Below are 71,379 nucleotides of genomic sequence, written 5' to 3'. Positions count from 1 at the left end.
TTTCTCCCTGGCTCTTAAAGGTTTTTGTTATTAATTCTTCTATGAGGTTACAGACTTTTTCTTCATTGACTCAGTTATTTGAGAGGAATCTGCCTCTCTTCATCCCTTTATTAGGGATGACGGGGCCTTGGTTATCCAGGGCCAATCCCAGGACCAGAGAGGAAGGATAGCAGGGAGAGAGGGTAAAAGCAGAAGAGGAGAGGGCATGTTAGCAGAAAATTTGGGAAGAGGTTGAGGTACTACACAGTCAGTCATGTGAACACACTATCAACAGCGGTGGAAACACAGCCGGATTCCACTCAGTCTTAGACCAGTGTGGACGACTGGGTTCTTGAATGTTCTTCAAAGGCATAGGCATAGGATGGAGTGCTCAAGAATGGCTCACCCGCACTTTGGCCTGTCTTTGTGCCTCAGCTTCCACCGCCAGAGAGTGCTGAAGCCCAGCTGGCAGCCTCACATCCTTACTAGAAAAGAAGACAGTTAATCTTAGGTGTGCACCCTGACCTTAGCAGCCAGGGCGTTCTCACAGACTTGCCCCTGTCTACAGTTGTTTCACAAATAGCAATTTTTAATATAAAGATTTATTGTCTATGTGCATGGGTATTTTGCCTATGCATATATATGCACATCACATATATGCCTATCACCCTTGGAGGCCAGAAGAAGGCAATTGGAGTGAGAGATGGTTGTGAAATGACTGACTGGTGCTAAGAGTTGAACTCAGGTTCCTCTGGAAGAGTAGACTTTTTTTTTTTTTTTCCTAAATCCTTGAGCCATCTCTGCAGCCCTGAATAGCAAATTCTGAATGAATGGATAAAGCTGTCCCTAGAGTTCTGACATGGGAGGTAGTCATGGAAGAGCACATCTGGGGTCAGTGCCCCAAGTGCAGGTGGGGCCACTATGGAGACTGCTTGGGGCCGGGCTATTCTAATTACATAGGCCATAGTTTATGTTCAAGATTTGTGGTCATCTTTCTCACTTAAAACCTCACATAAATCCAAACTATTAAATCTGGATAATGAAAAACAACTTTGAAGAGCCATATGATTAAAAACAAAGATCTGAAGAATTCATCTAAGTTTATAAAAGGATATTGATTTCGAGAGAAGGATTGAGCAAATGAGAACTATTCTCGTGTCTGCATAAAAAAAAACAAAGAAGTAAAATCTCATCACAGCACTTTCCATTACAACCCTGAAGTCGTTTTTACACTGAGGAATGTAGAGACACAGTTTTGTTATGGCCATACAATGGGAAAATATTTGACTATAAAATGGAATGAAATACTGGTGCGTGCCACACCACAGGTCAACCTTGACAATTTATGCTAAGTGAAAGGAAACCAGACCAAAGTCTTTAGGCTATGACTCCATTTCTGTGAAGTGTCCAGAATAAGAGGCAAATCCGCTGAAGGGAAACTCAGGGTGAGGTGAGGGGTTGGAGAGTTCTTGCTGATGGGTTTTGGGGGTGTGTGTGATATACATGTGAAGTTAGACACTCTGGATAAAACCACTGAGCTATACAAAAACCATGGTTAAAATGCTAAGTTTGACAGGAAAAAGACTCCTTACTACATAATTAGAAACCATGGGATAGTTTGCTTAAATGTCGTAGCGGTTGTATCTTGGCTATGAGATGACAAGTCAATTTTCTCTAATATCAATGTGGATGCAGTATTTGAAATGATTTTTAAAATATTGTTCTTACTGATTATTTTCCTACCTACATTTCAGTTCTCTCCACTTTGATGCCCCAAATACAGGTCACTGCATCTAAGGCAACCTGTGGAGAAAAGGGTGGAAATGCCAATGAGACCTGCGTCCCCCAGGGGGCAATAAGATCCCCATCTATTCTCCCCACACACACACACACCCCTACCTCTGTGCACCACAGGCCATTGTTCTGTCCTCAGGACATGCCCTTTCATAGGACACTGCTTTTCAATGTCACAGTGCCTGGCCAGAGACGCTGAACTTGCACAGTGCTGTTAAATAACCACTGTGGAGCTAAAGGACACGTAGGAACCTGAGTAACAGCTCCCAAAGATGCTTATGTCCCTAGGACCCGTGGCTGTTTCTGGGAGAACTTTTAGGATGTGATTTAGGATGCAATTAAAATCCAAGGGTCTTGAGGGACATAGTCAAAAGACTCTGGAAGACAAGGTGATGTGATGGAGGAAGCACGGGGTTGGTGCTCTGTGAAGGCTGGGACCGGAAGGCAGAGGAGGGATGCAGGTGACATAGAGGCTCAGAAGGTTGTGGGTTCTAGCTCAGCCTCCACAAGGACTCTGCCAAGCTCATGCCTGGTCTTGAGCCCAGCAAAGATGATTCTGCACTCTGGTCTTCCGGACGGCAAGAGTAGAGTAAGCTCATGCTGTTTTGAGCCACCAGGCTTGGGGGAAATTTACTACATGAGTGATAGGGAATTAGTACAGATGGTACTTTTTTTTTCAGTTTGTTTTAAAATGCACACCTTAAATAACCTATACCCCTAGGTTCAGATCCTGCCACATGGCTATCATTTTTAGGATACTTCCACTTCCTTAATACTGATGGTATCAGATTCCTCCTGCTTCTTAGTCTTCTGTGCCCTACATGACTGAAGTTGGAAATGGAACTAGAGGGAAAAACCTATGGGGTTCTGGAAATGGGTGAAGGGCAGGGCAGGGCTTAGAGCCCTCCATGGTGGCCCGGACTCCTTTCAAACTAAGCTTCTAATAATTTCTGACTGGCTAAATACTAATTTCAGTGCATTGCAAGTCTTAAGGACCAACCAGTTTGAGAGAGCAGGTGTGAGTAAGAAATATTGAGAGACACATCATACATGAGGTGGCGTTGTAATGAACAACTAAGATTTGTCCTGTAGGGAGAAGGAAAAGAGCTCCAGACAGAGGAAACAGCTTAAGAGGAAATTGGAGGGAGAGAAAGCACTGTTGCATGCTGGGTTAATGCTAAGCCAGTAGGAGTTTGAAGTTCAATAAAGGGTGTAGGGTGCGAGGCTACAGCAGTTGAGCCATTTCTTGATCATTCAGCACCATGCCAAGTTCATGGAATACATAATATGGGGAGACAGATGGATAAATGCTTAAATCATAACTCATTGCAACAAAATTGAGCTTAGACATCAGTGGCCTGGCCTTTAGCCCTCAGAGGTGAGGGATGAACAAGAAAGAGGCTGAAAGGGACAGTGGGGAGCATGCCAAGTGGCTCTGTGTCAGGGTGGGGCTCCTGCCTGCCACTCATCTTTGTGTCTTTCTAGCTTCAATGTACTCTCCAGCTCCTGTACCTAACCGCAGAACACGGATACTAGTTATTGGTAACACTTAGACAAGCCACAAATATTGGACACTGCATTTTGTTTTCTCTGGTTAGTGACTGCTCAGGTTCTATAAACCAGTTACTGCCGGTGCCATTGGTCCTTGTGGCTCCTCCAGTTCACATCATTCTTCCTAGCCGCCTTCCAACCCAAGTTTAGTGTCCCCAATGCTTCAGTGCTGAGTTGGGTCCCTAGTGGTAACTGCCACCTGACTGGCCAGCTGCCTGCAGCCCTGCTTTGCTCTCTTAGTATCTCTTGCCACTTCCTTGCTAATCGAGGCATCTACTCAGGCTGTAGATGAGATTGCAAAGCCTAAGGACTCAGTAAGGCTGCTTAGAAGGGATTTTCCTCTCTCTCTCTCTCTCTCTCTCTCTCTCTCTCTCTCTCTCTCTCTCTCTCTCTCTCTGTGTGTGTGTGTGTGTGCATGAGTGCACAGGTGCCCATGTTTGTGAATGTGAAATCCCAAAGTCTATGCTGAGTGTCTTTCTCTATTCTCCACTTTATTTCCTGAGATAGGGTCTCCCATTAAACTGGAAACCCATCAACCAACTCGGCCAGAGAGCCCCAGGGTCTTCCTGACTCTGCCTTCCCATGCTAGGTTGCATTGCAGGATCCAGACTCAGGTCCTCACACTTCCACAATGAGCACTTTACTCACTGGACCATTTCTCCAGGGGAGGTTTTTACTTTTATTCCCTCCTTTAATTCTAAATCAATTAAGTATAGACAGTTGGGCAGCTAATGATGAAAGGGTAGGCAATGTCTGGCCTCGGAAAGTCTGACTTGAGTTCCCCACTCTTTACCTTTGGGCATACTATGATTATTTTTCCAGCTAGAGTCAGCATCTGGGAACCATCCTTGTGCATTGCCATGAGTCCTCCTGCCCTTCCCACTCATGACTGCTTCCAACACTCATACTAAGCTGGTATTTCACAGTGTGCTGAAGGTCATTGAGGAGTGACCTTAGGGAAGGGGTGGAAGTAATATCTGCACCCCAGGCCAATGATGTCACTGACTGACTGAGTCCCCAAGGAATGGCATCTCAAATGGCTAAATGCCTGCCTTGCACATAGCAAGTTTAACAAATGACCATTCCTCATTAAACTCATCTCAGTACCTTTACATCTTGGGCAATGCTCTTCCTTTCCAGGAGAATTTCAGTGAGGGATCGATGTGCCAAGAGGCGCTTCATGGTGGTTTGCACCAGGAACTGGATGGCTTTGGACACATGGGCTAGACTGCTTAGAAGAAGAGAGGCATTTTCCATGCGGTAGTAGCAGACAGCGTCTATCTCCATTATAAACATATCTTTGGTTACCACCTAAGTGAAAAAAAAAATTGAATGCAGGCTGGATTCCTATGTGCAAGAGCAGAACTAAATGCACTTAAGGTGTATTTTCTAGGAGTAAGATTATAGCATAAAAGACAAAGGAGTAATGGAAGATTGATTCTGTATTCAAAATAGACATTTTTTTAATGCATGGAGATTTTATCAAGCATAGTAATGACTCAGGCATGATGGTGCTTGCCTCTGGGAGAAGAGAAAGAGGGAGGAAAAGTGAGCATGCTTTAAGGGAATCTATTTATATTTACCAGAAGAAAGAATAGGAAAGACCTTTAAACAAGGTGATAAAGAAATATGGATGTTGCTCAACATCACTAATCATTAGGAATATGCCAATCATTTTACGCCTGTTAGGAAGGTTGCCATTAAGAAAATGTAACAGGGGCTGGAGAGATGGCCCAGCCTTTAAAGCTTAGGCTCACAACCAAACTCCAGGAAAATATACCAGCAATGGGGAAAGAAAGTGCCAGGTTCTGAAAAGAATGTGGCAAAGCTGAAACCCATCACTGCAGTGGGATGTTATGGGGCAGCACTGTAGGATGCAGCTACCCAACAGCGTGGCTCCCCCAAAACTTAAAACTACACAGTTTCATGTGTTGACCATCTGCATATCTTCCAGTTCGTCATGTACATTCTTCAGAGAGATGTCTAATCTAGCCTACAGTAGCCTGTGTTCTCCTGAACAACAGAACCAATAGTGTGCATGTGTGTAGAGCTAGATGCTTTTTAAAGGATTAGCTCATGTGATTATGGAAGCTGGTAAGGCCAAATTCTTGAGTCTGGAGACCCAGGAAAGCATTTATATTGCCTCCTGGAAGAAACCTTTCTCCTCCTCATGCCAAAGTCGGTTCTTTAAAACCTTCAACTGACTGAATAAAGCACACGCACAGTATTAAGGGTAAGCGAATCTATTAAAAGTTTGCTGATTTAAATATTAATCTAATCCCCCACATACCTGCACAACATCCAGATTTGTTTAACTAAGTATCGGCCAAATAACTAAGGCCTAGCTTAACCTAGTTGCTACACAAGATTGACTACTATTAATTCCTCTGTTCATTTTATTAAGTTAGATGGTGGCTTTTGCTGTTTGTGTTGATCTGAATGAACTCCCTCTATATCCTATATATTAAACTCTTTTTTTTTTTTTTTTTAGGTTTTTCGAGACAGGGTTTCTCTGTATAGCCCTGGCTGTCCTGGCACTCACTTTGTAGACCAGGCTGGCCTCGAACTCAGAAATCCGCCTGCCTCTGCCTCCCGAGTGCTGGGATTAAAGGCGTGCGCCACCACGCCCGGCTTTATATTAAACTCTTACAAATTATTTGAAAATATGTTTTCCCATTGAATAGGCCGCCTTTCACTCTGTTGGTTGTCTACTTTGGTAATTACGCTTTTAATTCTGATATAGTCCTCATCTCTGCTTTTGAGCATAGTCGCTTTGCCTTGGGATTGACTTGGATGGTAGATCATGGAAATGTCAAGAGAAATGCACTGTGTTAGCTTACCTCATGGAAAGGTATTTCCAAGGTCTGGAGACGGAGGTCAACCTTGTGATAGGTGTCCAGGCAGGGTAAAAAAAAGAACAGGCCTACAAAAGGGCGGGAGGGAAGGACCATGTGAACAACAAGTGTCAAGGCTGCTAGAGATGAGCTTTTCAGAGCCAGGCTGCATTGCTGGCTTAGCCTGTATTACCCAGAGACCACTGGGCACCTTCCTTGTAACTAAAGTATTGTCCTGTAATTCATATTGGACTGGGGATGGTTCTGAAGGTAAAGAGGAGGATACATTGTTAAAACTAAGTGCAGCATATCAGGTATAAACATAGATTATTTCAGAAAACTAGACCACCTGGTCACTTTAGGATCATATTGACCCTTCCAGATCTCTTACATGTCTCTCTCCACTAGACTCAATCTCTATAAATTCATATGCATGAATGTTAATCTTAATGTGTCTTAGAGCCTTTTAGGTACTGTCTAAAGTTGTTTTACTCTGTGAATGTACAGGTTCATCAATTTAGAGCTGAAGACCTCCATTTGTTATTTTTGAGAACACCCCAGGATCCCAGAGTAGCAATATCGAGGCAGCAGCTTTGGGTGGGCCAGTTAGTCCTCACTTACCCCAGATGGTATACATACACCATATGCAGCATCTGTAGATTGGTTCCCTGAAAGTTTCCTAAAGCCCACTGGATGATTTGGTGGTGGTTTGTATAAGAATGCCCCCTCCATAAGCTCATAGATTTAAATGCTTAGTCACTAGGGGGTCTTGCTATTTGAAAGGATTAGAAGAATTAAGAGGTGTGGCCTTTGGGAGGATATGTGTCTACTGCTTCAGTGTCTGTCTGTCTGCCATGCTCCCCACCATGATGATAGTGGTCTATGCCTCACAACTATAAGCAAGCCCCAACTAAACGTCCTCTTTTATGAGAGTTGTCTTGGTCATGGTGTCTCTTCTCAGCAGCAACAGAACAGTGACTAAGACAGGGACCCTTCAAGAGACACAGCTTTGTGGAAACTAGTGCCAGCTCATAGTACCAAGGGTGTATGAGGGAACAGCCAGTTAGAACCTTTTCTCAGCCCCAAGAGAAGGTTCCTGACAAGCAGGGGCATAGCAAGTCTGGTTTTATTTTGTGTGGACTTGTATATTGGGTCCCTGAAACTCTGACATATGAGTTTCCTAGACTGGTCTCCACTTTTAACTTGTTCTTACAGGCATGGCTGAGAACTCAGACCCTCTCCGTACATGTATAATGGGATTTCACTCTTTCTTATGCCTTCTTGGCTGTCTTGTATCTCAAAATGCAAGCGACTAGACTTCTCAAACTAACCATACTCCTATCTATATGCCCTGGAGTCTGGCTGGACCTACTGTGGGTTTTCAGATCCTAGAAATCAAGAATGCTTTATTCCTCTTGTCCCTGGTAATTAGTTTACTGTCTGGAACACTAGGATCCAGTCTGTGCCTCCTCTCCCAACTAAATAGATATTTGTTAGTAGATGATGAATTTTGCTTTGAGCTCCATGACTTAATTTGATCAACTAGCTTGGATTTTCTCTGAGAAATCATAGGATTCTGACTACACACACTATACTCAGACCAAGGGTCTGAGGCTGACTTGCCGTGTCAACTAGGGAACCCTGGGCCTTCTCCACACATCATTTCTCTTAGCCACCTGTGACCTATAAATAATGCTTTCTGATAATTTCACAACAACCTGCCCTATAATTAACAGGTTAAATTACAAATATATTGAATCAAATAACTTAATAAAATCTAATATATAGATTATAACTATGCATGGATTAAAGAAATCATAAACTCATGGAATAGGATAAGATTTTAAAAAGCATAGAGGATAATTCTTACCAGGACCTTTGGCTCTTCCAGGAAGCAGATGTCCCAGTCGGAATATGATTACTCTTTCATACTCTTGCACAACCTAAAGGGAAATGAAATGCCTTCAAATGATTTCAAAGTGGGTGGGGGTGGGGTGGGGGTGGGGTGAGGGTGGGGGGAAAGGCTTCAAAAAACCTTTGCATGAGCGTGATTCTAAGTTACAGAAATCTTTTGTTAGCCAGCTGTGGTGGTGCATGCCTTTAATGCCAGCACTTGGGAGACAGAGGCAGAGGCAGGCAGATCATTGTGAGTTTGAGGCCAGCCTGGTCTCCATAGTGAGTTCCAGGACAGCCAGGACTATCAGAAACTCTATCTCAAAACAAAGCAAAGCAAAGCAAAACAAAACAAAAGAAAAAAGAACAAAACATCCTTTGAGAACTAAGAACAAGGCTAGGCATGGTGGTTCATACCAAATAGCACTTGGGGGAGGCAGAGGCAGAGGCAGGAGGGACACCTGTGTGGTCCATTTCACCTATCACAGATTCCAGGACAGCCAGTGTTACACAAACGTTGTCTCAAAAAGTGGATAGGAGCTGGAGAGACTGCCCAATGCACAGTATAGTAAGAAGCCAAATTTGAACACATAGAAGCCATATAAAGCTGGACAAAGTAGTACATGTCTACCACACAAGTGCTCCTGCAGTGAGCGGGGAGACCCAGGAAGCCCAGGAAGCCTGTGGGCCAGCAAGCCTGATGTACACAGCCAAACAACAAGAGAGCCATCTCAAACAGGTGGAAGGGAAGAAGACCTGAGGTTCTCCTCTGACCTCCTCTCTACACCGAGGCAAGTGGTTTCCCCCATCTGATCCACTCATCCACACATAGACACAGACAATGGATTTCTATTAACATTTAACAGTCTAAAATCTGTGCACAGTTACGTGTAGATACCAGTGAGACAGAACATTGGCTGTGTTAATGAAACTGTGATATGAAACAATTGTATGCCAACAAATTAGTTTAGAGAGACATGAACTACCCAAACTGACTCAAGAAGATGGAGAACTGAAGGCATACAAATCCTACATTAATTTAAACTTCCTGCTGCCAGGGATATAAATTGGCCCCCTCTTATGGAAAACAGTATGAGTATTTTTAAAAAATAAAAAAAAAATCCTATCACTAGTAATCCATCAGAAAATATATATAAAGTAAATGAAGTTAGTATTTTTTTTGAGACAGGGTCTCACTATGTAGTCCTGGATAGTCTAGAACTTGCTATCTAGACCAGAGTGGCCTTGAACTCACAGAGATCCTCCCGCCTCTTCCAACAAGAGCTGGGCTGGAAGTCACTGTCTTGATGAAATACACAGCTGCATGTTCATTGCAGCATTATTAACGATAGCCAAGATAAGCCAAGTGAAGACGCAGATACCACAAGAAAACTACACAACCATCTTTCTTATGAGAATACATGCAAAACACTCCTAAACAAAACCAGTAGCCTAAATCCAGTAACATATCAAAAGATTTTACATTATGACCGTGTGTGTGTGGGGGGGGGGGGGGGGTGAGAGAGAGAGAGGAAGAGAGGGGGTGGGGGGAGAGAGAGAGAGAGAGAATAAGTGAATGTGGAAGCCATAGGACAAAGGACAATCTTGGCTGTTGTTATTCAGTCACCATCCATTTTGTTTTTAATCGTTTCTCATTGGCCCAGAGCTCACCAAGCTAGGCTAGATGAAGAAGTCACCCGGCTTCATGTCCGTGCTGGCTAGTTTTATATCTATTCCATATAAGCCAGGGTCATTTGGGAAAAGGAAACTTCCACTGAGAAAATGCCCTTAGTGTATTGGCCTGTATACAAGCTTGAGGGACATTTTCTTCATTGATGATGTGGGAGGGTCCAGCTCACGGTGGGCAGTGCTACTCCTGGACTGGTGCTATAAGTCAGGAGCTATAAGAAAGCAGACTGAGCAAGCTACAGGAGCAAGCCAGTAAGCAGCACTCCTCCAAGGCCTCTGCATCAGCTCCTGCCTCCAGGTTCCTGCTCTGTTGGAGGACTGTCCTGACTGCCTTCACAGATGCACTGTGATGTGGAAGCCTAGGCCAGACTAAACTCTCTCCTCCCAGCTTGCTTTTGTTCATGATGTCTCATCATAGCATTAGAAAACCCAACTAGTGCTAGGGAGAAGTGCAGGTGTACACTATGGTGCCTGTTTTTGTTTGTTTGTTTGTTTGTTTGTTTGTTAGTGTGGGCTCTGTGCAGCAATCTCAGGTCTGCCCACTTGGGTAGTAGGCACTTCAGCAACTGACCTCTCGCAGCAGCCCCCCCCCCCCAGTTGGATTTTAAACATCCTAAAATGAACAAACATAGTACATCCTATCAGTATAGAATGAAGACCAGAGCCGGGCGTGGTGGCGCACGCCTTTAATCCCAGCACTCGGGAGGCAGAGGCAGGCGGATTTCTGAGTTCGAGGCCAGCCTGGTCTACAGAGTGAGTTCCAGGACAGCCAGGGCTATACAGAGAAACCCTGTCTCAAAAAACCAAAACAAAAAACAAAAACAAAAACAAACAAACAAAAAGAATAAAGACCAGATACCATGTGAAAAATTCAATCGACAAAAAAAAAAAAAAAGTCATATGGCGCAAGTCAATGCAGTCTAGTGGGGAATGTAGGGGAAGGGGTTTGTCAACGCCACTGGCTGCTGTGAGGACTATGAGCAACAGCAGCCCTAACTGCATCTGTGTCTGACTGTAACCTCACTCTTCCCTGGCAGCGTTAGCCAATGTAGAAAGATGAAGGGTGGGCGTGCCGGGGCCCAACCATCTCTGCCCAGTATGGCAGTCCTATGAGGCAAACTTTGTTTTAGGGTTCCCTTTTAATTAGGGCATGGCTATTTTTTTAATTGACTCTCTGAAGGTTACTTTATATTTTGTGTCCTTTTTTATTAGATATTTTCTTTATTTACATTTCAAATGTTATCCCCTTTCCTAGTTTCCCCTCCAAAAATCTCCTATCCTCTCCTCCTGCTCCCCAACCCACACACTTCCACTTCCTGGCCCTGGCATTCCACTATACCGGGGCATAGAACCTTCACAGGACCAAGGGCCTCTCCTCCCATTGATGACCAACTAGGCCAACCTCTGCTACATATGCAGCTAGAGTCATGAGTCCCACCATGTGTTTTCTTTGATTGGTGGTTTAGTCCCAGGGAGCTCTGAGGGTACTGGTTAATTCATATTGTTGTTCTTCCTATGGGGCTGCAAACCCCTTCAGCTCCTTGGGTCCTTTCTCTAGCTCCTTCATTGGGGACCCTGTGCTCAGTCCAATGGATGGCTGTGAGCATCCACTTCAGGCATGGCTATTTAAGAGCTGCACCACACACCATCTGGGGCTCTTTCCAATGCTTCCACTTCTTCTATCCCAAGTATCATTAAAGAAATCCCCTGACGATTCTTGCTCTCTAGTCTCTAAATCCCTTGGGCTTCTAGTTTCAGCATGTGCTCTCTGAGCAGATCCAGATCTTCATTCACTACTGGGATTAGTATACAAAACACCTGTGGACCAAAGATATTCGTCCTCCTGGTCTGTAGAAGCTGCCTGAGCCGGTTACCTGTAGTGTGAAAGTAGATGATCTGATCCAAGATGCTCTTGTGTCGTCGAGCATGGATACACTAAGAAGCTCCTGAAGGCCCTCTTAGTCTAACAGGGATGGTGTGTGTGTCTGTGTATGTGTGTTCCCTTATACACCAAGAGACAAACACAAACACACATACACACACACACACACACACACACACACGATTTGCATATCGTCCTAGCCATGACAGAAGACATACACCAACCTTCTGCCTGTGGGAAGTGTAAAAGTGATAGCAGAGAGTACCTAGGAGCAGGGCAGGGAATGGCAGGTTGGCAGAATGAAAAAGGCTTCATGGTTACATTGAGCCCGGTCTTGAAGGAAGAAGTGCTCTCTTGGAAGTTAGGTAAGTGTCAAACACAGACCGAGAATGGCCCAGTTTGTTCTGTAAGAGACAACAGAAAACCATCTCATGGGTTCATGTAGAAACTCACCTTTATGCAAAACCAGATGGAAAAAGGGAACGTCATGATGATGAAGATCAGGGAGGCGAGGACAAGAAGCCACTCACAGGCCCCTAATCCAGAGGGCTTGGTGCCTAGGGAAACAATGTCGTTGAGACATCACACGAACTGGGCAGCATTCGTCAGTTTAGTGCTTAGTATTAGAGTCAGAGCTGTCTAGAGACATGTCTGGAAAAATTGGAATGAGCCAGCATCCAAATGATCAGAGTTCCAAGGTCTGGAGTGTTGTGAAGGACTGTGTGGGCCAATGGGAGGTGTAATAAACTGGACAGGTAAGGAAATTTGGGGGACTGGAAGGCCAGGGAAACCAGTTGGTTCCAGTTCCAGTTCTAGTTCCACTCACTTCAAAAGTCCATGGATGACTTTTAGGCATGGCTCAGGACCTTTTGAAAACCCAGTTTCCTCACCTATCTAATGGGCTGCTGGCTGATTGCAATTTCATGATAGCTAGCTCATGAGCGTATCTGATACATCAGTTCAAGGGTGAAATGGCATATTCATATAAAGATGCCAGCTCGGGCTTGACATGTCTGAGTTTTTACTGTGGGAAGTGTCTACAAGTTCCTGGTACTGCCTGCCATGTCTGACTTTGTTCCTTTAGAGTCTCTTTATTTAATGGATTAAGGTGTTCTGCAGTCTTTGGAAGTCACCTATTTTGCATAATATTAGGCTGTATCTGTAAAAAGATGACATGGACCTTGGGGTGCTTCACATCCATGCTGCTTGGGTTCAATGCCAGACTCTTCCGAGAACATCTAGGATCTCAGGGCTGGGTTGGGACAGTTAAGGTGACCCACTGTTTGGACAGGGAACCTGCTTTTCTATCTTTTTAGCATTAACAAGACCACTGTGTAGGCTGCCTCCCCACGCCCTACTATTAATCCCATTCCTCTATTAAGTTCTGCCAATGCAAGCAAGCTATTTAATTTCTCAGAGCATCGTCTCTCATCTGTGATATGTAACTAAATAACTCAAAAACAGAACACTCAGTGTGTGCCTGCCACATAGAAAGGGCTACCCAAGTGGGGCTCCCTCACTTGCCTACTTCCCTGCTGTGATCTGATACATCTCAACTTGCATTTCTATAGCATTGAACCCAATGGCCTCTCCTAAGGACCAGAGGGGTATCCAGCAAAAAGTGAGAGCTGCAGGATGCATTTAAACTGCAGGTGTCCACAAATAATAGCTATGATCCAACGTATATTGCATTGCTGGTAATTAGGAAATGTTAACTCTCCATGTAGCCACCAGACAGCAGCAGAATATGCTGTCCCTTACGCTCCTCAAACAGCTGCTAGCCTTTAATTTGGGCATAGTGACTTTCTTCTTACATCTTTATGAAAAGGACTGGAGGTAGAGACCCTTTTCCCCATAAGCATTATGGCACCCACAGAGGTAAAGGGGACACCTTTCTTCATATCCTCTACTGTGATACAAGAGTGTTCTTTTTTAGCTTGCAAGGATTTAGCTGAGATTGTGCAAAAGTGCGTTGGAAGGTTTATTTTATTCCCACATCTACCCTATGAAGGCTAGGCTCAAATTTAAACTCAGGTCTGGCTCCTTGACTTGGCTCTGCTGCCTTTGAGGTTTTGTTGGGCTGGTTCGGGGAAGTCATTCCAAAGAAAGGTTAAAATAGTCTTAGACTTAAGACTGATGGGCGAGGACGAGGGAAGAGGAGGCACAAGGTGGTTGCTCAGAGCCATCATATAAAGTGCTGTGTCCACAGGTCCATGATCATAATTGCATGTTGACTGGACTCGGTCGTAGACAACTCTCTCTTCCAACTTCATTGGTGGCTTGGGACAAAGTATTAGCTGATGTTGCTATTTGTATTTCAGCTGATGCACTTTGATCTTCATCACTAAGTAACTGCATAGCTCATGCCTTCTCTTCCCCACCATGGTCCCACCGCAAGCCTGGCTACTCACTGCACTTGTCTGACATCTCTCGCCTACCCTCCATACCTTCTCATCGGATCTACCTTCCATACCTTCCTCTGGTCGCTCGCTCTCCAGCAGCGCCACCACTTCCGTGCCCTCCTCACCAGGGTCCCGAACCTCGTCCACGTCCACTACGGTGGCAGTGGCGGTGGCGGCTGGAGCTTGGGGCTCCCCTCGGGTGGCAGCAGGAGCTCGGGGCTCCCCTCGGGTCGCCGTCCGTCCGGTGCTCTGCCGCTCTGCTCCAGCATCCGGGCGTGCGCGGCCTCTGCTGCCCCTCCCGGCCTTTGCCTTCTTGTCATCCCTAGATGAGGACCTGCCACTTCTCCCGTGGGCCTCTCGGGAAGAGCTCCGCGCCCTGCTGTCCATTCTCAATGCCACGGTGCAACCCCGGAGCCAGCTGCTGGCAGAGTCGCAGCCCCAGCTTTCTGAGCGGCTGGGGAGGGACCCCAAGGCCCTAAGGACCTTGGTGCCTGGAGGGAGGTGCGGAGGGCGGGGCCTGAGGTGGCCATACCCACACCTAACCAAACTGCTGTTCCTTCTTGGGTCTGGATGGTCTCAGAGGACCTGAATGGGAGATTCTTGGTGCCAGTGCACCCACACCCGGTTGCTTTGAGAAAGACCACAGCAGGTTCTGCTTAGGTGGCTAACAGTGTGTGAAACAGAACACGCGGCACTAGGGGGTCTGTTTTCTGTGTTTAGAAAGGTTCACTTTCTTTTTCAGGTTCTGTTTCCATGCTTTCTTAAAAGCTGGAGTTCAGGGTTTTCAAAATTCATCTGCCACACTGCTTCCAAGTTGCAAACCCAGGGGCTGCCTCACCCTTCTCTGGGGGAACTTGACGTGTCCTTGGGGTTCTCTGTCACTGTTTCTGCTTGAAACAGAAGTGTGTCTAGATAACTTTTAAAGCAAAGTTCACAATTTTACTCCAATAGTTGGAGTCCAAGGTGATAGGTTCATTTACTCTTTGGTTTCGATATTGATTTCACACATGCCATCTTTCCTCTCAAAAACCGTATTTAGAAAACTTCAGTGATGAGAGCCTGAAATAAATCGATCTTGAGAACTACTGTTTTCTCTCATGTGTTCTAGATAGCCAAGGGAATGCAATAAAAATTTAGTAGCCGAGTAACTTGAAAATACAATTCTGACCCTGAGTTTTAATCTTCTAAAAGAAAAATATTTTATGTATGGGTGTTTTGACTGCATATATGTTTGTGTACCTTGTGCATACCTGGTGCCTATAGAGGCCACGGGACATCAGATCCCCTGGAACCAAAGTTACAGACCACTGTGTGGATGCTGGAAATCAAACCTGGGTCCCCTGGAACAGCAACTGTGCTCTTAACTGCTGATACATCTATCCAGCTCTTGACACTGAGTCTGTCATAAGTTGCATGAGGGGGCAAACATTTAAGAAGTCTGGTTCAGTTAATACTTCCCATCTAGGAGAGCACACTGAGAAAAGTTCTGGAGCTGCCTTTTGGCTCACAGAGAGACAAGAACTTTGATTTTTCTTCTCCATATCTAAAGCAACATAAGCACCTGCTTACAAGTTGGTAGGGGTTACAGATGATGAAAGGCATCTGAAAGAAAAGCATGAGGATCCACGATAAAATGTCCAGTTCAGCGTTCCAAGAGGTGGAGGAGCTGTACAGTCAGCAGGGAGCTGGCAGCCTCCTCTGTGACTACAGTGATGATGTTTTCCTTCAGATGCCTTTTTAATTGAAAAAGCTGCTCATACCTTTGTTGAGACGATCCTATACACTCACAAGCCTTTAATACCTCCTTGTTTGGATTTGTTGAGACTGATGTGTGTAAGAATAGGGCAATTCGGAGGAGGAACTCACTGTCGACTTGTGTGCAAGATGGAAGCGCCAGGGAGATTTTAAGGTGTTGTACACCTTCCCGTTTAGTGCCTGCAAATATGATATCCGTATAAAAGGAGGAGTCGACATATAACTATACGGATTATTCCATTCATGGAATATCGTTTATTGGCATTAGATCAAAGTTCAAATGTTACCATTTGGGACCTGGCAGCTACAAAGTTGTGCTAAGTCCGACTTTCCCAATTTTCAGATGTCAGATTGACCAACTAAGGGAGAGAAGCAGAGTCCAGGGAAGTGAGGCTGGTGAAAGTCGATCCAAGGCTTTGGAATGGGATGGTGTGGATTTAGAAAATATTTCAGAGGAAAGAAAGGTGATTTTCTGGATCTACCTTAAGCACCTACTTACAACAACTTGGTTCTGTTGTGAATGACAGCAGCAGCCTGGCAATCTCTTGATATTATGGAACTTGATAAAGGTTTGAGAGACTTAGTGAGCTGAGCTGTTGGCCTCGATTGCAGCTTCTCTGCAAGACCCACCTTCCAGAAGAGGGTTTGTTAAATCACTATTGGAGCCGACTTCCTCTTTTTTGATTCAGTGCAGTTGGGTAGAGTCTGAGAGTCTGTTTTATTTTTTTGAGTCAGAATTTCTCTGTGTAGCCTTGTCCTGTCCTGGAACTCACTCTGTAGACCAGGCTGGACTTGAACTCAGAGATCTGCCTGCCTTTGCCTCCCAACTGCTGGGATGAAAGTTGTGTACTACCACTGCCTGGCTGATACTCTGTGTTTTTAATTTGTTCCTGGGTGAGCAAGAAGCAGAATGCCTTCTATTTAGTGGTGAATGGTGGAGGAAATGGTAGAAAACCAAGTCTGGAGTGTGCTGTTTCTTCCGAGACTGGGCAGTAAAGGAGAATCAAGAAAGGGATACAGGCCGAGGGCAGAGGGTTTGTTTTGTTTTCTTTGTTTTCTCTCCTGCTTGGCTTGCTATCCCTTTCTATGCAAGATAAAATGAATCAGAACATACTCTTTATTTTATTAGATATTTTATTTACATTTCAAATGCTATCCTGAAAGTTCCCTATACCCTCCCCCAACCCTGCTCCCCTACCCACCCACTCCCACTTCTTGGCCCTGGCATTCCCCTGTACTGGGGCATATAAAGTTTACAAGACCTAGGGGCCTCTCTTCCCAATGATGGCCAACTAGGCCATCTTCTGATACATATGCAGCTAGAGAAATGAGCTCAGGGGGTACTGGTTAGTTCATATTGTTGTTCCACCTATAGGGTTGCAGACCCCTTCAGCTCCTTGGATACTTTCTCTAGCTCCTCCATTGGGGGCCCTGTGTTCCATCTGATAGATGACTGTGAGCATCCACTTCTGTATTTGCCAGCTATTAGCATAGCCTCACACGAGACAGCTATATCAGGGTCCCTTCAGCAAAATCTTGCTGGCATACACCAGGCTGGTCTCGAACTCGTGATCCTCCTGCCTCTGCCTCCTTCAGCAAATCCTACCGGCATGCGCCACCACTACCAGCCAGAACATACTCTTATGTTATAGAATCTATAAAGAGATAGAAACACAGAAGTAATAACTGAAGAGTAATCTGCTCATGGTCTTACAGGTGTAATGGGCCTGGGAAACAGACCCCTTATTCCAACACACATACACACAGAGACCTGAAGGAAAGTGTGGAGAAGCTAGTCCAGAGACCTGGGCTGGAGCTGAGGTTTATATATAAAAAATTACATTTTTAATGGGGGCTGAAGCAAAGTTGTCTTCCAGTGGTAATAATGGGTAATAATGGTAATAGTGGGTTAACATATTGTCTTAGTTAGGGTTTTACTGCTGTGAAAAGACACCATGACCAAGGCAAGTCTTATAAAAATCAACATTTAATTGGGGCTGGCTTACAGGTTCAGAGGTTCAGTCCATTATCATCAAGGTGGGAGCATGGCAGTATCCAGGCAGGCATGGCACAGGAGGAGCTGAGAGTTCTATGTCTTCATCCAAAAGCTGCTAGTGGAAGACTGACTTCTAGGCAACTAGGGTGAGGATCTTATACCCACACCCACAGTGACACACCCATTCCAACCAGGTCACACCTATTCCAACAAGGCCACACCTTCAGATGGTGCCACTCCCTGGTCCAAGGATATACAAACCATCACATTCCACTCCCTGGTCCCCATAGACTTCTTCAAAAACATGAGTCTATGGGGGCCATACTTAAACATTGCATAATGCAAAATGCATTTAGTGCAACTTTCAAAGTCCTCATAGTCTATAGCAGTTGCAACAATGTTAAAAGTCCAAAGTTCAAGGTCTCTTCTGAGATTCATTAAACTTAATTAACTGTAATCCCCAAAGCAAGGCAGGAAACCAGCTGGGCAAACTCCAAACTCTGCATCTCCATGGCTGATGTATGTCAAAGTGGTCTTCAGATCTCCACTCCTTTTTCATCTTTGTTGACTGCAACAAACTGCTTCCTCCTGGGCTGGTTCCATTCCCTGTTAGCAGCTTTCCTCTGCATGTATCCCATGGCTCTGGCATCTTTAACATCTTTGAGTCTCCAAGGCAATTTCAATGTTACAGCTTCTTCTTTCAGTGTCTGGGATTCCACTTGATCTTTTGGACTCTTCCTAAGGACTGGCATCACTTCTCCATCTCTGTCCTCTGTAGCACTCTATGCTCGGGTTGATCCACTCCATTACGGCTGCTGTTCTTGGTGATCATCCCATGGTACTGACATCTCCAATACACTGGGGTGTTCCACTCCAACTAGGCTTCACCAATAGCCTCTCATAGGCTCTCTTCAGGGTGCCAAGCCTCAAATCCTTTGCATGACCCCTTCAATCCTGGGCCATCAACTACAGCTGAGGCTTCACCTTCTCCAATGTGCTTCCCTGGCCTCTCACAGTGCTAAGCCTCAGCTTCTCTCCATGATCCCTTCATTCCTTCACAAGCAGTACCACCTGAGTGACTCTTACACATTACCAAGTACAGCTGCAGCATGAGGTACAACCTTGGGTATCTCTGGAACACAGCTTCTTTGTGCTCCCAGAAAACAATTTCCAGAAGATTTCACCTCAACGATGCTGGTCTCTTCTTAATCACCGCTAATTCCTTAGCTCCAGCTAACCAGCATCAATTTTCCCAGTAGTTCCTTCCATTCTTAACTCTAGAGCCAGGGGCACATGGCTGAAGCTGCGGAGTTCTGCTGCTTACAGGAACTAGAACATGATCCCCTTGTATTATTACATTATCACCAGCTTTATGTTTACTAAATCCTTCACTGCCTAAGCTTGGCTATCCTGGTTCTTGCTCTGTAGATTGACCTTGAATGTAGAGATCAGCATGCTTGTCTCATGGGATTAAAGGTGTGTACCACCATGCCTGGATCTAATTTAGCTGGGTAGGATCTTGCCCCAAGGTCCCACTCCCTTAATCTTTATCTCCTAGAACACAAGATTTTGCTCCATTTCACTTCCTGGTACTCCTTTAATACTCAAACCATATATTTTATATTTTTCCTTTCTAAGCTTGCTATGCTTGTTCAAACTTTTCTTCATAAGACTTAACCAGAGAACAAAGTCTCTGCTGGGCTTTTTTGAAACTTCTTTTGTCAATGCAATTAATCCAAGTCTCTTTACCTTAGCCTCAGGCAAACTTTTCAGACAAGGGTAAAAAGTAGCCACATTCTTCACCAAAATACCACAAAACCAGTCTTTATGCCACATTCTGAAATTCTTCTCCTTTGAAATCTCTTGGGCCAGGTCAACACAGTTCAAATTACTCCCAGCAACAAAGTCTTCCATATTCCTACTAGGATGACCCATTAAGCCCCATTTAAAGCATTCCACTGCTTTCCAAATCCAAAGTCCCAAAATCCACATTCTTTCAAATAAAAGCATGGTCAGGCCTATCACAGCAATACCCCACTCCCAGTACCAACTTCTGTCTTAGTTAGGGTTTTACTGCTGTGAAAAGACACCATGACCAAGGCAAGTCTTATAAAAATCAACATTTAATTGGGGCTGGCTTACAGGTTCAGAGGTTCAGTCCATTATCATCAAGGTGGGAGCATGGCAGTATCCAGGCAGGCATGGCACAGGAGGAGCTGAGAGTTCTATGTCTTCATCCAAAAGCTGCTAGTGGAAGACTGACTTCTAGGCAACTAGGGTGAGGATCTTATACCCACACCCACAGTGACACACCCATTCCAACCAGGTCACACCTATTCCAACAAGGCCACACCTTCAGATGGTGCCACTCCCTGGTCCAAGGATATACAAACCATCACACATATCTAAGATGGATGTCAAAGTCTTGGGGTAACTGTCAACACTTGAACCTTGTTACCAAATGGCCAAAACTGGGAATTAATGTTCAAAGCCTTGGAAAGTAGGAATAATGTTTATTGAGTCTATCACGGGCTTCTAACCAACAATTCCTTTACTATGCTCTGCAACATGTTCTCTGAGGCTATTATAGCTCTGTTGGGAACAAACAAAAGAAACGTATTCTAAGCACTACCATTTTCTTTTTAGACTCCATGTAATCCTAAGGAGAAACTAAATCCAAAGTCCCAGGCCCAAGGGGAGTTGGGGACTCCCCGATGGCTAAACAGCTTTATTATAAGGAAAGGGTTCAGACACCCCAGGGATTACTTGTAAGGGAACAGTTGTCTGAATCCAGACGTATCAAAGACAACTTGTCCATCTTGCTGGCAGGGTCACACTAATTGCATGTTCCCAGGCCTAGGAACCAGGTCCCATTCTGATTGATGGAAACTCTCTTGCTCAACCCCTTATGTCAAAATATGATTGGACAGTGCTACAGCTCCCCCTGCTCCTCTTTGTTTCATGGCTTTAGCCTTTAAATATCCTATGCAGCGTTTCTTCAGGGTCCTGGTTCAACTCCGGAGTCTGTTCTTCGGCCCTGATCAATCCATATCAGCTTGATTACAATATATCTTTGTCATCTGCAGTGACCTGGTATTTGGGTTATGTTGGGTTTAAGTGGACCCCACAACAGCTCAGAGTCCTGGGCTTGCCTAGCATGCACAAAGGCTCTGGGCTCATCCCCAACACTGTCAGAAAGTTCTAGAAATGCTTACTGCCCTTCTTCCTAAGGCAAGAATGTGTGTAGGAGCAGCTACAGTTGGGATTCACTCCCAGATTGCAAGTAGGTTGGTGCTGTGAAGAGACCAGGTGGAGGCTGTTAATTACCAGACAACAAATAGACCATAGGCCATCATAACAGACAGGGAAAACAAGTGGTGTCCTGACTGACCTACAAGGTTCTCTGGTGAAATGTGGGGCCCGAGGAATGAACTCCACAAACAACCCACTTAGGCTTTTGAGTAGTAGCAACAAAAACAAACCAGCAAAGCCAGGCCTTGTGTTCTGAGAATAGAGACTTCGGTCCTGTCCTGTCCTAAATCCTACAAAGATTTATGTAAGTACTCAATCCAGATTCCAGATCCCTTACATGACTTCCAACCGACCAGATTCCCTAGGCCCCTCCCTCCCTGCCAGAGTAAGCAGGAAAGGCTGAAAGTCCGTCCCTCTTAACTAAGCCAAGCTACCGAGAGAGGAGAAGGGTCCACACCAGCTGCCTGGAGGAAGCAGAAATCAGCAGAGCTGCCTGGAAGAGGTTTAGCCCAACGCAGTCACTTTAAAAGAACCCGTTCCAACCCGCTGAGCTGCCTGTAGGCTGGGTGTTGTATTCCAGGTTCCCAGCTTTTGTGAGGTGTCACCCATGTTGGGGTGGGCTTGGGTGATGCAGCTAGCTGTCTTTGGAGTCTTTTCTGTTCCTTTAAATAGCCCCAATAAAACTCATTGGCTCTTGGGTGGTAACTATACTATGTCTGTGATGGGATTCCTATGGAAGAGTGTGCCAACGTGTGTGGCATCTCCCTAGAAAAAGTTTTGTCACACAACGGTGGTAAACCTTCATCTCCGACTTTCCTCAAAAGACTGTGAGACCTCTTATGGGTAGTTATTCTAGAGAAAATAAAAATACTCAAACTTTGCAGTGATCACTGTTTGTCAACTCCAAAATTAACAGTTGCATTCACAGTATGCCATCACTGTTTTAAGCTTATATGGCTTAGGAGATAAGTGACATTTTGGTCCAGGTTCACCTTTGCATAAGACTAGTGGGACTGAATTTATCATCTACTTATGAGTCTTAGTTACCAAGTGACTTGTTGGAATAAGTAACTTTAGCAGTGGATGGAATTCCTGTATTGCCATATTCAAACGTGGAGTAAGGAATCTTTTTGTGATAGGAAACTTCAAGTGGTGTGGAGAAAGAATCCCTGGAGATCTGCAGAGGTATCGAGGTATCACCAGGATGGAAAGGGACCAGGGAGATGGTTCCAGTGCTGGTCCCAGTTACAGCTCTTCCTGAATAGAGGATATTACTCCTTAATGAAGCGACACCATACTGTGCATGCTCTCTCTCCTCTATCCCCCATCTCCAATAACGGTCTTAAAATTCCAACTTTGTTTCTTACTATGTTGCGGTTTGTCAACTCCACACAACCTAGAATTGTGTAGGAAGAGAATCTCAAGGATTGGCTACATCAGGTTGACCTGTGGGATACTTTACTAATTTGGTGAGTTAAGCTGGGATGACCCATCCTGAATGTGAACGTCACCACCCCCTGGGTTTGAGCCCTGGGTCAAGCAAGAAAAAAGAAAATGAGTTGGTCACTAAGCATGCATGTATTTTCTCTCTTCTCCAGTCTGCAGATGTTACAGGCTGCATAAGGTTTCTTCCTTGACTTCCCCAGTGATTGATTGTAACATGGAATTGTGAGGTAAAATAAGCCCCCTTTACCCTGGTTCTTTTTTTGTCACGGTGTTTTATCTTTTATCACAACAACAGAAATAAAACTAGAATATTATTCATCAATTGTTCTATTATAGCTTGCATCAAAGCCAGGCATGTTGACCCACACCGTAATCTGTCCATAGTAGAGGCAGGAGAGTCTCAAGTTTGACGACAGCCTGAGCAACGTAATAAAACTTGCTCCAAAAAAGGAAAAAGTTAACTTTCTCAGTAGGAATATAGTTAACCTATACAGACGTCTTGGTGCTAGGTGTGTTACATTTGTTATCGCAGATCACTGGGTATGAGAATCTGAGGTGATATCCTTTTTAAGGGAGTCATCCAGTGTGCTATTTCCTGAAAACATTTTAACTCCACTCTCTTATTGTTGGCTTGCCAATGGAAAAAGATTCATCTGGGTAGGTTTTACTCGAATGGCAGTCTAATTTACCCTGTTTTAGAGATAGCTGTTCATACCTAAAATCTTCATTCCTTTTCTCCTAGGCTTTGTGTAAGAAGGGATTTTTTGTTTTAGTTAGTTCCGAGGACTCAATGGGCCCTTAAAAATATGAAGACGTGTTCCTTCTAAAACTTGTCATTGAAATGCTGCAGTATTTAAGTCCATTTTTCATTTTAGGGTGTTCTGTTAATCTACTTATCAGCTACAACTGCTCTACTATAAACCGAAGATATAACTCCTTTCTAGTTTCAGTTTTGTAGGGATTCTTTAATATTCCTCATTCATTGATGGAACATTTTGTTCTCTTGGAATATTCACTTATGGGTTTTAGGCAAGAATGGCTTAGGGATCCCGCCCCCTTTATGCAACCCGCCAGTCTCCAGCTGGGGCTTTCCTTTCTCCACCTCCAGAGCGCTAGGCTCAACAGGTGTGCATCATCCCACCTAGTTTCTGGCCTCTTACGTTGAATCCTTTGAGTATCTTTTAGGTTGTCCATTTAAGAGTGCATATAGTTAAGGGAAAGGTATTCATATCCTGCATTTCTACTTGCTAGTTTTTGAGGACCCCTGTCAATCTAGTTTACTCTACAAATCCAGCAAACATATCCAAATGAAATTATCCTCCATAGTCTCCCACTTCTCTTCTTTCCATTGCTCCTGGGATGTTCTTCATTCCAAAAGTCCGTCCATCCATCCATTCCTCTCTTCTAGGAGTCAAAGTCGCTTCTAGGTCAGCAGTAATTCTCAAGAATCAGACTCGCTCTTAACTTTTTCCCCCAAATAAGCGTAGACCTACGTGGGCGAGGCGAGCTTCCGGCCAGGCGGGGCGGGGTGGAGGGCACCAGTCCTGGCTCCGCAGGATCCGCAAGTGCCTCCGCCGCGGTCCCCGCCTCCCGCAGGTGCCCGGGGGCGGGGCGGGCCCGGGCGGCGCCGCAGGGCGCAGGTGGAGGGTGGTCCAGCGGCACCTGCGTCTTCCCGGGGCTTCGGGAGGGGGTAGGCGCGGCGGGTTGCAGCGCCGTCTGAGAGGGGGAGCGGGTCCTCCGCCTCACCCGCACCCACACGCCGGGTCTCCGCTAACCGTCACACCGGCCGCGCCCCCTCGCGTGGAACGTGGAGCACCGGACCGGACGGCCCGCAGTGCGCAGGCGCTCGAGACCCTCGCCAGCCCAGCTTCTCCGCGGCCCTCCGGGAGCGCCCCGGACCTGCGGCGCGCAACGGCAGCGCGGGTGCGAGGGAGCGAGGCGGGCGAGCCGCAGCCAGGTAGTGGCGGGCCGCAGAGGGATACGCTACGGCGGTCCTCAGCACGACTCAGGTCACGGGAAGAGCACGGGGCAGACGGGAGGACCCGCTGAGGGAGGGAGGGAAGGAGGGACCCCCACCCTTCCCAAGTCAATGGAGGCGACCAGGCGGCCTGCGATCCGCTCACGCTTCTCCCGGTCACTCCTGCACCGCGACCCTTGGTTCCCAAAGACCGGCTGGGAGATTCCATCTGATACTGAGCAGCAGCGGGGAATGGCACCCTCTAAGGAACTTGAGATCACCCTTTAAGCATCCTTATTTGCCGGGCCCAGTTGGGACTTAATACCAGCCAGCCGCGAGGATTGGGAGGGCTCATCCCTACAAGCTGAGCTTTGGAGTTTGTAGTGAGTGTGGCCAGAGGGCTTGTGCTGCACGAGCCTTGGAACACTTAGGGTATTGCTTCAAGCCTTATCGCCTGTAAAACTCACATCTGAGTTTTTATATAACATGGCTGGTCGTTAAAGGTTTTTGCGTGGCGGCGCACGCCTTTAATCCCAGCACTCAGGCAGGCGGATTTCTGAGTTCGAGGCCAGCCTAGTCTACAGAGTGAGTTCCAGGAACAGCCAGGGCTGTTTTGTTTGTTTGCTTGGTTGCTTTTGGGTTTTGTTCTGTCATGGTTTAACCACTTTCAAGAGCATTTTCCCCCCTTAAATCCTGTAGCACGATGTCTGAACAAGAGCGTATACAGGACTGTCTGAGGAAAGAGATAAGGTCCCTTCTTATTTCCACTAAAGATGGTTTGACTCCACAACAGTTGGAAAAGGAGTACCTTTTGATGGTTGGCAACCATCTCCCGCTCCGAATCCTTGGATATCGGTCCACTATGGAACTGGTGTTGGATATGCCCGATGTGGTTAGTGTCTGCCCCGGCGGGGATGGTACCGTAATACTGAAAGGTAGGTTTAAGACTTTGGAAGGTCTACACGAGCCTTTATAGTAAAAATGTACCACTCAGTACAATATCCCGTATCTCAGGGCGGAGGATTTTAACTGGGGTGATGGTCATGGGTGCCTTTGAGGTTGTTGGGGAAGTGAGAGCAAAGGAAAGCCAAAACAGCTTCCCAAATCCCCATTCTTAAGTTCCTCATTTTAAATTTCATTAGGCACAAATTAGTGACACTTCCAGACACTGATTAGCAGTAGTAGAACATCTTCCAGCTGATAGAGGAGTTGGGAAGCTTATTGATCAGAATGTCAGAAATGATGGACCCAACAGCTTTGTCTTACTCTACCTACATACACAGCTCTCTGGAGAGTTAAAAATTGCCCGTGTAATTGTAGATACAAAGGTTAAATGGAGTATGTGTTTTACTTGAAAGTGATTTCTCCACTGCCCCCATATCTTCTTAGCCATTCCAGACGAATCCACCAAAGGAATAGCAAGTTTGGTTGCAAAGCAGAGAAGGAGCCATAAGGTCCGAAACCCCATGCCAAAGGGGAGACCCAGCACCTGCTCTGGCCGGGTGCCTTACCGAGGAAGGGTGCCCCCAATTCTTCCAGCTGTAGTGAAGAGTGAGTTGAAAGACCTTTTGGCATTGTCTCCTGTTCTCCTTTCTGACTTTGAAAAGGCATTTGCCAGGCGTTTTGGACGATCATTTCAGTATATGCAGTATGGATTCCTCTCTATGTTTGAAGTGCTGAATGCAGCTTCGGATGTCATTTCTGTAGAGCAGACCAGAGCAGGTTCTCTGTTGACACTAAAAAAGAGTGTATCAGAGGACAAGCAGAGAGGATGGCCAGCAGGTAAGCTCGTCAGCATTCATAATTGTGTCGTGCCCACAAACTCTTGAAAATGTGGTTACCTAAACAAGACCCTGCACGTCAGCCTGGTGGGGACATCTCAGAAGGCTCCATCTACGCCAAGGTGAACAGCCTCGGGCAGTTAATGGCTTCAGAGAGAAAAATCAGTCTTCTCCAGGGATGAGCCCTGTGACGAGTCTTCTAGTCCCAGGTGGTCACGTTTCCCATCCACGGCTCGTTTCCCATAGCTTCCGATATCTCAGAAGTAATTGGTATATTTAGTAAACTGGACCTTTAAAACACTAGACCGTGTTGATTTTCAGGGTACTATGGAACATGCATTTTAGGACTGTGTCTCTTGGAGTATTTCTCCCTTGCGTCTCCTTACATCTACTATGTCCTTACATCTACTATGAGAAGTGTATCTCTATGCAAACTGCTTGGTTGGGCACTCTTTGGTCTTTAAAATGAAATGCAGTTTTTAAGGTCTTTGCCTATAAATTGCTACTTCTCAGTTATATTCAGGTGATCTTATATAGAGTTTTAGAGAGCAACAGTCTTTTCAGTAACATGGTTTCTTAATATTTTTTTAATGAATGGCTAATCACATAGTATATAAGTTTTATTGAATATATACATTTCCCCTTCTAAACTGAGGGCAGTTAGTATACAGTAGTCTTTTTCAATAAAACCTCTGAGAAATTGCTATTCACTGTTTTTTCTTCTTTCTTAACAAAAGGTAAAGTTTTTACTCAGCCATTTAGAATGAAACAACAGGGGTCATATTCTACAGGATTCCCAGTAATGAAGGCACACTTTTCACAACCCATTTCAAATATGGAGCCCCCCAAACAAGTACTGGGCATGGAGAAGACACCCATGTTTAATTCAGTGGAGGCTTCAAGGCTGAACCACACTGAAAAATTAAATCAGGTAAGGTACCCAAGTTTAGAAATAGAGAAATACCAAAAATATGCTTTATTTTTATTTTATTTTATTATTAAATATTTTCTTTATTTACATTTCAAATGTTATCCCCTTTCCTTGTTTCCCCTCCAAAACCCCCCATCCCTTCCCCCTCCCCCTCCCCTGCTCAACCCACCCACTCCCGCTTCCTGTCCATGGCATTCCTCTATACTGGGGTGTAGAACCTTCACAGAACCAAGGGCCTCTTCTCCCATTGATGACCAACTAGGCCAACCTCAGCTACATATGCAGCTAGAGCTATGTGTCTCTCCATGTGTTTTCTTTGGTTGGTGGTTTAGTCCCAGGGAGCTCTGGGGGGTACTGGTTAGTTCATATTATTGTTCCTCCTATGGGGCTGCAAACCCCCTTCAGCTCCTTGGGTCCTTTCTCTAGCTCCTTCATTGGGGACCCTGTGCTCCGTCCAATGGATGGCTGTGAGCATTCACTTCTGTATTTGTCAGGCTCTGGCAAGAGCCTCTCTGGAGATAGCTATATGGTGTCTGGTTTGGGGGGTTGTTTATGGATGGATCCCCAGGTGGGGCAGTCTCTGGATGGTCATTCCTTCAGTCTCTGCTTCACACTTTGTAACTCCTTCCATGGGTATTTTGACCCCTTTTCTAAGAAGGATCAAAGTATCCACACTTTGGTTTTCCTTCTTGAGTTTCATGTGTTTTGTGAATTGTATCTTGGGTATTCCAAGTTTCTGAACTAATATCCACTTATTGGTGAGTACATATCATGTGTATTCTTTTGTGATTGGGTTACCTCACTCAGGATGATATCCTCCAGATCCATCCATTTGTCTAAGAATTTCATAAATTGTTTTTAATAGCTGTGTAGTATTCCATTGTGTAAATATACCACATTTTCTGCATCCATTCCTCTGTTGAGGGACATCTGGGTTCTTTCCAACTTCTGGCTATTATAAATAAGGCTGCTATGAACATAGTGGAGTTTACTCAGGGGATAGGGAGTGGAGTTAAGAGGATAGTAGAAGCAGAGAAAGGCAGAGAAAGAGAGTAGAGGAGTAGAGGCCAGCCATGAGCCTGTGTGTGTTAGGGGAGGGAATTGGGGAAAAAGGGGAGGGGTGAGGGGACGGAGCAGGAACAAGAAGGCAAGAGAGGAACAGGAGTGAGGGAACAGGAGGCTAGGTATCTTTTTATGTACATAGCTGCTGTTTGAATATTGTCTTTGAAATACCAGAGTAATCTGGTTCTTACAAAATTGGGTTTTGTCATTTTATTGAAATGGAATAATTCAGTACATTCTGAGTATAAATCTTTTAACAGGAACATACAATGCAGACATCTTTTCCAGGTTTATGGTTTGATGCTAAATTTTTTAGATTTATTTATTATTTTTTTGTGTGCCTGAGTGTTTTACTCTATGTATAGATGTGTACCATGTGCATGCCTGGTGGCTTTGGAGGCTAGAAGAGGGCATTGGATCCCCTGCAACTGGAGTTTACGAACGGTTGTAGGCCAGCAGGTGGATGCTGGGAAATGGGCAAGAGCAGATACTCTGCATCTTTTCTCCGCCCCCCCCCTCTTTGTCTTGCTTTTGTACAGTTGAAGTCCTTGATCCTGGCAATCTACTTCTCTCAGTTTCTCATATGGTTCCTGGTTACCTAATAGGTCTTTGCTCAGTGCAAAATAATAAAACTTTCTTCTCTATTTTTTTCTAGAATTTTTGAGATTTAGGTTATATAGTTAAACCTGTTACCAGTTCCTATGACTTTTTGTATAATGTGCCAGGCATGAACTGAAGTTTTCTGAGTAAGGGCAGCAGCTACTGCGGCGCTGTCCACGGGACAGGCATCCCTTCCGAGTTGAGTGGACCGCCTCATCCCTATTGGGATTTTCATCACTGTCACTTTGTAGTAGCTTGGAATTATAAAGTTAAGTCCTGCAGTCTTATTTTGGCTATTCTACATTTTTGCATTTCCATATTTATTTTACTGTATGTAAATCTGCTGATTACTTTTTATCAAAACTAAGTCTCATGATTTCGATTAGAATTGCATTGGATATTATAGATGAGCCTGAGAAAAAAATCATTCTCTTCTAATATTAAGTCCCAGAACTCAAGGAAATAGCATGTCTCTTCATTATTTTCACCTTTCAATTCTCTCAGCAGTGCACAGTAGTTTCCAGTGTGTGTGGCTCGCACGTACATTTTATTAAACTTATTCCTTATTCCTTTCATATTTGTATTGTATTAGAGATGATATTTTTAAAATTAATCATTGTTAATATACGACCTGTGTCTTAGAACCCTGAGTCAAGGTTCTTAGTAAACTTGGTCCTTAGGGGTGATGGGTTTTCTTAAAGTTCATGAGGACGGTCTTGCTTCTTCTAATATACCTATGCCTTTTCTCCCCTTGCACCCGGGCTAGGCTCTCTGAACTGTCTTGTTCTTCCACTAGGGTGTGTTTGTGTTCAATCTTTCAACAGTTCTCTGATGTAAGCATTGACTTTTTGTTATTGTTTTGACATAGGGTTTCTCTGTGCAGCCTTGGCTGTCCTGGCTGGCTTCTGACCCAGAGATCTGCCTGCCTCTGCCTCCCAAGTGCTGGGATTAAAGGTGTGCAGTGCCACGCCAGCTTGCGGTGCCTGTCTTACACACGTGGATTTTCCATACTGAATTGGAGAGATTCATTCTTAACCCTGCTTTCTGAGAACTTTTCCACGGCTGAATGCTGTTTGGCATGTTTTCCCCTCCATTTGTTGAGACGATTACAAAACTTTAAAAGTCACATTTTTAAAAAATGTGACCACACCTTACTAGATGACTCCTACTTGGTTACATGTAGTATCCTTACATGTTACTGAGTTCCTCTTCTGACTTGTTAAAGACTCTTGTCTTTATTATGCTCGTGGTATATGGTTCTGTAGTTTTCTTATAATGCCTTTGATTCTGGAGTAGCATATAGGCCTCAAGAAATGAGAAAGCTTTACTATTTTTTTATTATAAAAGTTTGTATAGCGTTGTATTTTTGAAAAAATATTTCACAAATTTATTAGCGCAACAGATTGGATCTGGAATTGTCTTGGTGGAAATGTTTTTATAGTGGACATTTAATTTCTTGAACAGATGTAAAGGTATTCTGTTTTCCTTTAAAAAGGTAAATCAGGCTTTGTCCTTTTCCTCTAGCTCAGCATATATTGGTAAAAAGTTCAGAGTGTCTATTAGTCAGTTTTGAGGTCTGTATGGTGATATTCTGTCGTATACACAGGCACGCACGCACACACCCACAAACGAGAGAATATACACACAAACGCATCCCACCCGTCTTGTTAAGAAGATCCAGCTTTGGGACTTCGTTGATTTTTCTTCTTCCTGTTATTTCCTGTTTACTTTGGATTGGTTTCTTTGTCTCTTTTTTCATTTTTAATTTTTAGTTTGTATGTATGTTTTGCCTGCATGTGTATATGTGCACCACATACATGCTTGATGCGGGGAAGGAATCCAAAGAGGAAAAGGGGGTGCAGATCCCCCGGGACTGTGTGAGCCTCCATGTGGGTGCTGGGAGCTGAGCCCAGCACTCTGCAAGAGCAGCCTGTGCTCTCCATCAGTGTCTCCGCAGCCCTGGCTCCGTCTTAAGCTTGATAACTGAGTCTGCTCCTTCCCTAATTAAAACATTTATGGCCATGGCTTTTTTCTAATACTGCTTTAACAACATTTCATAAATGTTTATGTATTTTTGTCCCCCCTGCCCCGTGAAATGTTTTCTGATTCTGTTATGGTTTCTGTTATGTTTCATGTTTAGTGCTGTTTAATTTTTAAACAATCTCAGGGTTTTTTTTTTCCAGAAATTATTCCTGTTGTACTTTAATTCTATTACGATCAGAAAACTTAGGTTTCATTTCTTACAAAATTAATGAGACTTAGCTAAATAGCTCTATGCTTATTGTGGTAGATGCTTTATAACTCCAAAGAAGGCATCACTATATTTGAGTAGAGTGTTCTGTGCGGTCTAAGTCAATCTAACTCACATCATCCAGAGTCTAAGGTTTTCCCGGTTTTCTGACTTTTCCATGAATTACTGAGGGGGGAGGGGTATTGAAATCTTCGAATGTCACTGTGGACTTGTCTTCTTTACCTTTCAGTTTGATCACTTTTTTTCTTTTGGTCATCGTGAGCCTCTTCTGGCTGCACACACGTGTAGCGCTCCCATAGGACTCAAGCCAGTCCACCCACCCACCCATCACGTAGCTGACTTGTTTACCTAGGTTACACGAGTTTCAGGAAGTCTGGAAGTGTTTGTCCGAATTTTTCTTCCCTTCCCTTCTAGAATTACAAAGGGGTCTTGCTGAGTTTTTGTTTTATTTCACAGGTATTTTATTTCCATTGTTTTGTTAGTCTTTTAAACCCAACCTCCCACCCACCCCCAGCCCCACTCCCACCCCCATTGTGTTTCATTTTGAGTATTTTCTCTGGCTGTCTTCAGAGTCCCTGATCTTTTATATTATAGCTGTTTAGCAGTCAGCCTTGTAAACTTTCATTGCCAAGTTTAAGAAAGTTACTTGGATAGTTACAGTAGCTGCTGTGGATTGAATTGCTATATATCCCCCCCCCCCCCAATGCTTCGGTTAAAGCTCTCTTTTAGAGATAAGGCCTTCGGGAGATAGAGCTTGATGAAATCTTGAAAGTGCTGGTCCAGCCGGGAGTGGTGGTGCACGCCTTTAATCCCAGCACTCGGGAGGCAGAGGCAGAGGCAGGCAGATTTCTGAGTTCAAGCCAAGCCTGGTCTACAGAGTGAGTTCCAGGACAGCCAGGGCTACACAGAGAAACCCTGTCTCGAAAAAACAAAACAAAAAACAAAAAACAAAAAAAAAGAAAGTGCTGGTCCATCCTCCCTCCCTTTCTTCACAGTCACGCCTTCACCACACGAGCCTTCACCACACGAATTGCAGGGAATGATTTGTGGCAAGCAGAGCCACTTGCTAGCCCTGTTTTTATTTCTCTTGGCATTTCTTCTGCTAGACAATCCAGAGACTAGCCTGTGTATCTGTGTTTGTAGCTAAGCTGATCAACATGTTTATTAAATCTGTTTTTAAATTCAGAAAAGATTAGCATGAACTGTTGTTACCCAGAGTGTTACATGGTCTCTTGATTGTCTACCCTTCAAATCTAATTATCTGTCATCAGAAGATAGTTCTGATACTGTGAGTCTCACCACAGGTCTCTGCTATGTATGTAACCAAGGGAAACTCCTTTGCTTGGAGGTTAGGATATTTTATAATACAACTTCCATCTACCAATGCAGGTGTTTCTACTGATGCCACTTGGCAAACTGTGTGTGTGTGTATGTAGACCTGGGGTTGATGATGGATATCTACCTCATTGACTCTCCACTTCCCAAATTCAGGTTCTCAAATATCTGCCCACCCTCCTCCTCTCCTATGCTTTTAGGAGAGGACTTTGCTTCCAAATTCCCAGAGCACAGAACTGATAGTGACTCTGCCACTGGCCCTCCCCCACCCCACCCCCGCCCCCATGTCTTTCATCCTTTGATTATATTACATAAAGAAGGTTTCCCATACTGCTCTTTTAAAAGACCATTCATTTCACTTGCGCTCTGACTCACACCCCTTCCTCCCTTTCAGGCATTAGGCAGTCACTAAGTATTTAGTAATACTAAGTAACTTTAGAAAATGAATGGCAAGCATCCTTTCTGGACAAAGGTATCCAACTAACTGGAGGCTGTAGAACCTATTATAGATAATGCTGTGTATCTTGGAATATTCCTGTGTCTAGCTTCATACAAACTTGCATATTTGATACAATATAAAATGTCTCATGCTACTTAAATTATTTAATTACTCACCTATGTGTATACATATACTATGTGTATATACATATTCTTTGTTGTCCATGTGTGAGTATATTCCTGTGAATGCAGATGAACACAGAGGTCAAAGGCTGGGAACTGAACTAAGGTCCTCTGCAAGAGCAGTAAATACTCTTAACCACTGAGCAGAATTTGACACATTTGGCGGAAATATATTTCGTTTTATAGCTTGCTTACATTTCTCTTTGACTTTTAAGAGCTCTGACTTTTTGTTTTATTCACAGTTGGAGAGCACATTCAAATCAGTGATTGCACAGATTGGACCTGGAGGGACTGTTGATCCCGACCTAAAGCGCAAGATACAATTTGTAAGTATTTTCCCTTTCTTGGAAGCAAAAATAATTGATTTTCACATGTGGTTTAATTTAATTGCCTTCAGTGATTATTAGTTTTGTGTTTATATCTCATTGTTTCTAAGATGTTGGTATATGAACACTAATTTTTGTATAAAAAAGTAATAAATGTATACTAAAAATTTTGGTGTGAAATTGTTTAGAAAATGGTTCTTCCATTCTCTTCCCTCTTTTTCTTTCCTTGCCCAACAAATCATTGTTGACAAACAGTTAAAAATCTTTCCAGTTCAATTGTCTGTCCTGCTAATGTAATGCACATGGTTAGTGTAGCCCAAAATATTACTGTTCCATGTTTCAGTTAGGAGGATCTGTGAGGGATTAAAGTTGGAGTTGCTTTGGACCTTGGCTATTAAAAAAAGTCGTGCAGTGAAGTCTCGTGAACATTTATGTCATGGGGTCCATCAGAGGCACTGAACATTTGATTTGTTGAAGATACTTCATTACCTTTGACGGAATTGAACAAATGGACGCTTCTGCAGACAGCTTTACTCCCGGCCACAATTTAAATGATAACAATTTTACATAGCTGCTTTTTTTATACCCTTCGCACTGTTTTACACGTTTGTACCACTGACCTGTTTTATTGGTTTGTATTAGTAGCATATGGAAACCCTTCGGGTGTTGTGTAATGGACCAGTGTAGTCTGCCTTGAGGATTTTGGTCCTGATCTGAGTTAGGAAATGTCAGCATAGCTCCTCTGCCCTGAATTCTCCCTCCTCAGGTGCTCTGACTTGGGTGGGAGACAGGGGAAAACCCACACACTCAGGCAGCAAAAATCGATACGCTGGGGACAGCCTTCTCTTGCTGTTTCTGAAACTTGAACAAGTGTCTGACAGTTGTTTGCTCAAGGATCTTGTTCACAATACAGCACCAAAAATAGAGGAAATACATTCATTGATAAACAAAAAAATTGATAAAAATAAAAGTATCCATTTGTTAAACTAAGGATTATCATGTGGCTCTTAATCTTTCAGTTATATCTTTGTTTCATTTCTGTTGATTAGGTCGTATCTAAGTTTCCACAAGGTTTGTTTATTTCTAAACTGCTTGGAGAATTTGAGGTAGGTGTTTTCTTACTCTTTGCATTGCTTATTTTTCTTATGCTACACAAATTTTGCCATTACTACTGGATCTGATAGGTCTGTGCTATTAACACTTAAACCACCTTGTTTTATGGTTTAGTGGCTTTTTCTTTATTATGATAAGGCTAGTTAAGAATATGGCTAGTAACAAATATCTGGCTATGAATAGGGAGAATGTTTTTACTACTTAGCGTTATAACATCATTGAAATAATGATTAACATATTTTAAGTGTGATAGTACCAAGAAGAGATGTGGAAAAAATAGAACCCCTCATATACATTTTCTATTTTATATCCAGCAATGATATTAAGAGTGAAGGTACTATAAAGACACTTAAGATAATCAAAAAATAGAGAAGTATAAATAGACCTGCATGGTAAAAAATAAATAAACAAATAATATGTTTAAACTAACAGAAATGATGCCGGATTAGAACTTGAGTCTTCAAGAAGGGCTGAAGAACAGAGGATGAAGTAAATGTGCAGCTGTATCTGAAAGACTACTCGCTTTTACCAGTTAAAACGTGCTACTATTTAAAGCTAAAATTAGGGCCACTTGCTGGGTTTATAACATGAAGCTGATGTAATGCATACAAAAACTATAGCATAATAGATTATACAAACTGCATCTTGTTATGCTTTCTGTGATATGTAGAGTAACACTAAGACATTAAGGGTGTGTATTATACCCAGAACAATCATTAGAGATGCAGTGATAGCCATAAAGTCAACAGACAAAACCATTTGTATAAATACATGCAATAAACTCAGGAAGGTGGGCATAGAGAACAGAAGAACAAGATATGGAATGCAAGATACAGGTGGGAAGATATGGATGGGAAGATATAGATGAGGGTCACCTGAACTTATAAAAGGTGGGAAGGGGAACAGGATATATATGGGTTCAACCTATGGAGCATGGTAGCTCTAAATCTAGATATATTGCTTTCATTAACGTAAATGGACTAACTGCTATAATTAAGAGAGCCTGTGAGCCTGGTGGAGGTAGCAAGTACCGTACCTTTAATCCCAGCTCTCAGGAGCCAGAGGCAAAAAAGATCTCTGTGAGTTTGAGGCTAGCCTGGTCTATAGAGTAAGTTTCAGGACAGCCAGGGCCATGAAAGACAGCCTGTGATATAGGATGAGAAGACCCAACTGTATGCTGCTTGTATAAATACAATTCTCATGTGTTATCAAAAAGTTGTTAAAAAAAAAAAAAACTTGACATTAGAAAAATTGCAAACAGTGAAGGTAAGGAAGGAGTAAGAGTTTTTCCCAAATTATTTTTATGTACTTAACATAATAACCCCAAATAAATAAACACGAGGGCAGATCTGTTCACTGAAAAAAGATGGAAAAGATACATGTTCCTGCAAGTGCTGGGCATGAAGGAGCCACAGTGACTCAGGAGGAAGGCTGATGTCAGGGACAGGAGACATTCCACAGTGGCATAGGTCAGCTCCCTAAGAAGACAGACAGTTAACATTGCCAGAAGGGAACAGAGGGTTAGTGTCTGCTCTGATGAAGTATCACTCACAAAGGGGTAAAGGGAAGGGTGAATGTATCCAGAGATTTTGTTGTTGTTATATTGGCGATGATACTAGTGTTAATCTGAAATTATTGTTATATAATGTGGCATGACACTGGGGAGTAATTGTGAGATAATTATACATACAAGAATACTTACTCTAATTGTGTGAGTTGAACCTGGAACATGTCACAGATAAGTAAGGCAAGGCTGAGCACTAGGTTCACATTTAAAGGACTTACAAATGCACTGATGAGTTTCAGGCTTTAATTGTAAGGGCTGGAAGCCCGTCAGTGCACACAGTTTCAAAAGTTACTTAGACAACTTGGAAGACTGTAGAGATCCGTTCATCTTTGAAGAATGGCAACTAAAGGTTGGTATGAGGGCTGGAGATGAGCTGAGGGGCAGAACACTTAGACAGCATGTGCAAGTCCCAGTTCAGGCCCAGCCCACACAACTAGTCACCCATTGACCTGATGTGCCTAAATGACCCAATGTGCCTAAATGAGCCCTGTGGTCCAGGAGCCAACAGCGACAAACAACACTGTTAACACTTTAAAAGAAACAGCTACTGTGTGCCCATAGTAGAGCACACAGACTCATTGTGGCCTTGTCAGAGTAGACAGGCTTGATTCCCTTGCCAACTGGCAAGAAGTCTTGTCTGCAGGACCAGTTTATCATCAGGAAAATGTGGGAGGTTGACAAAAATAAACAATGATGCAGTAGGGATGCAGATTCTAAACTCTTCAGTCTGTATAAAAATGAGTGAGTAGGGCTCTGGGAAGGAAGGAAGGGAGGGAGGGCGGGCGGGCGGGCTGTGGGAATAGAACCATGGCAGCCTCCTGACTGCACATTGTTGGGGACCGGTAGAGCAGAAAGCACACCAGTTAATCATAGATAAACCTGAGCTGTGTTTCATATAGTAATGATGTGGGATTACTTTTATAGTAACTGAAAAAGCAAGATGTATAGCTTATATACTCCTATATAGAAGCCCACTTAAGTTTTGACAATTTCTGCAAAGTTACCAAAAATTGTTAATAATAGTTATTTCTAGGGAGGTGATCGCTAGGCGGCTCATACTAGGTGACGTTTGGGGTGAGCAGAAACTTGATTTTTTTTTTTAATGAATGAAGTTTTACTGTGTGAGAGGTTTCACTGTAGTTTGTTTTTTACAATTGCTTTTTTCTTTCACGATTTCATATATATATAACTTTGAGAACCCCAATCACCCTATTTATCATCCTCTTCCTTCCTGAGACTTGTTTTTGCTGAATATTTATTTGGATCTTCAGAATATACTATTGAAAGTGACTGGTTGGGAGTCTGGAGAGATGGCTCAGAGGACCAGATCTCAGTTTCCAGCACCCATGTCTGGTGGCTCCCGGTGGCCTGGACCTCCAGCTCTAGAGGATCCAACACCTCTAACTTCTCAGGGGACCCACACTTGTGCACATACCTGCATGTAGACACAATTTTAAAAAACCTAAAAAACAAAAAAGTAACTCCTTTGTATTTTAATCCTGCTTATCCTAGCTTTATGTTCAGTTAAACTGTTTTCACAGTTAATACAACACAATTATCTGAGAAACTATTAGAGACTAATAAACATACAAAGAGAAGAGGCTTTAATATGCACCATCTGAGGGAGTAGAACTACTAATTCTAATTTCCTCCCACCCTGCCCTGCCCTCTGCCAACTGTTTCCTTTGGTGTGCTGATAGGTGACTGTAAATACGACCTTCTGAATGATGGTCTGCCTGGCCCTGGACCCCCACTTGTACAAGTGTTCTGTGGGAGAAGTCATAAAGAATTGAGTGTGGTATCAGAGCATCATGTGACCCGATCTGTATGACAGCTGTAGAACTCTGTGAGGGGCCAGTCCTTTATAGCGCTGAAGGCATTTAGTTCAGAAGCAAGTCTTCACGTCCTCAAAGCCTAGGCAGGCGAGAAGAACTGTTGGCATGTGTTTGCGCGTGTACACGTGTATGTGGCACCTAGAGGTTGGCTTTCAGTGTTGTTCCTTGGCAGCTGTCCACCTTGTTTCTTGAGAAAGGGTTTCTCTGGGACTGCCGGTTCAGTGGTTAGGCTAGATTGGTTGCTGGTGAAACAGGCTTTTTACACTTGAGTTCAGAGCCTGAAATATGTAGGTTGTCAAAATCCAAATTAAAGCCTTGCCTCACATACATCCAGAGTTTTCATGCCTTTCCTTTTTCTTATCTTTTCTTTCTTTCTTTTTTAATGACAGCTAACTTTTAAAGAGCAACTTTCACCAAAACAATTAGGGTTCTTAAACGTGACAGAACTTGTTGGCGCTCTTAGTGACATTCTCCGAGTTGAGTTCAGTGAAGAAAGGCAAGACTTGCTCGTGTTTGATGCTGACCTGAAGCCTCTGCCGTCTGGTAAGTTAATGGCATAATACAGTCTTCATTTTCTATTGAAGAAAGCATTAAAGAGTCACCAGTAGAATCACATGACCAAACACCTCCCATATTAGCCACAAAATATTTGAATAATGACCTTTTTAGTGATAATTGTAGTAAAGTTAACCTATATTATCAGTTTAAATTTTAAATTTTCACAATTTAACTTATTTATTTATTTGTTTATTTATTGAGACAGGTTTTTATTATGTAGCCCAGGCTGGCCTAGAATTCACTGTATAAACCAGCAGATCTTAAACTCACGGAACTCCCTTGTCTCTGCCTTCTGAGTACGGAGATTATAGTTGTGAGCTACTTTTGACTTTTTTTTTTTATTTTATGTTCATGGGTGTTTTGTCTGCATGTGTGTCTGTGTGCACCATGCATGAGCAGTGCCTGCAGAGGCCAGAAGAGGGCCATAGCTCCAGGGACTGGAGTCACAGACAGTTGTGAGCTGACACGTGGGTGCTGGGAGTCAAGCCCCAGTCTTCTGGAAGGGCAGCCAATGCTCTAGCCACTGAGCATCTCTCCAGCCTGTTACTTTCTTTATTGTCCAGTTATTAGCAGTTCTGAGGAATAATTCTGAATTGGTTGTTTGATAGGTAATGCTTATCAGGCTATGCGGCAAAAGCTTCTTACAGATATGTGGAAGTCAGAATATATGAATACATAGGAGGAATGTACATTTATGTTTTTATAATAAACAAACTCCAAGTGTTATCCTCCCCCCCCCCCTTTGGTTTTTCAAGACAGGGTTTCTCTCTCTAGCTCTGGCTGTCCTGGAACTTGCTCTATAGACCAAGCTGGCCTCGAACTTGTAGACTGACCTTCCTCTGCCTCCCAACTGCTGGAATTAAAGGTGTGCGCCACCACTGCCTGTTTCTGTATTTACTTTAGGAAACCACACTGGATCTAGGGCATTATGCTTTTAGCCCAGTTTGGTTTTCTCTTAGAGTCGTTTTCTTTTTGAGATAACTTTTTATGATCATGCAGACAGATTCCCATGCGCCCTTTGCTCAGTCCCCTCATTGGTAACATTTGCAAAGGCGTGAACAATATGGTGCTTTTAGTTTATAAAATGTGTATAAGGGGAGGTTCGCGTGTGTGTGTGTGTGTGTGTGTGTGTGTGTGTGTGTGCGCGCGCTTGCGGTGTCCTCAGGCGCGGCCCATCTTCTTTACTTACTTGTTTTTGAAACAGGATTATTAGTTGCCCAGGGAGACCCAGGAACCCTGCTGTCCTGCTGGTCCTGTATCTCCAGCACTGGGTTTACAAGCACACAAACCCCAGGCCTGGCTTTGGTTTTTGTTTTTTGTTTTTTTTATAAATGTGGATTCTGAAGGGTCAAGCCAAGATCCTTCTGTTTTCGAGGCAGGACTCGGTTCACCAGTGAGCTGTTTCCCTTCCCAGTCCGTTCTATACGTTTTCAAGAGTGGTTATGACGGACACCTACCTTCCCGCATTCCATCATTGATTTATGGCCAAGATATGAGCGCCACTATTGCACCTTTAAGGGTGCCACGTGCTGGTCATTGTTGTGGCTCGGGTGTCACAGCTTGGTAGGACTGTTGATTGTTTCTGTGCCTTGACAGCTTAAAACCCCAGTACTAGTCCTGAGAATCCTCCTTCACGTTGTTGGTTAGGGTAGGCAAAGAGATGACCCAAAGCAATACAGTTTGGCTGCCTCACAGAGCTCCACGACAAGTCCCTGATGCTCAAGATCCCACATACTTTGAATACAGGACTTGAAAGATCTGAGCAAGATCCTATCTGAAGTCATAGAACTTCTTTTAACCACAAAAGCTCTTTAAACCATTCAAACAGCACAGCGGTAGTTAATACTTGTAGCTTTAATGAGTACATTTCATAATCTCTTACAAATTATACACTTAATTATAACATAATTTTTTATGCAAAGCATTATTATATAAATATGTCTTTGCTTCTTATGTTTAATATATTGTTTTCCATATTAGTATTTTTTCATGTTTACCTTTGTGCAATTCTTATATATTTATTTCATTTAACCAGTGTTCTGTTGGTAGACATTTAGATTGTTTCCATTTTTACCATAATAAGCAATGTGATTAGTATTTTTAACTTTTTTATTTATTTTGCTGTTTAAGGGATGAAACTTCAGCCTTCATTCATTCTAGGCAAATAGGATTAATATTTTTGTGCCTACATCTTAATGTGCTTGTGAGCTTGTTTCTTTAGGAGCCACTGTGGTTAGTTGTAGATCTGAGGAGTCCATAATGTGCCAGGCTCAGATACTCATAGATGGATAAATTTCAATAAAATATGAAGTTGATTGAGGAATTCTCTAAGAGTTAAGGCATCATATTACTGAATATTAAAGAGTATGTGTGTTAAGTAACTGTCTGTTGGTTAGTTAGAAGAAGAAATTGGAGGTCAGGTGTTGAGACAGTCGCTCACCAGAGTTTGAGAAATTATTTCGGCTCCTGTTTCCCCAGTGTGAGAATTTTACAGTTTGTTCCTCCTTTAGTGCGTAGTCCCTCGTGTGTCTCCATCTGCAAGGTTTCCAGGGGCAAGTTCCCCTTGCCAGTGTCCCTCCCTGGTGCCTGGCCCACTCAGGGGCGGTGGTCCCACACTGTAACCACTCTCTGACTGTTTCAGGTGGACCACTTTCATCAGTCAGAAATTCGTGTTTAGTTCAACCAGACCAGAACACAGAAGCTAACACTTGGGCTTCCAGTCTCTCCAGAAATTCACTATCCACTGTAGCAGTTAAGAAGACCACGTGGGATTGCCCTTTGAAGAACCACAAGGAGCCAGAACAGAAGATGTACAAGAAGCCTAATGTGGTGGTCAAGCCTCTGCAGCTGGTGAGTGGATTGCGTTACATTGTGTAGGAGGCTCGGTAACAGAGTGAATGCCTCTTTAAACCAGGTGCTCGCTAGAAAAAAAAATAAATCTAGGGACACCTGTCCTTGGAAAAGACCAGTTATTTTTTGTGGCATTTTTCTGTTTTTTTTTTTTTTCATTTCCCACACTCCTGGTGTTCAAGTTTTTTGGGTGGCTGAAATGTAAGTTCCCTGACAGCACTGTAAATTTCTCTATTAGTGAGCCTTAAGGTTGAGGCTGGAAATCCTGGGGCTTTAGAGGGTGCAGAGCCTGCTCTGGCCCAGCCTTGGCCCTGGCCCTATTCACTCTGTTGTTTATTTAACTCTTCTCCTTCATTACAGCCTCCCATGGTTCTTTTGTGTTGGCATCTCTGCTTCTGACTTTTTTGTTGCTAAGGATAAGTTGTTCCTCACTCTAACAGGCTCTTCACTGGGATGAGCAGTTTGAGAGCCTGCTGTGTGTTCTTCAGGACGATAGGAAGAAGACCTAGAGGAAAGAGCAGGTGTTAGGGTGAAAGTGCTTGCACAACCTTTTGATGGAAAAGTCCCTAAGATCCATCTATTCAAGTTACCCTTGACTGAGGGTAGGGTTAGCTAGGAGGACCTGCCATACTCCACCTGAATGTCTCCCCTTTTTGTTGGGGACACTTGCCTAACACTCTTAACTTTTTGGACAATATTTACAAAATGGAGTACTTGAAGGATGTTTTTAAGTGGTGGCTGTAAATGGTAGTAGCATTCTAAAGCATTCTCAATCATGATTCTGGCTTGAGCCTAGTGACTGCAATAAGGCTGATTCGTGAAATACTTTGAGGGATTTGAAATGTCCCTTTAATGTCTTTCTATGGTTTCTTTCTCTTCCTGCCTTCCCTGTAGCAGGTAGAAACAAACAAACCACAGCTCGGCCTGTCAGTGATAAACCACGATATCCCACCAGATGCTGTGCGTGCCAAGAAATTGTGCAGACTTCCTCCATTAGATACCAGCACCCTTGTGGGGGTCTTCGTGGAGTATATAATCTCCCCTAGTCAGTTCTACATCCGGATCTACAGCAGAGATTCATCAGAGCTACTTGAAGACATGATGATTGAAATGCGGTAGGCGCCTCCTGCCCTCACTGTTCCGGCTTAGCTTTAATCAGGAGTTGTCAGATGTGTTGGTCTCGGACTCCTAAACTAACAAAAAGCTCTTGCTTACTGATGCTTATCAGACAGAAACTTAAACTGCAAAAATTAAAATGCCTGTTTTAAAAATCCATGTGAGGTATGATAAATAACATTTTCATGAAAAATAGCTATGTTTTTCTAATCCAAGCATGTGCAATAGTCCTTCATATCTATATACCAAGTATATTCCAAATCCCTTTGCAGATACTCAAACTATGACTTGTACCAAAACTCTCTATGTACCTGTATGTATATGTGACTTCCTGCCTTTGTGTAATCAAGGGCAAGAGCACCTAGTGATGTACCTACCTCCTGCCTACCTGAAATAGGCACACATTCAGCCTATGTGCAGTCAGACACAGACCCTTCCTATGTGCAGCCAGGGACAAGCAAGCTTATTTAGAGAAGCGAAAACACTTTAAAATACAAGAGCAGGCAATTACAAGAATAACCCCTGGCAGTCTGGAAGTTGTCTGTCCTTGGGCAAGTAGAATTTACAGGTTAGAGGCATGTTGTTTGTTTTGTAGTTTTTTTTTTTGTTTTTCGAGACAGGGTTTCTCTGTATAGCCCTGGCTGTCCTGGAGCTCACTTTGTAGACCAGGCTGGCCTTGAACTCAGAAATCCGCCTGCCTCTGCCTCCCGAGTGCTGGGATTAAAGGCATGCGCCACCACACCCGGCTGTTTTGTAGTTTTTTTAAGCATAGGAATTTTAAACTTTAAAGCATAATCTTTACCATCACATTAGTAGTTTTAATGCAAATGGTGTTACACTGAAAATCAACTACTGCCGGGTGGTGGCGCACGCCTTTAATCCCAGCACTTGCAAGGCGGAGACAGGTGGATTTCTGAGTTCGAGGTCAGCCTGGTCTACAAAATGAGTTCCAGGACAACCAGAGCTACACAGAGAAACCCTGCCTCGAAAAACCAAAAAAAAAAAAAAAAAAAAAAAAAAAAGAAAGAAAGAAAGGAAGGAAGAAAATCAACTACTTTTTTTTTAATTGTTGTTGTTTTGTTTTTTTGAGACAGGGTCTCACCATGTAGACCAGGCTGGCCTCAAGCTCACAGATACCCTCTTACCTCTACCTCCCAAAGTACTGGCATTTAAGGTGTGTGCTGCCCTGCTTGGCTTGGTTGTTATTTTTAAAAGATGATTCTGTCATGTGTCTGTGTGGGAGTGTGTGCGTGTGACTACACATGCCCATGGAAGTCAGAAGATACCAGATCCGCCGGAGCTGTAGCTACAGTGGTTGGGGGCTGCCTGATGTGGGTGCTGGGAACAGAGCTTGGGTCCTCTGCAAAAGAAGTAGTACATGCCCTTTAACCACTGAGCAATCATTCCAGTGCCTGCAAGTGACATTTGGGTCCCCACCAAAGGCTAGTTTAGGTCATAATTCAAATACAAAGTGCTTTTCCTTGGGATTCTTGGGAAATACTGTGTATGTACTTCAGTTTTTTTTTTTGTCAATAGATAATAATTGACTTGTACTGCCTTATCAAGGTTGTTTTTTTTTTTTTTTTTTTTGGTTGTTTTTTTTTTGTTGTTGTTGTTGGTGGTGGGTTTTTTTTGTTTTTGTTTTTTTGTTGTTTTTTGTTTTTTGTTTTTTTTTTGAGACAGGGTTTCTCTGTATAGCCCTAGCTATCTTGGAACTCAAGGTGTGGGTCACCAATCTTGGCTTTGGCTTCAAGGCTGTGTTTGTATACATATGTGTATTTATGTATGTACATACACACGTGTGTGCATATGGAGACCAGAGGCCAACCTTGGGTTCCATTTCTTAGGAACTGTTCATGTATGCATATGAAATTGGAAAATGTAAGAAGAGTCCTTTGACCCAGGCTCTCACGAGGCTGTGGTTTGTTAACGAGGTTAGGCTGGCTGGCTGGTGAGCCCCACAGACTCGGGTCTCCACAGCCTTAGTAGAGCCACTTGCTGCTGTGCTGTACTTGCTGCTGTGGGTTCTGAAGATCAGACTTGGGCCTTCCTGCTTGTACAAGCAAGCACCTTACCAACCCAGCCGCCTCCCCAGCCTGGTGCTGCCGATATACTGTAGCTGTTCACAAACTGCTGAGGTCCCGGGACAAGAACACATATGTAAGATATGGTCTTTGCCTGGGTGAACACACTAAAGCAGGGGAGATAGCCAGGGTGATAAACAAGCTGTGGAGGGGGCAATAGAAACAGTTGTCTGTGAAAGCTGCTTCATAGTTGACATTTGAGCAAGGTTTTGCCTGTTGAGATGAATAGATTTATACTGGCACTGATGTCAAACGTTAGCGAAGGACTGGGCAGTTGCCTTGGGAGCAACTAGGGACATACTGGGGTTAGCACTAGTGACGTTGGCAGGAGTTGCGTTTGGAAGAAGAAAAAGCTGAATCGTGAGCACTGCGGGAGGGCGTCCTTTCAGACAGAAGCCACTGAAACCTGTTTCTTAAAGGTTTGGGGAGGACCTTCTTAAACCTTAGATAGAAAGTGTCCCCAAAGGCTCGTGTGTTAAAGGCTTGGTTCTCAGCGCACTCTTGAGTGTTCAGCTGAGTGACTGGATCGTAAGGCACCTGGCTCATGATCAGTGGATCAGTCCGTTGATGGCACCATAATTTAGAGGCATTATTGGGAAGTGGTTTAAAATAGGAAATGAGATTTAGCTAGAGGAAGTATGTCCCTGGGAACGTGTCCTTGGAAGCCATAGCATGTCCCTGTCCCGTCTGCTCTCTGCCTACTGACTGCCAGGAGATAATAACAGCTCTGGTTCACCACACGTTCCCTCCCATGTTCTGTTCACCACAGTGGAGACATAATCATGGGCTGAGGTCCCTGAAACTGTCCTCAGTTGTTCATGCTGGGTATTTGGTCACAGTGGTGAAAAACTGATATTAGACAGGAGATCTAGAAGGAGAACTTGATTCATGGTGTGGAAAATGAATGAGGCGAAGAAAAGAAAGAAAGAAATGAAAGCAGGGGAGATGTCAGAGAGAGTGACAGGAATGGAGGACTTCTGAAGCCACCGACCTTATAAGCAAGGGAGTCAGGATTTGAACCTAGGTTTCTGGTTTAAACACTCCAAAGAACCCAGATTTTTAAGGCAACACAGAGCTATTAAAAGCATATTGATAAGGAGGGACTAGGAGGGAATTGTGGAGATGGAGTATCCAAGAGCACAAGATGGAGAGACTTACATTTGGGGGTTAGTGAGCCACTGATGCCCTTTGAAAAGAATGTTTTTAATTGAACTAGAATTGCATCACTCCTCTGCCCGCCCCATCCTCCCTGGAGCCCCTCCCACCAACCCGCTTCTCCCCCTTCAAGTTGATGACCTCTTTTTCTTTGATTATTGTTCCATGCACATGTATGTATGTGTATCACAAATATATATAAACACAACTTGGTTCTGTGTATGCTGTTTTAGGGCTGACCACTCTGCATTGGATAACCAGTACTGGGGCTTATTCCTGGGAGAGGCCGGTTCTCCTTCTAGAAGTTATTGGTGGCCTGTAGTTCTTTGTGTAGGCATGAGACCCCACTGAAATCCCCTTCCACATTGCTGTGTCCCTTGGCACTGCCATTATCCTGGTCTTGTTTGTGCTGTGTGTCTCACAGCAGAGTTCCTGGTATTCTGCCTCTTACCGTCTTTCTGTCCCCTCTTCCCAGATCTTCTGTGAGCCACAAATGCAGGGAAGTATCCATTTTAGGAACTTCTGTGGAATGAAGTTAGATTATATTCAGAGAGTGTAAGATAACAAGTGTGTACTTTTCATATTTGGAAGGAATTTGATGATGAAAAGAATTTGGATAACAAAATTGACGTTAATAGGCATTAACAAATCAGAAAATTACAGTTTTTCTTTACTTTTGGCCAAGACTTTCTTGCTCTTGATACAGCAGTAAAATTATTTTTTTTTTCTCTTACCCCATGGTTTTCTGTATTGCGGAATCTACAGACGCTGCTACTCCAACCAGCTGGTCTCTGACCGGTACATTATGCCAGAATATTTTATCCAACCAGGACATCTCTGTTGTGTAAAGATCTCTGAGGACAAGTGGTGGTACCGGGTTATTATCCATCGGATCCTTGGGAAAAAGGAAGTTGAAGTGTTCTACCCAGATTTCGGAAATATCGGAACTGTGCAGAAGTCCTCGCTGAGGTTCCTCAAGTGAGTTGAATTTAACAGGGATGCCAGACAAGGGAGATTCTGCGTCATGGAACTTTGGGGCTGGGATCTTTGGTCTCTTGCCATCTCCCATTTATTCCTCTTTACATCCCTTATCGTCAGGCAAATGATCATTTCCTATCTTTTTAGAATATTTACTTTTATAAACTATGTGTGTACATATGTAATCGGGTGCACACAGGGGCCAAAGCTGCAGGATTCCCTGGGAGCTGCCTGCTGGGGGAGCTGGGAAAAGAACTGCAACAGCAGCAGACTGGTAATCACCGAGTCTCCCCCTCCCCCACCCCCCCTCTTCACTAGCTCACAAGGATGGGCTGTTGCCTCTCTTGTCTTCTTTCACTTGATTATTATTTTGAGTGGGCCAGGAGAATAAAATTCATACTGAGAGGGACAGTTACAAGCTGGGGGCTTGAATGGTTCCTTCTGGGGCTTTTGTCTACATGGTTCTCTTGAAAAATGTACTATGGTTTGTAATTTATTTTAAATTATTTTTAAAGTACCAAGCATTAATTTAAAGTGTCACAAATTAATTGAAATGGCCCGAATAGCAAAACAAGAAATAGATCAGAGAATCAATAAAAAGCAGTATGCATCCATGATTAAACAGTCGTATATTTGGCTTCCTGCAGATGCTGCTACACAAAGCTTCCAGCTCAGGCTATCCCTTGCTCTTTGGCGTGGGTGAGGCCCGCAGAGGTAGGTTTGCTTGTTTCTCATTAGTCAGCAAAGATGCAGGCCCGTCCTTAGTATCAATAATGGTTCTGAGTTCTCAGGACACACAGGTGACACGTGAAACGATTGTGTGTTGTATGAGAGGCAGACAAGTAGACAGCAGGGGCATCGTGTCCTAATGAGAGCTATGTCTTTGTCCGTTTTGGTTACTCCGGGCACTGAATTTGCAGAGATCTTATTTAAAATTAAAGCAGGTGGGAATGTGTCTCCCCACTTCTAGAAACATGATGCTGAAATGCTTTTAATGCCGATTAAAAGAATTGAGGTGGAGCAATGGCCTTTAGTTGCTCTCACTTGCTCTGGTGTATGAAAGAAGCAAAAGGAAGTGGGCCTAGTTTTGTTCAGACTAATCAAGAAGGCCTCCTCACAAAAGCGCAAAAAGAAGATGTGGCAGGCAGGAGAGTGGCACAGACATTGAGACAGTGTAAGCTGCTCTTGTTGACATGGACTATAGGATAGGCAACTAATCCGTAACCAGAAGCAGTCACTTACTACCACACACTGAGCACACTGCCCTTGGTGTGCTTTCAAAGGACTCACAGCCCCGTTTATTATACCAATACCACCACAAATGTGAGCAGAGTGTTGTGCTATGGCGACACACAGTGTTGCTAAGCAATAAGAATTTTTGAGGCCCATTATAGTCGTATGGGAGTGCTGTAGTGTAAGGTTGTTACTGTCTAAAATAGGGCAATGCTGTTGACCACTTGGAGTAGTTATATACACTCACTTCTGGGTTCTTTAATGGCCCTACATGCCTGCTTTTGTGCCAGTGTCATGGTTATATTGCTACAGCTCTGTGGTTCGGTTGAAGTCTGGTACAGTAATACAGCACTGTTCTCTGTACTCAGGGCTGCCTGGGCTAATGCCCTGTGTGCTTCTGTGTGGATTTTAGGATATTTTTCTTTCTGTTTCTATGAAGAATGATAAGGGATTTTTATTGGGATGGAACTGAATCTACACATTGCATTTGTTAGGATGGCCATATTCACAATATTAATTCCACTACCTGTGAGCTCAGAAGACCTCTCCATTTTTAGTGTCTTCTTTCTGTCACTTTCTTTCTTTTCTTTCTTTCTTTTTTTTTTTTTTTTTTTTTTTTTTGTTTTTTTGAGACAGGGTTTCTCTGTGTAGCCCTGGTTGTCCTGGAACTCACTCTGTAGACCAGGCTAGCCTCAAACTCAGAAATCCGCCTGCCTCTGCCTCCCGAGTGCTTGTGCTCCTGGCCTTCTGTCACTTTCTTAAGAGATTAAAAAATTTTGTTTTATAGCCCATTCACATTCCTGGTTCTGTTTTTCCCCCCCACATTTTCGATGCTACACTGAGTGGATGTGTTTCCATGAACTCTTTCTTAGCATGCCTGTTATTATTACATAGTGACCACTGAACTATGTAAGTTGATTTTGTATCATCCCACTTTGTTAATGGTGATCAGCTCTTCTAGTGAAATTTTGGGGCCTTCTGTGTATAAATTCATATTATCTTCAAATCCGACTTTGACTATTTGTGTTCCTTGAATTTTCTTCCCGTGTTTATTTCTCTACTGGGATGGATGTTAAGAACTGTGCTGAAAAGGACAGGAGGTGCCCAGCCCTGTCTCCTTCCTGATATCAATGGTATTGCTTTGAGTGCTGTTCCAGCTAGGGTGATGTTGGCTGTAGCTGGCTTGATCCCTTTCCTTCTCTCTTCCCTCTGTCTCTTCTTTCCTTGTGTGAATCCATGGCAAAAAGGAAGGCTGTCTCACTAGGAAATGAAACGTTGCAAACCTTGAGTTAGAATTCTAAGACTGTAGAGTCATGAAAAGCTAATGTTCATATGTTTAAGCTATATCATTTTCTGGCATTTTGTTAGATCTACCCAAATTGATTAAGCTGTACATATGCAAGTGTTAACATTTGGGAGCTGCCGGGGTTCTCATTCCTCTTGTGTTACCTTAAGTGATCTTTACATTTAATGGAACGGAGCATAAGGACCGTGACACGCCCTGCCCCCTTAGTGTCTGCAACCCCTCTGTTCCTGACACGCCCTCATATGTCAAGCTTTATCAACAACTTTATAACAGTTATTTTACTGTGTCTCACATTCAGTAGTATGTTATATTTTTATCAAAATATTTGTGTAAATGCCTTACATAATACCTTAAAAATATAAAAGCTGCAATTTTCAAGCAATTTAATGCATATAGCATGATAAAATCATATATATTGCCCTTACACAAAGTACAGTTTATCCTATACAGTATAATGAAAATTAACATAATGGTAAAAGGGAATATTCAAAGAATATCTAGTCTCTATATGATCTAATATATAATACACAGTCACAGTAAACAGTGTTCTTGAGGGAATGCAAGAAAATGAAACATTAATTTGAGGATATTTGTTTTGTTTTTTATAATTTTTATTCTTTTTCAGAAAAATTGTTTTTAACCAAAAAATAAGAAATGGGTTACAAGAACTATCATAGTGTCTATTTGGATCTAATTACATATTTCTCAGTGTGTCACCTATCCCACTGCTGGGGACACTTCCTCTCCTTGAGCTGCGTTATTTAGGATTCTGTCTTGTGGGTCATGTGGTGGCTCATTTAGTAGTGTTATGTGGACCCACCATTCCTCTGCACTACTCTATACCTTGGCTGGGTGGAGTGTAGGGCCTCAGGCTTGCAGAGCACAGGCTGCCTGCCCACTTACAGCCCCTCCCCGCTGTGCTTTGCCTGGTGTAGGCTGGGGTTGGCTCAGGCTCAGTGCACTGAGGCTGTCACTAGGCTAGCTCTGGTCCCCTTCCCCTCAGGGAACACTGGCTTGTCCCTTGAAAACCTTGACCATTGCTTTGTCCTCTTGGTCATTAGCTGTTTTAGAGACTCTGTTTGTCCCTTACATCCAGTTCAGGATATATTTATGTACAGTGTGATGTGTTTACTTGCATGTGTGAATTTAGTATTTAACCTGCTTTGTTCATTGGACATTTTAAAATCTATAGGTTATTAGTTTTCATTAAACCTTGTGAATTTGAAGTTGTTATTCTTTGATTATTGCCTGTGCCCCATATTCATATTTTTATTCTCTCTGCTCCTGCCTCTCTCTCTCTCTCTCTCTGGAACAAAAATTAAAAGTATTAAAGGTAAGTTTTTCTTCCAGATCTTTTAGCTGTCTTCTGTGTTTTTATGTCTGTGTCTTTACATGGTGAGCAACTGTTTTCTAAATTCACTCTTAATCCTGTCTAATCTGCTACTGAATTCACCTGTGAAGGTTTTAGCTTTTTTTAATTGTATTTTTACTTTCTGAAATTTAGTCTAGTTGTTTCCATTTTTAAATGAGAGAGAAAGTGTGTGTGTGCACGCGTGTGCGTGCATGAATGTGTGCACACATGCATACATGGATGCTAGAGGACATCTTAGGAGAGTTGGATCTCTCCTTCATTCTCTGGTCCTCAGCATCGGACTCAGTTTGTCAGCCTTTCAGGCAGCTGTTCTGACCTGTGGTCGGTCTCAGTCGCCCTCCCTGTGTCTCTACCTTTGCCTTTGTACTGCCGCTGCCATGAGACTGTGTGTCAGGATGGTTGGATGATGCCGGACGCCACAGAGACATCCACTTTACTTTCACCAGATGCCTCGAACTCCTGCCACTGTGTGTTGTGCTGATGTAAATTAACAACTTGAAGATTGGTAGCTGACTCTAGAGATGTGAAAATGGAGCTACAAATCCATGGGAAGCTTTGTATATTTGCCTCCCTTTTTTCTGCCCAACCATTGTAGGCCCTGGCTTTGATATCTGTCCCTTTGACCTGCTAGGACAATCAAAACTGTGGCTGAAACTTGAGCAGATGAACAGGCTCTCTGGAGATAGAAGTAGACCCCACTCTCCTTCATTTTGGCATTACAATTTGTCATTAGCTTAAAGTTCTTTGGTCTTTAGTGATATATTAAAATAATTTACCTAGAATTAAAAATGTTTTCCCTCTGAGGTTAGCCTAATAATCTTAACTGACTTTTTTTTTTTTTTTTCAAGACAAGGTTTCCCTGTGTGGCCCTGGCTGTCCTAGCACTCACTTTGTAGGCAAGGCTGGCCTCAAACTCAGAGATTCTGAGTCTGCTTCCCGAGTGCTGGGATCCAAGGCATGTGCCACCACTGCCTGGCTTTAACTTACTTACTTTCTTCCTTTCTCTTTCTTTGTCTTTTTTTCTTCCTTTCTTTCTTTCTTTCTAAATGAGAGTTGCTTAGTGGTTAATTATTTTTTTCTAAACCTTTTTATTACTTTCCTTTTAAAATTAACATGTAGTATATAAAGTTTCATTTATTACATTCTCATGCATACATGTAATATATATTGATCATATCTGCCCCATTACTTTTTTCTATGAGATTTTCCTTTTACCTTCTATATCACCTCTGCTACCACTTTTACTCTTAGAGGGAAAATGGCCCACTTGCGCTTGTGCGATTGTTCTGATTCACTTAATGTGACAATTTCTACGTCCATTCATTTTCCTGCAAAGGACATAATTTAATTGTGGTTAATGCTGAGTAAAACTCTATTGTGCATGCATACACGTCTGCTTTATCCCTTCACCTTTCATCTACTCTAGGCACCACCACTTGAGACTATAATCTCTGTGCTGTAACCGTGCCACAGTGACCATGTGAGCAGCTGTCCCTGTGGTAAACGGACCTCGGTTCTGAATGTATACCTAGAAGCAGTGCAGTTAGCTCGTGTGCAGTTATTATGAGGAATCGACACACTGGTTTCCATGGTAACTGGACTAATAGAACCCCAGCGGTTCCCCAGGCTCCTTTTCCTGTGCCTTCTCCAGCATTTGTTGTGGATTTCCTGGTGATAGCTGTGTTTACAGAGCTGAGGGGAATCTCTGAGTGCTTTTGATTTTTCCTTGATGATTGGTCTTTTTACTTATTAAAAATAAATAATATATTTCTAAAAATGAGCTTTTTATCAGATGATTATTTTTCTTTTGATGTCTCTCGCCCTCAAATGATACATGATTTATCTGTTACTCTGGATTTTGGGAATTTTGGTTTTTTCACTTAAAACTCTAGTTCACTAACAGTTCATTTTGTATATGACTACAATAACTCGTGTCTAAGTCTCATCATATAAACATCTCTGTTGTATCTTAGGAACACTGGACAGCCAGAGCTATTTTGCACTTCCAGAAGCTGTGTGGTTTGAAGCCCTTGGTCGGGGTGGTGGATGAGTATATAGACGGAATCCTTAATATTTTTCTTTGTGATACGTCCTCAAATGAAGATGTGTATTTTCATCATGTCTTGAGGACAGAAGGCCATGCTATTGTATGCCGAGAAAATGCCCCATCCAAGGTAGAGTGCATATTTTGTTCAACATACTTTGATTAAATGCTACACTTTAGGATATAAAACAATTTAGTATGAGCAGTTACTGATTTATTCAGTCTTAGGAAAGTTTGTTAGGTTCCTGGATTCTTAATGCAGAGGCCCTCTTCATTTCCATATGACCACTGAAACCAGGCCATTGCCACCACCAATTACAAACAACTTCATATTTTTCTAATGGTTCTTCATCCTCTGGCAAAAACTTCTGTTTAAGACAAATGACCTTGTTCCTCTAGCCCCGAAGTATTTAGTTATCTAATGTTTTCCTAGAGAAGAAAAACATTCTCTTATTTTGAAATTAGTGACAGGACATCAATTTCTCGTCTTGCTGCTATTTTTGTAACTAAAGAAGCATCAGTATGGAAATGTTCACCTTACCAATGTTAGAATGTGCCCTCAGTGCCAGGCGAAGCTGCCAGCTTGTTCTTTTCTAGCTTGTTATATAACAAGATGCTTCATCCTAGGGCTTCAGGGATTTCAACCCACCAGCTCTGTACACTAACGCCAGCTCAGCAGGTGACATGGTCCTGACAGAGCTGGGGCATCCTGCTCAGCAGCACTATTTGAATGAAGACCAAGAGATACTGCAGCAAGCCCAGGTGAGTGCCCTGCACAGCCCAGGAAAAGCTCCTGCGAATAGTCACTCTTATTCGCTATGGTTATGTCCTCATTTTGTAGGTCAGTGAGATGTGGCTTTCCAGACAGAGAAGCTGGGAATCTTGCACAATGCTTGTAACAGTGGCTTTGTCTCTGTGCCATTTACTCCTGTGCGTTGGTTCTGTTTCCTCCCGAACACCCCTCTTATGCACCAGATTCTCTTGCTCTCTTTGTATGGCTGTGATTCCCCTACGCTGGTGATGCCGACACTAGTCTTTTAATATTTTGATTGCATTTATGAGTTGTGTGTATGTGTGTAGGCATGTGCATGCCTCAGTGCACATTTGGAGGCCATAGGAAAACTTGTGGGAGTTGGTTCTTTCTACCATGGGTTGTTCAGGGTGTCAAGCTCGGGCTGACAGACTTGGTGACAAATACTTTTGCCCACTAAACACTTACTGCTCATTGTACCACTCAGGTTATTGAGTGTTCTTAGCTTTTCCCAACAGCAATTATAAAATTATTATAATAATTTTCCATTAACATGTTATTATTCCACCCCCCCTCAAAGAGAAACAGTTCTTGAACTAGTTTTATATCACAGGCACGTCATGAGTACTCCCATAGGTTACTTAGTCCTCAGAGCACAAAGGGAAAGTGAACCCCATAGCAGTGCTTCTTGAACAAAGTAAGACCCATCCTGAGTCTGATATTCCACGCGCGGCAATGGATACTGGGCTAAGAGTGTTTGGTGTTTTAAATTTAAGACTCAAAAGTGTTTTGTTTGCTGATATAAGGTGTTTTATTTCCGTTGCATGTTTCATTAGTAGGTATATCTTTGTATTTTGGAGATGGTAAAAAAGTCTTTTTTAAAAGTTTTTACTGATTATTAAAAAATATTAAAAGGCTAGGCCATTTTGACTATGCTTTTAATTTGTCATAAAAAATGGGTGACAGCACATACCTCTAAGGCCTGCATGCAGGAGCCCTAAGCAAGAAGATCACAAGTGTGAGACCTGCCTAGCTACATAGCAAGACACACAAAATATGAATGGCTCCTGCTGCATTGCAAAAAGTAGTTTGGCTTGGGACCAGATAAATGGCTCAGTGATTAAGGCCACTTGCTGCTTTTGGGAAGGACCTGTGTTGGTTACCAGCACCCACCTGGTGGCCCAGAACTGCCTGTAACTTTAGTTTCAGGGGATCCAATTCTCTTTTCTGGCTCCATGGGGAAAATGCACACATGTGGTACACATACAATTAAATCATTCATACACATAAAATAAAAATCATTAAAAATTTTAAATGACACATTTATTTATTTATGAATGCTTTGCCTACATGTAAGTACTGTACCACAGTGTGTCTGGTGCCCAGTGAAGGCGAGAGAGCAGTGGATCTCTGGGAAGTAGAGCTGCAAATGGTTGTGAGCCACCTTATAGATGTTGGGGATCAAACTTGAGTCCTCTGTAAGAGCAGCAAGTGCCTTTAACCACTGATCATCTCTCCAGCCCCCTAAAATTGTTTTTAATTGAGTTTGCTTGGTCTATAATAAACCTCAATCTTTCTTAATCATTATTACTGCATTGGAAGAATTGTATTTCATCATTCTTGAGTAATGAATTTAATTCATTGTTTAACCTTTTTAGAATATCTTATTATCTCTTGCTATCTACAAATAATCATAGTTTGGTTCTAGAAATGAAATACCATCTTTTATGCAAAAGAAAAAAGCATGTGAACTCTCCTGATTTGGTTTGTATTTTGGTCCAGCCAAGCTCTCTGAGCTACGCACATGCACACCCATTGTGAACCTGGCTACTTGCCCAATGCTGCTGTGTTTGAGTGTCCTGACTAACTAACTGTGCATGCAGCATCCTTACTGTGTCCTCTCACACGGCCTCCTTCCTGTCATCTGCACGCCACATCTCTGTGATGGCCACGCTGGGAAGACTGCACTGCCTTTACCTGACCGTGTGTCTCCTGGAGTTCTAGTTCTTTGGGTCTGGAACCTTTGGGTTCTTTTGTAGCTACAGGGTACCTTGTGGACACTTGATAATGTGTGCCCAACAATGGTGGCTTTCTGAGACAGTTGAAAAGAATGGGAAGACTTAGGAAGGTGGGTAAAATTAGGGTAGGGAGAATGAACACCTATGTGCATGTATGAACTAGAGAGTAAAATTTCCACCAAAGTTTATAGGAATGCAGATTTTGGAAACATCATTAATATAGAAAATGACTGATTTTTCTTTTATATCTACTAGCAAGATATTAATGATGAAAAGTGTATAAGTTACCTTAAATCTGCGCCCAAGGAATTATTAAAGGATTCTAAATTGAGTTCATTGAAAACACATAAGAGCTGTGAAGAGGACCCACGGTGGTCCATCCTGCAGCCCAAGGATCTGAAGGAAGAAAATGAGGTAAGAGGCAGAGATGGGCTTTCAGTTCAGTAAATGCATAAATGACAACGCCTGGAAATCAATAGTCTGCAGGCTCCGCTGCTTTCGTCGGTGAGCACTACTCTATGACATTGAATTACAGATGATCTCTTAACAGTCGCCAAGACCACAGCAATGGGACAGAGCCGATCACAGGGAAGAAAAGCTCTGCTGGGACCAGATGTGTAGGTCACTACCCCGAGATTGAGTCAGTGTGGCAGCACAGGGTTAACCCAAAGGTTCTTAAGGAGCAATACTAGGAAACTCAGCAGGAAATATATTTCTATTTTTGGAAGAACATCTTTTAATCAAGTGTTTATATGCACATAACTTAGAGTCCCTTGTGACTCTAAGTGTCTTCTAACACAACCATTTTCTAAATCATCTCCTTTAGCTGTTGTTTGAAATTTCCCTCTTAATTATTACATTAAATAATATATTTATTTTTCCTGATTTTCAAGTTTAAGTATCTTTGGATTTCTTGGCATAGGAAAAAAATTTTCATCCCTTCACCACACATAAAGTTCCTTCCCCTCCCCCACCGTCTGTTTTAGTGCACTATATTGAGCTTCATCGGACCATTCAGTATCAGTGCTATTTTCTGCTGAGCCAGATAGTTGGCACTTTTTATGTATACTTTTAAGTAATCTTTGTGTTTATTCTTTGAAACTTTGATAACATACATTTTTATTGTAATCTTTCTCCTCCCCTAACTTCTCCCCGATCCTCCCCACCTCCCTATCTAAGCAACTCCGTGCTCCTTGTCTCCCTTAAAGAAAATGGAGTTCAATTGAGTTGGCCAGCTGCTCCTGAGCCTGGGGCCTGCCTCACTGCTCTCAGTTGAGATAGCTTCTTGGTAGAGGTGGAATTTGTGCCCATGTTCCCTCTTCCGTGCTAGGAGTATCGTCTGGTTTGAATTTGTTTGGGTCTTATGCATGTTGGCATGAATTTTATGTTGATGTTTTTTTAATTAACTATAATAACATTGACTCTATTTTGGAGTTCTTTTCTTTCAGTTTTAATACACGTATATCTTTCTGTATTCAACACAACAGTCAGGATGCAGAATAGCTCCAGCACCTGGAATAACCCTGTGCCTCCCTGGTTTTATTCACAGTTTCTCACCTGACAGTTTTGTTACTCTGATTGTCCCTTTCAGGACTAGCACATAAGAGAGCTTTAAGAGTGGCCTTTTAATGCAGCCTCATATCTCTGAGTGCTTCACATGTATCCAAGTTGTAGATAGTTGAAAGCTTTTGTGTTCTGAGTGGTATTTGATTGTACTAGCTTTGCTACAGTTTGCCATCCCCAACCAAGGTTTATTTGAATTGTTTCCAGTTTCAAGTAATTATGAATAGAGTTACTATAAGTGTTCATACACAAGTTTTTGTTGGTTTGTTGGGGTTTTTTGTTTGTTTGTTTTGGTGTGTGTGCACATGAGTGTGTACCTAAGTTTCATTTATACAGAGAAAATGTCCAGAAGTAGGACTGGTGGGTTAGGTGGCTGTGTTAGGCAGACTGCTCTCCAGAGGAGCTTACGATTTCGCGTCCCACCAGTAGAGTATGTGTTCCAAGTGTGAATGTCCTTTCCAGTACTTGCTAGTAATAGCTGGGGATTTTTGTTTTGAGCTCCTCTGAGAAGCATATAGTAACATCACAGAATGCTTTGAACATGTTTCCCTAATGACTAATGTGGGACAGGGTCAGCAGAGCCCTTTCTCACCACCGTGTTCCCTGCATACAGATTTTGCTGCTGGGCCAGTTGGTTTTGCTACTGTTTTGATCCAGTCCTTTCTTGGTATTCTCCTATTTCTTGTTTGGAATAGAGGGTTTACCCCAGTGCTATTATAAAGTGTATATCTTTTTGTTTGGTTGGTTTTTGTTTTTTGAGACAGGATCTTACTGTATACCTCCAGCTGCCCTGGAATTCACAGAGATGCACCTGTCTCTGGATCCCTAACTTCTTTTTTTTTTTTTTTTTCAGGCTAAGAGTTTTTGAGATATGGGGCTGTAGCCCCTGGGTGGCTTCCATAATAAGTCCCCATGTCTACTGGCATACCGTGTGACACAAAATAGAGGATCCTAGCAAACTAGTGGAACCTTAGAATGAGCCCGGAACAGGGCAGTGGCAGCCTCCCCCGCCCCCCATCTTTACGGAAGTCCCCTCAAGTGCTGGCAGCCTGGCACCTCCCCATAGTGACAGTGGGGGAGTTGACTACTCCAGAGCTTCTGTCAATTCCCATTGGTTCAAAGGCTGTATGCTACACGCTTGCTGCTGTACAGTAAGGTAGATCAGCACCTCACTGCTGCTCTCCGGAGTCTGCTCTAGGGTTGGAGACTCTGCCTCTTACCCCCTCCTGGATTCTGGTTCCCACAGGAGGTTTTTGGCTTGTATTTTTGAGCAGCGCGAGAACAGTTAAGGCTTTGTGGACTCTTGAAGGCAGACTGGATGTGGTTTTGCATGATATAGACAGGAGATTTGGATCTAAAATGCCCCTCAACGGCCACATGCCAAAAACAGTTTGGTTGCTCACACGTGGTATTATTGTGAGTTAGTAGAAGCCTCGTGAGGTAGGTGGTCTTTGTTTGTTTGTTTGTTTATTATATGTGAGGACACTGTTGCTGTCTTCAGACGCACCAGAAGAGGGCATCAGATCTCATTACAGATGGTTGTGAGCCACCATGTGGTTGCTGGGAATTGAACTCAGGACCTCTGGAAGAGCAGTCAGTGCTCTTAACTGCTGAGCCATCTCTCCAGGCCTTCCCACAAAACTTCCTTCCACTGGGAGTGAACAGTCCCCTCCCTTACATGCTTCACTGGGGTGATGACCTGTCCCCTCAGGGCCGCATCTGTAGCCGCATGAGTCAAGAGGAAGTTGTCTTCCTTTTGAATTCTCTTAGAACTTTGGTCTGAGTGGTGGGGAGCTGACTAACACGAACCCTTCTTCCCTCCTCTCTATCCCACATGGTGAACTTTCCAAAAGTCGCTCTAGCCGATGGAGAGAGCGGTCATCGGAGTCCTGGGCGCAGGGCAGGCAGGCTGGAGATGCAGTTGCTTCTACACATGAGACTTTGATCTCATGCTCCTGTTCCCATCCGCCCCTGCTCTTAGGCTTGCTTGTTTCTGTTTTGCTCTTTGAAAGCTCCTGCGCTTAGTGTTATGTATATGAGGTGGCCTCTCAGCTCTCCCCACTGTACACTCGGGCCTGGGATCGGTGAGGACCCCTTAGTCAGTTATGGAGGCTTTTCTACACCCAGAGAGTAGATGGCCTTGCCTCCCCACCCAGTCTCTCTCACAGGCGTTGCCCTTAAATGTCTTTGTCTTTATTTCTTTGGCAAATCAGGGAGCAAAAAGTAATAAATTGTGTATTAAACTTGTATCCACTCAGAGCCAGGAAAAAATTGTGCATTTTGGTTTTTAAAATGTGTTTATGTTTGGAAATAAAAATAACAGTACTTGTTTGTCCTGTGGTCTATTTCAGGATGAGGTCCCTACTGGAATGCCATGCCTGGAGTCAGTGACCATAGGTGACGATGTTTGGGATGAGAACTGGCTCCCTCTACAGGCCAAAATGGGGAAGGCAGGGAGTCCTGCCTCCCAGCTGTTTACTTCAAACCTTGTTGGGAAGAAACAATATCAGACACGTGGAGAAATGGCACAAAAGGTTAGAGTCTTATGATAACAAACAGCAGATCAACTGCTGACAAAGGAAATTTAAACCCGGTAGACCAGGCTTCTAGAAAGTCATAAATGCTGGAATTGAGAAGGAATTGTCAGGCCATAGTTGAAAAGGATCTGTGGTTGGTTTTTAAGTGGGTAAGCACCAAGGTGCTCAGGAACCGTCTAGCTAGGCGATGGTGCGTGTCCATTCACGAGGCCCAAGGGTTGAAGGTGTTTACTGCAGACTTTAGGAAAGATGTCACTCTGATGGAAATCAGCATCCCTCTTGCTGCTTAGAACACACTGCGTCCTTGTCCTGTTGGAAATCCATACCCCCTCTTGTTGTTTACAGCACACTGCTCCCTCGCTGTCACCTTACCTTGCTTTGTGATCTTGTGGCACTGCGTTGTGATTTACTGTTGCATGCTTTTCTTTATAGGACTGGTGTTTTTCTACATCTAAAGATATATGGGATGATTCCTGGCAGCCCTTAGGCCTTGCGAATGATGTGAAAGGAGGAATTCACACACCAGAAGGGCCCATTGCTCAAGAAAAAAATACCAGCACAACCCGAATTCAACAGGTAGAGCCCAGTTGGAAGTACTATAACCAGTTCATGATTTATCACTTTGATTCTTAGAAATTTTGGTTAATGTATGCCCTTCTGCATCTGTTAACCAAGGCAGCCACCCACAGACATACCCATAGGCCCACCTGATCTCAGCAGTCCTTCAGTCAAGGCTGTATGGTCTTAGCTCACATTCATTCTTGCTCCACAGTCCTCTCTGGCTTTCACTCCTAAGACCTTCGACTGAGTTGAGAGCCTGTTGCGTTTGCTTCCTACCTTGGTGAGCGAGGCTCAGACTCCACTGCCTGCCTGCCTTTCAGCCTGCCCACTGCTGTTCTCTGTAGGTTTTATAGATGCTCACTTGATGAATTGGGGGCCCGCAGTCCACAACACGAACGGTTCAACTGAAAATGGCAGTTCTCTGAAAAGAGAGGAATCTAGACGGGGCGGAAGAAAAGAATGGAGCCAGGACAACAAGTTCTGATCAAGGCTCAATTTTACTAATTCCAGACACTCAGTTATAAAGGAAGGGGGAGGGAACCCAACTTCCCGCCAAGTAACTCAGGGTCCAGTAGCAGGACGAACACATGTGTGCCTCCAGGCAGCAAAGGCAGGTTCCAGCAGTGGGCGTGGCAGGACGAATGAGCCGGTAGCTCCACCCTTGAGCAGGCAGGTTCCAGGCTGGGGGAAGGGAGGCCACAGCCTTGGATGTGCCAGATGTTGGACTGTTCTCTAGTCCCTTCCTCTGGGTGTGTCTGTCAGGGCCCGGATGATTGTCAGTGTCTGATCTCCCCTTTAGCCCATAAGTTTGCAGTTATGATCTGAACTCCATTCCTGACTGGAGACTGCAAAAATGCTGAGGTATGACTATGGAACCCACTTCATTTTATGAAAATTTTCCTGACTGCTTGTTCCCCTGAACCTTCAAATACTGTAAACTCTAATTTGTCCAATGCTTACCATGCAGCAAAGTTGAAGAGTACCATGGCTAGAACTGGAAGGCTTACTAACATTTTTATAGCTTGAGTCTTCACATCAAGGAACCAGGATTTGTAAGCCATCTATATCTGAGTCTCCTTGGGCTTTAGTAACCATATTCTGGGCCTTTTCAATCAATGACAGATGAGTTCCCTCTTGCTAATCTGTGAGGAGTTGTCAATTTCATGGTAGTTAGGCGCTCAGTCTCTACCTCGAGATAGCGAAGCCTCGATCTTGGGACTTATTTTCTCTGTGAGCTCTTTTACCAGTAAAAAAGATAACACTGCCCACAGTGCCTAAGCACTTACTGTTTACTGCCACTGCTGTAAGCCTTTATCTACATCCCTGTCCATCCGTTTAATCCTTCTTAAGAAGTACTGTTACCACCATTTCAAATGAAAAAACAGAGACATGGATTAGGTTCCCAAAGGTTTATACTAAGCATTTGTCTTAGTCACTGTTCCGTTGCTCTGAGTCAGTTCATGTAAGAGAAAGCATGTGACTGGGGCCTGGCTTACAGTTGCAGAGTGTTAGCACTTCTCTTCACGGCAGGGAGCATGGCGGCACACAGGTAGGCATGGTGCTGGAGAAGCAGCAGAGAGGGCTGCAGGCAGCCAGAGACACAAGAGACACACCTCTTTCCACAAGGCCACGCTTAGTTCTCCAGGACAGCTCATCACCTGGGGGTCAAGCCTGCCCAGTAGATGAGCCCCTGGGGCCTTTCTTACTCCAGCCCCCACAGCAGTTAGAGTGTCCCATAAGGGTGTGTTTGGCAGATAGGAAGCACACACTGGGTTATAAAAGTCGCAGCAATGGTAGTAGTGATGGCAATATTATTAATAAACCCAGAGGCTAGGAACTATGATTACTGGGAAAAGTCTTCATTTTCATTTGCTTTTAAGAAATAGGCCTGAATATGCAGCAGCTCTGAAGTGTTTCTGAGTGGGTGGTAATTAGAATTCTATAAAGTCAGACCTGTAATTCAGAGTTCCCGTAGAGGTCGTTTACAGACGCGCTACAAGGAAGAGCATGACTGTACTTTCTAACATGGGAGGATAGTTATTAAAATCAATAATATGTTAGGAGTTAGGAGACTAGAGAGTCTCTTCAACAGATCTTTGAAAACATTGCCTACTGTTGTGGACAAGGTGGATGAGGGAAAATTAGATGCAGGACTTTGATCAGCATTAACTGTGTGCACAAGGAACAGTGCTCTGTTGCTGTGGATTGCATGTGGTTTCCTTTCAAAGCATCATGTGTCAGGTGTGGTCTCTGGCACAGCAGCACTAGAATGCTGGGGACTAGGATGTATGATGTAATTAGGTCATGAGGTCACTACTAGCAAATTGTATATATAACATATATATGCGATTTGTTCAACTTTACGCATCTTACTGCTTTAGTAGCCTGTCTTCGAGCTTGATTAACAGAGATCTTATACTTACAGCTACTGAAGGAAAAGCACCCTAATAGAGGGAGAGACCACAGCATATATGACGTTGACCCAGAGTGTTAGAAAACAGTAAGCTTAGTTAGGGTGGCGCCAAAACTTCAGTCCAGAGCTCCGCAGTCCTGTTCCACCTGTGCCTGCCAGGCTCCTTGCATCCCATTCTGGGACCTGTGCATCGCAGATTCCAGGAAGATTCAAACTATTGACAAGAAAGTACCCAGGCTTTCCTTCATCCGTGGTACTGAGAAAGAATGGCTCCTTCCTTTCCTGTGCTTAGCTGCTAATTTTGGTGCACACTATCTTACCCAGTTCCTTTTTGAATCCTGATCTCCCTTTGGAGTGTGTGATACCCCTTTGTCTTCCTAATATGTGACACAATCTCTAGGCCATCTGTCTGTAGAGATCTGTCCTGCCCTTTTACTCTTTGCTGAGGTTTTTGGGTCGCTTAGACAGATAATCTGATAAATATGTAATAACTCTGTGTTTAACATTTTGAGAAACTGCCAGGCTGTTTTCCACAGTGGCAGAATCTGTTTGCATTTTTGCCAGCAATTTGAGTGCTTCAGTTCATCTGTGTTCACATTAGCCATGTTGGTGTTACTTAACACTGGATGACAAGGGTCCTGCGTTGTCATGCCGTGTATACATTTAACACTGGTTAATGGCAGGAAGAAGGGTAGCCCTCAGTACCATACTTGTTCATAGAAATCTCAATAAAAACCTCTTAGGTTGAATTTTGATACTCATTAAAATATAGAAGAGTGCTTTTTCTAGAGTTTTACTTTTTAACTGAAATCTAAGGAAGCATAAAGGGTGTCACTGTCCATGCCTTCGCCCTGTTTCTCCCATTTTGCAGCAGCCAGACTTACAGTATCCTTTGGATTCTTCCACACTGCCCAAACTGGAAGAGTTCTACATCTCTCTGATGAAGTCTCAGCAGTCTGCAGAGAGGAGCCAGTCTGAACCTGCCAGCATTCAGACTCATGCCGGACTCAGTTCAACCCCTGCAGTGGGTGACTCTCCAGAAAACCACTCTGGCTCTGGTATGTTTGTGTGTCCTTATGCATGCTCAGTTGACAAGTTGGAAGTTTGTCATGTTGCTAAAACCTTCATCACTTTGAGAACACACCTTGAAAGATGGCTGGTCTGCCATGCTCTCCAAGATCATCTTGGCGTGAGCTCAGGTTTCTCCAATGTTGCCGCTTTCTTTCAGCTTTTGCATGGGCTTTACATTTATATAAAGTTCCAAGTGCATGGTTCTTTGAGTTTTGGCAAATGTCAGTGTTTCCATTAGCCAGACAAGTTTCCTGTGCCCCTTTGCAGTTAGTCCGGACATTAGCATGCTGGCCTCTGGCATGTCACCGTGCCTGTTACATAGTAGGTAGTTTTCATGTCTGGCACCTTCCTTTATCTTCATATTGTAGAGTTTTGTGTCTGTTGGCTATTTATTTGGAAGTGACTTTGCTAGGGCATATGTCCACTGCATGCGAAACTTTTTAAACTACCAAAATGTGTTCCAAAGCGGATGGATTGTTCACGTGCCCACTAGTGAGATGTGAGATTTGCAAATACTTCACCAGGTGCTATTTTAATTGTTTTGTTTTGTTTGCTAATCTAGAGGAATGTGAAAGGCCATCGTAACTTGAGCTTGGATCTTTCTGTTTCCCATATCAGCCATCTTCGCTGTGCTTGTTTGCCAATGTGTCCTCTTTAAATTTCTATACTAGTAAAATCTTATGCTGGTTTGTTTCCTTCATAGCCTGTTACAGATTTTACTTGTGTTATATACCCATAATCCATTCTTATTTTTCTCTTCTATTCAGTTCTTTAAAGATATTTAAAAATAAGAAGCATTTTAGTTGGCTTATCTGCTTATCTTTTCCAGTACCCTTTAGTTCCAGGTTTAAATGAGCCCCCCCCCCCGATTTTTTTCTGTAAAGAGACATTCATTAGACCTTTGAGTTTGGTCCCTGGCAAATACACATATTTCATTTTTGTGGTCATATGACCTGTGCTACAGTACAAAAAACAGTTGTAAACAAAAGTTAAATGAAACTATAGAGCCACAAAGCTGAGAACATTTAAATACTGAAACGAATTTCCTGTTGGTCCTCCTTTTTAAAGACTCTGATCACACACGCACTGGGCCGCTTTGTCCTGATAGTGACTTGATAGCTGTTTATTCTCAGTGCTGCTCGCTGTGGGTGGTGTCTGTCCTGTGTGTACTCTGATCTCAGATGCTCTGTTCTTTCTCTCTAGTTTTGTTTGGAGTCTTTTGTTTTTCAGTTGTTTCTCTTTTCCTCTTGACTATATAATGTCCCAGCACCTGACTTGATGTATTTATTTTGTGATTCTTTCTGAAAATTACCGTCTGTGTCCTGTCTTGATTTCTTTGTCATTGTCTCCTGATTCCAAGTCAGACTTTGTTGTGTGTAGTTTTATCTACCCTGCTTTATGCTCTGGGTGGACTGCACTACCAGCCATCTACCCAGGGTCTCTTAGGATCTGCAGATGAAAGACACACAGACACACACACTAGCTTATCTTTAACATGCCTTGCTGGCTCAGTGGCACTTCTAAACCTTCTGCCTAAACACCTTCCAAATCTACCTTTAACTTTGCTGCCCAGTCACCTTCTGTGATGCCCATTGTTTGTGCTGCCCAAGATGTTTCTGGCTTGCCCTTCTGTGGGCTGTTTTCCCTTTCCACCTATGTTCTGGATGATCTCTGAATCTCTGAGTCTGTTATGTCTCCCCCACCCCACCCCCCCACCCCCGCCCCGTGTATGGCAATCTCTCCCCTGCACCGCCCCACCCCCCACCCCGTTCCTCCCTGTGACCTGCCCACGCAACTGTAAGCAGCCCACCCTGGGCCCAACCATTGGCTGCTGGCATCTTTATTGATAATCAAAAAACAGCTGGGGACAAGGACCTTGAGTGTCTGGACACGCAGATTCCCGATTGAATCGAAGCATCAGAACCACACCCCTATAAGACTGAGCGTCCTTGGCTATCAGACACTGGATCTTATGTTGTCAGGATAACTCCCTTCTGTCTGTCTTTAGGGGCGGGAGGCAGTAGTTGCATTTCTCAGCATTGGTTTCGCACACCTTAGCGTTTCCTTAGGAGCTGCTCTCCCACGGCCCGGGTCCCAGCAGACGCTCTGTTCTGGATGCTTGTCCAGTTTTCTAACCATGTATCAGGGAATCATGTATCACAAGTATCAGGGAAAATAGATCACGTATTATGTGCTTAACATATACAAAGATAAAAGGGATTATACTTATTTTTCTCTGAAGTTATTGAATTTCTGTTTTGAAGATAGCAGTGCCCATCTATCAGTTGCTTGCAGTGGTTGACTGTCAGGATGTCAAACCGACTGTACTGCTGCACAGATTTAAATTCACCTGAAACTTTTAAAGCAGGTTTGTTGGTTTCCCCTTGCTCTGTGACCCATGCTGGACTGAACCTTGCTACGTGGTTGAGACTGGCCTGGAATGAAGCTAAGTTAGTTTACTTTGCCCCAGAACATGACAGTTCTTCTCTTACAGTAGGATGCTACCTACTGCAGCACTGGCCTAGGAGTCAGCTTCTTAAATCTGTGAGGGGCAAAAATATACAGTAGTAAAGTGCTTTGAACACACAACCACCAAAACTCAATTCAAACCTTTTAAAGATTTATTTATGTACTTGATGTATATGGGTATTTTGTCTGCACACATGAAGAGGACACTGGATCCCATGAGGCTACCATTGTAAACGCTGCCCCATGGGCACTAGTAATAGAACTCATGGCCTCTGGAAGAGCAGCCAGTGCTCTTAAGTACTGAGCCATCTCTCTAGCCCCTCAAATCAAACTCTTAATCAATCCAGGGTACTTGTGGTGGGCTCCCACATGCTGCCTCACAGTGCTAAGCTTCAGCCTTTGTCCTGAGCACTCTGTATTCTGACATGCCATTCAACATAACCTGGCCAACAAATGCTATCTGAAACACCTTGGCTCATACTTTAGATGAGGTTGTCATGAATCTCAATGCTTTTATTGTACAAAGGTTTCTGCTCCTATAGAAACATAATGGTTTCCCCAAACAGGTGGGGGCTAGGAGCTGGATGGCACTCAGTTAATAGAGCGCTTGCCTAGCGCACCAGGAAACCATGGTCTCAGCACTTAGACGTGGGAGGAGGACCAGAGGCTCTACAGAATGGGTTCCAGAGGGTAGAACTTACCCTGTGATACCCTGTATTCAAAAAACACCCCAATACAACATAATGGTTCAGTTATAGAAAACAAAGATTTAAATGACTTTAATTTCCTATTTTCTAGTTGTCCTTTATTACCATCTAGGTCTCTTTGGATTGAATTGCATTCAAATGTTTATTGATGAATTTCATTTTTTAAAAATTGAATGAATTTTGCCTTTAAGATTGGGGTAGAATTTTCAGCAATTTCTGAAATGATCTAAAACATAATTCTTGTCATTTTATAATACACTTTAGTGAAATAGTGTTCAGTGTGGATAATAAAATGAAAATACTGATAAAAGAAAAATGAAAATACTGATAAAAGAAAAACATTGAAGATATTCTTTGTCCTTGTAGTATCAAATACTCAGCTGAGATCCAGTCCTTTTGTGTAAAAAAAAATACATCCATCATATTAGTATGCAGATTTGATTGTATCTTTAATAACAGTAAAATTACCAGGAAACAATTTGTATGCCTGTTTTATATACCAGGGTCCTATAAAGTTTCTCAGGCAAAAAAAGGGTCTTCAGTGGGAAGGAGCTAGCACTGGTCTAGCCTGTCCACGTAAGAGTGTCTACCATCCATGCCATGGTGCTAGATCTGGAGTGTTAGAGCTCCAGATTTCTCTTTGTTCCCATGGTTACTTCTTACATAAGTCAGTGAGAACGTCTTGTTAACAGGTGGTCCTTTACAACTTTACAGGGTCTGTGACCCTGGCACAGACTCAGAATTAGAACCACTTGGCAATAGAGGATACCTGTGGCGTATCGCTTTCCTATGTGCTAGAAAGAAATAAGGCTGTTTATGGGCTCCCCTCTGGGGTTTGAACTTCATCCACTTCCTCCTCCTGACATCCCTTCCACATTCGTGTGTTCCTCTGTTGGCCCTCAGCCTCTAAGTGTTCATTTTCACACTAATGTGGGATCCCCAAGTTCGAGTCTTTGCTATCCCTGGCTGTTTTCTGAGTAGCATTCCCTCTGACTGGTGATTGCCTTGAGTCAGAAAAGGCCATACATAGCATATGTTGGTAAGAACTGGACTGGGAGAGGCAGGCAGTGAGTTGGAGAACTTCTTGAAAGGACTCTTGTTTTTTCTCTTTTTTAGTGGAAAGCTCTCCAGGGAGCCTAAAGAAAGAAGATGTTTCTAATAGCCGTGCTGAAGCCGCGGCCAAGGACAAGAGTCAGGGAGCCATAGACCAGCTCTCTTTCATTTTGTCCCCCCAGCACCAGATTTCTCAGAAGCTCTACATCCCTCGAAGTACAGCCACAGCTGTCTTGGGAGCTGCGGCACGGTTAGCCACGTCCAGGAGCCTCCTGCACTGGTACCCCAGTGTGAAAGGAGGGAAACTTGAGGCAGAGAGAGATGGAGTGAAGTAACGGTTGGGGAGGGGTCCCTTGGCCTTTCTGGGTGACCAGGTGCTAGCTTTGTTTTGCTAACTGACTACTTTGATGTGTAAGTATTGATAATCTATGTTAGTTCTTATTTTTGTTCATGATTTTACATCATTCTGAATGGTTTGGTTCACCTTTGTTTTAATGAAGTACTTTAAAGCAGTTTGTGTATATGTTTCTGTGAGTGTTTGTCTTGTACATATCATGACTGATAAATGAAGATTGAAAAACTAATGGTTTGTGATCTATATTTAATAAGACAAAAAGTACTTTCACACACAATGACCTCTCCAGGCCTCCAGGCAAGAATTCTCCTGCTAAAAACCTGGCCACAGCATCCAGACTCTAAATGCAGAACCACATGGCCAAAGCTGCCAGGTTCTCCCACTTGCTAGCCCCTCCTCGATCTACCTTGGCATAGACTTTCCTTTGTTCTTTTAAGCCTAGGAGATCCTAGGGCCTTCTCAGTTCCTAGGTGGCTGGGTTGGCTGAATGGGGCTTGCCTAAGAGAGCACAACTCCCTTTGTTGCATTTAGCTTGAGGCTTTTCTTAAACTTCTCTCCTTGAACACCTTGACTTCTGTCTTCTACATCACATTTCCGGTGCTTTCTCCTCAAACATTTTGTGTTTCTCTTTGACCCACTTGTCCCTTTTCACTGTAGCTCTGCATAAGAATGATTGCTAATAAAACCACACCATGCAGTCTGTACCATGCTGTCTTAAAAGCTCTTTCATTTGGCCTCAGGCAAATTCTTAAAACAGAGCAGAAGCAGCCACTTCTTTACCCAACTATAACAAGAATGGTTTCTAAACCAGCCGGTAATATTGTTCCCTCTGAACCGCCTGAGCTGGGCCTGCATAGTCCACACCACCCTCAGCACCACTGTCTTCCATGTTCCTACTAGGATGGCCCATTAAACCCCACTTAGAGTGTTAACCGCTTTTCTAAATCAAAGTCTTCCATACTACTTCAACAAATAGCTTGGTCAGGCCTATCATAGCAATACACAAGTCACTGCACCAACTTCTGTCTTTGTTACTATTCTGTGGCTGTGAAGAGACTCCATGAGAAGGCAGCTCTTACTTGAGGGCTGGCTTACAGTTTCAGAGGCTTAGTCCATTATCATGATGCCAGGAAGCAGAACAGAGTGACAGACAGACTGGGCCCGGTTTGAGCTTTTGAAACCTCAAAGCCCACACCAAGCAACACACTTCTTCCAACAAGGCCACACCTCCTAATCCTTCTCAAACAGTTCTACGCCCTGGTGACTAAGTATTCAAATACATGAGCCTATGGGGGCCTTTCTCACTCAAACCACCACACTGAGTTTATTCCTTTAAAACTGCAAGTCTGAGCCGTATTCTTCAGATCCACAGCAAGCTGTTCTGAATTTGGGACAGGCTAAATCTGATGACACAAACATTCTGTCAGAGAGGAAGTCTGAATGAAAGTCAACATTTAGTCAGTGAAACTGCCCCCCTCTGTTTTAGCAACAGGCTTCCAGGAAGAGCTATACTGTTTAAGTTTGATAGGTTTATAAGCTGAAATCAACTACTGCTATACCTTGCAAGCTAGAATTAACTGTGCTAAAACTTTGTAGTTACTCGTCCTTTTGAAAATGGACAGCTAGATCCTTAGTACCAGGTCAGACTGGTGAGTACCAGCACACCTGGAAAGAAGCCCATGGAGAAATTAGTAGTTAACACGAGTTGGGGTGAAGAATTGACCTTGAAAAGGTATGTGCCTTCTGACTACTGGGCCTGGCTAGAATAGCCTGTCAGTCTCTTGACCTACCTTGTCCCCAAACATGGGTTTTATTAGGTAGTTAAATAGCCAGAGAAGCAAACTTGATAGATCATTTGAAAAAGAACAAATAGGTTTCTGTATATGACCAGGGACAACAATAAGGACATATATAAAAGAAAGCTTGGCATGGTGGTGCGTCTCTAGTCCTAACACTTGGGAAGCTGGCCAACCCCAGCAAGACCCTGTCTCTGTAACCAAGTAGGTAGAGGAGAGAAAGGTAAGAGAGCAAAGAAGTATACAAGAGGAGAGTGCTCTGTGGTTTACATTATTGTCAAATGGTTTGGCATCTATATGGAAAACATTTGTGATATTAGAGAGCTTTTATTAGCAGAATTGGAGGTCCTTGTGAGAAGATGACTAGGAAGTAGCAGCTTAGGTGCATGAGAAGGGATTCAGTGAGAACAGAGGAGATTCCAAGTTCTTGTCTCCTCAGAGATGCAGAGTGGCTTTTAGTAACAGTCAAGGCTACCCCTCTCCCATCTAAAGATGCTCCATGTGGTTTTAAGAGATGAGCTATGTCAGCATCAGTCATTTTTTCTCTCAGCATCACACATCTGAGATGTCTGTGTTCTCCTTAAGGTGTGGTGATGACTAGAAATGTCTGCCTATGTTTACTTTGTCTAACCTAGAGATGTAGTTTTGTCTGGGAAGACCCCTGGGTGAGGGAACGTGAAGCCTGCCAAGACTGGCTTCTCTAGAGCTGTGTAGCTTAAATGCCTGTGTCTTGTAACTTCCAGCTTGGTGCCTTTCCAGAGCTAAAGCTTGCAAGTCCCTTTCGTGAACAATCTGTGCCAGAAGACACAGGTACAGTAGATGAGAAGTCACAAAGAGAGTGACTTTGATAGAGAAAACCTTCGAGGTTGATAAGTGACCAGAGCCAGTTTACAAAGACCTGTATTCTTGAGCATAGATAATTTAAGTAACAATGAGCCAATTGCACAAAGTATCTCAGGGGCCGGGGCATCGTAAGAAATGGGAAACCAACACCTCACAGAGAAATCTTTCTCGAGCTGTCTGTCAGCATTTGTATTTTTTAACATTTTATGTCTTTTCGGAATTAAACTCCAGTGTAGCGGCATGAGAGGCATGGACTCTTATTCATAATCAGTTATCATCCCCAATGCACTGAAAACAGTTCCTTTCCCATACCTCAGATCCTGACGTTTGTCATTTATCAGCCAAAACCTGTAGCTGTGTCACTAGATCTGGCCATATACTCCAGCACCATTCCTGACTCACCAATCAGCTTGACAAGGTTTTGATACTATTGGGTTACCTGAACAATGTACACAGAAAATGTGAACTGCTAACATAAGGACTTCCGTAATATTTAGTAATATAAGTAACACATGCCTCTTACCATGTGCACCTAAATTCTTGGTCTTTCTTCAAATTCCTCTGAGCAGCTTTCTAAGCCTTGGCTAGTAGGCCATGCCTGTAATCCCAGCCCTTGGGAGGCCAAAGCAGGAACTTCACAGAGTTCAAAACCAGCCTGGGTTCCATGGTGAGCTCAAGCCAAGTCTGAGCTACT

At 43.4% G+C, this 71,379-nt stretch overlaps 2 protein-coding genes across 5 annotated transcripts in view; one reads left to right on the top strand and one right to left on the bottom strand.

The window, feature by feature from the left end:
- Nucleotides 1–14,456, bottom strand: part of Nphs2 (NPHS2 stomatin family member, podocin) — a 19,230-nt gene extending 4,774 nt beyond the window's left edge. For both annotated transcript variants that reach the window (XM_021170747.3, XM_085842218.1), the window contains exons 1-7: nt 14,096–14,456; nt 12,076–12,179; nt 8,029–8,101; nt 6,165–6,247; nt 4,432–4,635; nt 1,727–1,782; nt 386–464 (exon numbers count right to left, since the gene is read on the bottom strand). In XM_021170747.3, the coding sequence (XP_021026406.1) occupies nt 386–464; nt 1,727–1,782; nt 4,432–4,635; nt 6,165–6,247; nt 8,029–8,101; nt 12,076–12,179; nt 14,096–14,411 (915 nt within the window). In that variant the 5' untranslated portion in view covers nt 14,412–14,456. The remainder of the gene's footprint in view (nt 1–385; nt 465–1,726; nt 1,783–4,431; nt 4,636–6,164; nt 6,248–8,028; nt 8,102–12,075; nt 12,180–14,095) is intronic.
- A 9,924-nt stretch (nt 14,457–24,380) lies between these two features.
- Tdrd5 (tudor domain containing 5) lies at nt 24,381–68,214 on the top strand. 3 transcript variants are annotated; one of them, XM_021175193.3, is made up of 18 exons: nt 24,381–24,430; nt 25,130–25,365; nt 25,820–25,981; nt 26,949–27,142; nt 33,254–33,337; nt 34,387–34,443; nt 38,242–38,395; nt 41,052–41,260; nt 42,155–42,375; nt 46,381–46,593; nt 47,241–47,307; nt 52,478–52,678; nt 53,176–53,310; nt 55,573–55,731; nt 59,232–59,414; nt 59,850–59,993; nt 63,263–63,449; nt 67,755–68,214. In XM_021175193.3, exons 2-18 carry the CDS (start codon nt 25,134–25,136, stop codon nt 68,024–68,026), a joined length of 2,874 nt encoding a protein of 957 aa, XP_021030852.1. In that variant the 5' UTR covers nt 24,381–24,430; nt 25,130–25,133; the 3' UTR covers nt 68,027–68,214. The 3 variants fall into 3 exon arrangements, with proteins under 3 accessions (XP_021030852.1, XP_021030846.1, XP_021030839.1); XM_021175187.3 differs by having other exon boundaries at nt 25,820–26,212; nt 42,158–42,375; XM_021175180.3 differs by having other exon boundaries at nt 25,820–26,212.
- The last annotated feature ends 3,165 nt before the right edge of the window (nt 68,215–71,379 follow it).

This window comes from Mus caroli, unplaced genomic scaffold (genome assembly GCF_978045245.1).
Source record: "Mus caroli unplaced genomic scaffold, Mus_caroli_1 scaffold_1, whole genome shotgun sequence".
Classification (NCBI taxonomy): domain Eukaryota; kingdom Metazoa; phylum Chordata; class Mammalia; order Rodentia; family Muridae; genus Mus; species Mus caroli.
Note: the sequence above shows the minus strand (reverse complement) of the source record. Positions and strands in the feature narration are given on the sequence as shown.

Coding starts and splice junctions, on each gene's coding strand:
- Tdrd5 (XM_021175180.3), top strand. CDS start 25,134: ATGTCTGAACAAGAGCGTATACAGGACTGTCTGAGGAAAGAGATAAGG. Junction 34,444..38,241: donor AACTGCTTGGAGAATTTGAG/GTAGGTGTTTTC, acceptor TTTTAATGACAG/CTAACTTTTAAAGAGCAACT. Junction 55,732..59,231: donor ATCTGAAGGAAGAAAATGAG/GTAAGAGGCAGA, acceptor GGTCTATTTCAG/GATGAGGTCCCTACTGGAAT.